The sequence below is a fragment of the Bufo bufo genome, chromosome 1, assembly GCF_905171765.1.
Source record: "Bufo bufo chromosome 1, aBufBuf1.1, whole genome shotgun sequence".
Lineage (NCBI taxonomy): Eukaryota > Metazoa > Chordata > Amphibia > Anura > Bufonidae > Bufo > Bufo bufo.
Window position 1 is genome coordinate 293181217 of NC_053389.1, and position 72089 is coordinate 293253305.

The 72089-nt window shown below is 43.9% G+C and overlaps 1 protein-coding gene and 1 long non-coding RNA gene across 3 annotated transcripts; one reads left to right on the forward strand and one right to left on the reverse strand.

Moving 5' to 3' along the window:
- Positions 1-16482: 16482 nt before the first annotated feature.
- On the reverse strand, positions 16483-42629 carry LOC120986974. Its single transcript, XR_005775856.1, has 3 exons — positions 42378-42629; positions 17340-17346; positions 16483-16495 (listed from the first exon to the last, which is right to left on the reverse strand). It is a non-coding gene; the product is annotated as an uncharacterized LOC120986974 (long non-coding RNA).
- A 6861-nt stretch (positions 42630-49490) lies between these two features.
- Positions 49491-59980, forward strand: ARSI (arylsulfatase family member I). 2 transcript variants are annotated; one of them, XM_040440661.1, is made up of 2 exons: positions 49491-50623; positions 57477-59980. In XM_040440661.1, exons 1-2 carry the CDS (start codon positions 50304-50306, stop codon positions 58882-58884), a joined length of 1728 nt encoding a protein of 575 aa, XP_040296595.1. In that variant the 5' UTR covers positions 49491-50303; the 3' UTR covers positions 58885-59980. The 2 variants fall into 2 exon arrangements, with proteins under 2 accessions (XP_040296595.1, XP_040296604.1); XM_040440670.1 differs by having other exon boundaries at positions 49491-50014.
- The last annotated feature ends 12109 nt before the right edge of the window (positions 59981-72089 follow it).

Below are 72089 nucleotides of genomic sequence, written 5' to 3' on the forward strand. Positions count from 1 at the left end.
TACAGACCAGCGATTGACATCATAGTCTCTATCGGTTTCCATATCTCTGATAAACCCGAATCCTTGCTGCTTACAGAAGCTAAGAACTCGGCCCAATCTCCGTACCGGAACCGGGAAGTCCTTTACGGGTTCCTCCAGCAACTTGCGGGTCAGGCCCTCATTGTACCTCTTACAGGCGTGTGTGCGCGGGAGTTGAGCTGACTTGATTTCCGCTGACAACTTGGCCCAAAGTTCGACTTGTGCACTCTATGGTGGAGGAATCTGTAGCCGGACTGGACCTTTCGGCACATACCTGAGCCCGATTTTGTGGCATCGCTGCGATGTGCTGACCTGTGCTGTAATTGTAACATCCCGGAGTATGTCACTAAACTTTTTCTCCCCGCTACAACATGTTAGGTGTATGTGTATTGTCATCTTGTGTAATCTAACACTGCATTCTCAATTATGTGCATTTTCTATGGCCTGTTTTATGTATTATGCTGTGATTTCCATGTACACCAGCAGGTGGCAGCAGTATGTAGCAGGACCTTAGTAACAGTTTAATATATCTGGACTGGAATAGTTAATTCCAGTCTAGTCCCTCCTCTTTGAGCAGAAGTGGGCTGTCCCATGTCCTGTCTCATGGGGAGGAAGGAAAGTTCTAGTTAGTGTACCAGCCCGCCTGCTAGGGGTAGGCTGCGTTGGTAGGAGCTGCCAGACATATGGATCCCAACCTAGGATCCAGCCTTGGCTGAGGCCAAAGATCCCTCTTCCCAGACTCAGCCTTCAGCCTCAGTGCTGGTTGACAAGAAAGCAGCACCTCCAGAACTATAGAACTCCAGGAAGGACCATTCCCTGCGAGCAGTCCTGTGAGTAATTTATCCAGAGATCAGGAGAAGCCAAATTCCTCCTCAGCTAGTCAGGCCCACACCAAGCAGACAGACAGAGCAGAAGATAGATACCTGCCAGATTCACTAGGCATATGATAAGAAGCAGAATATATATTGATTCCTGCCACATATTGCCAATACCTGCTGGAACCCAAGACTATTGCTGTACTCGTATGGATTACGCTGCCATTAAGTAAAGACAAGTTGGATTATATCACCAGTCTGGATCTCATTCCTTATCAAAGTTCCTCAGTTACTCCTACTAACAACACTCAATTTATTGCAAGTAAGCCAGGATCCAGGAGTCCAGCCGTACCAAGGTAGAAGACACCGTTGATACTACACAGAGACATTATCCCCACTCTGGCATTTCTCACCTGGTGCGTGAGTTATATCACCTTAAAGGGCCCTGAGACTATAACCTGCGCACATTGCAATTGGCGTCACGAACAAAAACTATTAATATTGCGCCAGTGTGCATCAGTCCCAATCCGGCTTACTGCATAATCAGCCGATTCAGCAGGGCGACCCACACTGTGCTCCCTCCAGTGGCGATCCCATAGGTCCTGGACACGGACCTGCAGCTCGGGAGTAATGGGCGTAGGGGTCCACGTCGGTGCGGAGACAAGGTTTCGTTCGGGTCCTGTCTCCATCGCAGAGCTCACCCACTTCTCAGCCATGCTGCTTCGGCTGCACACTTCCCTCTCTAGAAAGCAATCAGCGTCTCTCTCTTTAACGTGCGCACGCACGTCACGCTCTTCCCGAATGCTGGGCCCACCTCCTAGGTCTGTATTAATGATAGGGGCGGCATAACCATTGTTCACCTTACAAGGGGTGGTCTCTGAGAGTCGGTGTCTGGAGCAACAATAGTCAGTACTCCAATTGGGCTTGGTGGCTGGGTGACACACGATAATTGAGTCAATGCGAGAGATGGTTCAACAGTCTCTTGCATATTAGGACATTCATGAGAGGCTGCATTTTTGTCAAAACATCCAACAGATGGGCACATAGATATTCCACACAGGGTTCCACCCATTTGGTTTAATGGAAGCATTTTTATATTCAGGAAAGGACAGTTGGTGATACGATTATTTTCTCTTCTTTATTTCACATGCGAAGTCTCGCGACTTTTGGGTATATGCACGTCACACTCTCCTCCCGTGCGCGGCGTCTCGCTTTGATGTGGCTGCAAAGAGAGGAGGCGGCGCTGCGTTTGCTTATAGGATCGGCCTCCCAGACTTGATACAGCAACAGGTAGGATGGGCTGGCCGGACAATTTTGCATAAATGGGCGGCACTAGGTTTTCCCGCTCTTCAGGGGGTGTCACTAACTTATCCACAGTGATGTCGCAGTATTTTTTCAAACAAGAAGGCCTCCGGCGGCCATTTTAAGTGCATAGAAACAGTCCATTCAATGACAGCAAGCCGTTTTAGTAACACACAAATATCAGATTTTCTCACTTTTGACACTGCGATTTTTATGCTGAAGACTGGTATAACACTTCCATGCAACTTCCAAACACTTTAAACAGTTCTGTGGCCCAACACAGCGTGCAATAAGTAAAAGTCTCTCAAGCAAAGGGGCTTATTCTCGTGCGACAGTCTTTCAAATAAGGCGCAGGGGTTAATATCCTGTTTGTGACGCCAAATTCGGTGGTGCTTCACGGTGGTGCTCTATCGGTGATATAGTAATAATAATGATATCATAAGGAAGAAAGCACAGCGGCACTCACCACTGGTCACAAAGTTGCTGTTTGCAGTTTATTTCTTGGTACACATAGTGGACGCGGACAGAACACAGGTGAATGGATAGGCTACAGCTGTTTCACACTGTGTTGCGCTTTGTCAAGCTTCCTGTGACGTGGAGGAGGTTATAAATACCCTCATCTCATACACGTCACTGGTTACAATTAAAGTGGTATAAAAAACATGTGTGTTAAAACCAATCAGATGAAAACAGCTAAGTCAATCTTGTCATTTAACCCTAGAGGGCCCATGGCTTGTGTTCTGATTATCCATGCTGCTTCTCGCTGCAGGAGAATGCGTTTTCTGTCCCCCCCCCTCTCATGGGGGTGTGGACAACTTCAATACCCGCACATTTAAAAATTTCACTGTTCCCCGCATGTTCATTATGTATATGCTCAATTAATCTGGTTGCTCCATTTCTGGTAGTGATTGATTTTTTGTGTTCCCTAAAGCGTACATCAGAATAATCAGAACACGAGCCATGGGCCCTCTAGGGTTAAATGACAAGAATGACTTAGCTGTTTTCATCTGATTGGTTTTAACACACATGTTTTTTATACCACTTTAATTGTAACCAGTGACGTGTATGAGATGAGGGTATTTATAACCCCCTCCTCCTCCACGTCACAGGAAGCTTGACAAAGCGCAACACAGCGTGAAACAGCTGTAGCCTATCCATTCACCTGTGTTCTGTCCGTGTCCACTATGTGTACCAAGAAATAAACTGCAAACAGCAACTTTGTGATCAGTGGTGAGTGCCGCGGTGCTTTCTTCCTTATGCTATCGAAACAATAATACAGTTCATCGGTTTACTCACGGTTAGCAGAAATCCTCCCTGGGCCGGCAGCACAGTGATGAGGAAGACAGCACGAAATCCTCCGGGGCACACTCTGTGGTAGGGGAGCACCAGCCTAGATGGAGGTTGAGGTGCCCTTGATGACGACAGTGTTTATGGTGCTTGTGGCGGCTGGGTCCCTTGGTGGTATTTGTCGTGACACCAGTACCGTTTATGGTGGTACAACCAGTTGTAGTAGTAGTATTGAAGAATGAGGTAGACAGTGGTAGGATACAACTCACAACTTTTACTGTAGCTGGTTTTAGTTGCAGCATAAACATCCAGACAGAATACAGTCTTTTGATATTTAGAGGAATTCTGTTGATCCACTGTTAATACCTTTGGCTAGGTTCTGACTCAGGCTGTGGTTCAGTAGTACTTTTTTCGGGTATGCTTAGTCCTATAATTTCTGTATCTTCCAAGCCCTTGAACAGGTAGCTAATCTGTCTTCTATACTTTATGGTGAGGCTGCATGTAGCTAGATTTTCTCCACCATGTGCAAAGGTGCCTGTTAAGCCTTAGATAGTGGCTGTTATCACCAATGTCTCTCTGAATGGATTTCTTCCAGGGACGAAACTCTATCCTCTGGTTGTAGGATGAAAGGAACTAAGAGGACCACAGGATGAAAACGCTCTCCTGCTCCTCATACCTTGGAACTACCACATAGCTTCTTCTGACTTCACTCACTACTCTGTGATATGGAGTCTCAACTGAACTGAAACACTTCACCAGCAACCACAACAGCTCTCCCTACCTTCTCACACTAGGCCTGACTAAGGTATTTATATAGACTAAGTGCTATCCCCCTCTAGTGGTGGGATGTATAAAACACACCTAACCAGCCTATGAACAGGGATACAACAGGTGATGTAATGCAGAATGACATGCAACACAGTAATGCAGTTTTACAGTAATTTTGCAGTTCCCACGTGTCCTGAACCTTTGCATGATATATGTTTTTCCCAATCGCCTTGTCTTGTTGAGGGACATACAACTTCAATCACAGAAAATCTGCACTCTTCCTTGCAATTCTACCATTAGGCTCAATATCTATCTCTTAGAGAGAGGCACTTTCTACAGTAGCTTTCTGGCTGCTCTTTTCTTACAGAGCTGGAGCATCCCTATCTGCTGCTTCTCCTCACAGAGACCAACTACACACTAGAGAGCAGCTCCTAGATAGATGGATGGGGAATCACCCACACTGAGCAATTATCAATAGTGACAGCTAATTAACCCCATCTACCTATATACAGCCCTTTGAAGGTCACAAGTTTACAAGCAAGGAATACATTACTGGGCTACTAGCAAGCTGCATACCCAATTTGTTTAATGTAGCTGTCAGCTTCAGAGACTCACAGGTCTACGTGACTTGCTATAAGATCTACAAGAGAGAGAGAAGGAGAGAAAGTGGAGAGATTAGAAAATCTGCATGGCCAAGTGAGAAGTCAGTCAACTACTTCAGCTATTCCAGACTTTGCTGCCATGGAAGGATAACACATTAAGACACCCTAGAAACTAAAGAGACTTTAGTAAGATATAAATAGGGACATAACTTCCACCCTTGCCAAAAGACATACATTGCTATCTGGGAAAGGAGTTACACAATGTACTGATGAGACTGCCTTAGGCACATCAAAAACACTTAACATCAAGAAACAGTGCACCCTCCATTCACTGTAGTAGCCATAGGTGCAGCGTCCCACTCAGGACACGTGGGAACTTCAAAATAGCTTAAAACTGCATTATCATACTGCATGTTATTTTGTACTACAAGACCTGTTGTATCCCTGTTCATAGGCTGGTCTGGTGTAATTTATGCATCCCACCACTGGATGGGGATAGCACTTAGGTCGTATAAATACCTAAGCCAGGCCTAGTTAGTTAGTGAAGATTAGACAGAACAGATCAGTGACCAGAGGTGATTCTGCTGAGTTTGAGAGAGTGCAGATCTAGCACTTCTACTCAGTTAAAGTTTAGTCCAGAAAAGGGACAAAAGAAGGAAAGGATTAACAGCCAAAGGATAAAAGACACCAATCAGGCATTAAAGACCTTTGGATATCCAGGTGAAGGATACTATAGCCACCGGCAACCTCACCAAATTACATTGATACAGAATCTTCAGGCTAAGCTAAATCCAGCCAAGAAAGCCTATAAACAGTGGATTCACAAATTAACTCTACTAATAACAAAAGACTGCATTTTGATTGATGTACCTACTCAAACTGGAACCAACATCAGTAAAAGTTGTGAGTTGTATCATACCACTGTCTACCTCATTATTACTACTATTGGTTGTACCACCATTAACGATACTGGCGTCACGACAAATACCATCAAGGGACTCAGCCGCAACAAGCACCCTAAGCACCCCTAACATCAAGGGTACCTCAACCACCATCTTGGCTGATACTTCCCTACCACAGAGCGTGCCCCGGAGGATTTCGTGCTGTCCACCTCAACACTGGGCTGCCAGCCCAGGGAGGCTTTCTGCTAACCGTGAGTAAACTGATGAACTGTGTGTTATTATTTGGCCCCTCACCGGTCCACCGTGCACCTCACGTGTTGCCCCTGCGGTACTGGCTGGCTGCATATCTTTTCTTGGCGTCACGAACAGGATATTAACCCTTGCGCCAAATTCAAAAGACTGTCATATGTGAATAAGCCCCTTTACTTGATTGAGAGACTTTTGCTTATTGTGCACTGTATCGGGCTGCTGAACTGTTTAAACTGATTGAAAATTGCATGGAAGTGCTATACTAGTCCCTAGCATAAAAATCGCAGTGTTAAAAGTGAGAAAAACAGACATTTGTGTGTCACTAAAACGGCTTACTGTCATTGAATAGACTGTTTATATGCATTTAAGATGGCCGCCGGAGTTCTTGTTTGAAAAAAAAAATACTGCGCCATCACTGTGGACAAGTTAGCGACACCTCCTGAAGAGCGGGAAAACGTAGTGCCGCCCACTTATGCAAAATTGTCTGGTCAAGCCCATCCTACCTTTACTGTGTTAACTCTGAGAGGCCGAACCCTGTATGCAAACGCAGCGCCGCCTCCTCTGCCTGTAGCGACATCAAAGTGAAACGCCACGCACGGGAGGAGAGTGTGACGTGCTTGTATTCTAAGTATCGCAGGATTTACACAGGCAAGCTAACGGAGAGGATTGCATTTGCCTGCCGTCCCCCAAGTAAAAATCACAGTCTGTGAGTACTCCGATTTGCCCCTACTAAGCCTAAGGGAGCATCGATAGCCAGGAGCGCTGTCAGAGACTTAAACTAGCGCTGTTCAAACACTGTACTCAGCCGGCACCAAGTTTCTTAAAGGGCCATACACTCGCAAGATAGCGGTTGCCCATAGCAACGCCGCATAAAAAGTGTCTACAGCCACAGTTAACCTATTTAACCATAATTCACCTGCTGCTACCATGTCTGTGCAGGAAGATAACGTGCAGTCTGACCTCTGCAGACCTCCTGCGGCAGCCGCAGCCGGTCCCAGCGCAATGCCAACTGCTGCAGCACCAAGTTTAATGCCTTTAACCATGCCTTATTATTTTGGGGCCCCCTGGTTAACACTGTATTCTGGAGAAGTTCATACTTTAAGGGACTTTAAAGAGAAAATTCTTGCTGTGTTCAGATTGTACCCTGTATCCCCAGAACAGCAGATGGAGATTCTCCTTGCGCAGTTGGAAAGAGCTGCTCTCAGAGAAGTGAAATCCTGGCCAAACTCAGAGAGGAGGACACTGGAGCAGATATTTGAACGTCTCTGCACCACCTTTGAACCAAGAACCATGTCAGAGGTCAAGATGAGGTTCTTCAGCAAAAAACAGCAATCGGGTGAGTCACTCCGAGACTTTGCATTATCTTTACAAGAAGCCCTTAGAGCTGTTGTCCAAGTAGACCCCCGTGAGGCAGAGAATCAGGACAAAACCCTGAAAGAGCAATTTATTAAAGGTGTCAATACAGACAATTTAAAGAGCCAGCTAAGAATGCTAGCCACCCAGCATCCAAGTGCTGCTTTCTTAGACTTTAAAGAATTAGCTATCAGTATACTGGGAAAAAGTCCACCAATAGAACCTGTTGGGTCCGCTGTAGTGCCTGCAACACAGCTGGGCACCCCTGTAAAACCTTTACCTGTCGTCAGTCAGGCAACCCAAGCCCCAATTCCTGACGCAGTTGCTGCCCTTACTGAGCAAGTCCGTTTCCTGACTAAAAGTCTGGAAAAAGTCCACCAAAAGTTGGAACAATGGGAAAAAACATTATTCTTGGAGGATGAGAAACCTGTGTCCAGAAGGCTCTTCTCTCCTGACTATAAAGAGACTTATTCCAGAAATTCGGGTGGACGCCCACCTGACCGCACTAGTACCCCTAAGCGGCCTATCTGCACATACTGTCACAAGCCAGGTCATACTGAAGCAACCTGCTGGCAGTTAAACGGGCGACCCCCAAGGCCAAGGACCACCCCTCGGGAGGTAAATCAATAGTTCCAGAAGATCGCTATTGGATGCCAAGATATGTAGGATCCCGTCCAGAAGTGACACTTCAAATAAATGGAGTTCCTTTTGTGGCCCTAGTTGACACAGGATCCCAAGTCACTACTATCCAACAAACAGCATTTGAAAAATACTGGGACCAAAATCAGCTTACCCAGCCCCCAGAATCCTGGCTGAGTCTCATAGCCAGTAACGGCAAACCTGTACCAATGCTTGGTTTTTGGGAACCTACCATTCAAGTAGGAGGAACTACACTATCCCAACAAGGCATTATTGTGGTACAAGTCAAAGAAAATAACAACAATCCTCCAATAGTCCTAGGAATGAATGTCCTTAGGAACTGTTATGTTGAAATGCTGGAAGCCTTGCGCCAATCAGTATCTACTGCCTCTTCTGCTTCTAAGAAGGTAATCCAACAAACCATCCGTGTACTAAATGCGCAACAGAGATTCGCCAATGAAAAAGGAGAAATCTGCTGTGTCCGCATCCGAGATAATCAACCTGTGATTCTCAAGCCCAACACCGAAACCCTCTTGTGGTGCCGAGCTGTAGTCGGAATTCAAAGTCAAGACTACCAAGCCTTGGTAGAGCCCGTTGTCTTAGAAGACTATCCTCTAGTTAGAGCTGCAAGAAGCCTAGTAACCGTCTCTGAAGGTAAAGTGCCTTTAGTAACATTAACAAAGTACCGTCCCATTGCACAGCTGATCCAAGTTACATTTTAAGATGTCATCAGCGTGGCAACAGATACCAAAGAGCAACTTACTAAGAAACAATACCCACAGGGCCAAAATTTAAGCACCCCCTGGTGGAAAGAACTTCATGTGGGAGATGCTTCAACACCAGAACACCAATTGGAACGAGTACTGAAAATCGTGAAAGAGCATCACCGTGCCTTCAGTAAGCATTCTACAGATTATGGAGAAGTAGATATCATTAAACACTCCATCCCTACAGGCTAACACCCACCAATCAAGCAAAGGTATCGGCCTATACCACCAACTATGTACCAAACCATAAAGCAAATGATCCAGGAGATGAAAGACTCCAATATCATCAAAGACAGCCATAGTCCATGGGCTGCACCACTAGTCCTTGTCCGGAAAAAAGACGGCAACATCAGATTCTGTGTGGACTACAGAAAAATCAATCAAATTATTTACAAGGATGCTTACCCTTTACCTTGCATAGAGGAATCCTTGACCGCTTTAGGATCTTCAGCCTACTTCTCTACTCTTGATTTAACCAGTGGATACTGGCAGTCGGCAGATAAGAACCATTTGGCCCATCTAGTCTGCCCAATATACTGAGTACTATGGATAGCCCCTGGCCCTATCTTATATGAAGGATGGCCTTATGCCTATCCCATGCATGCTTAAACTCCTTCACTGTATTTGCAGCTACCACTTCTGCAGGAAGGCTATTCCATGCATCCACTACTCTCTCAGTAAAGTAATACTTCCTGATATTACTTTTAAACCTTTGCCCCTCTAATTTAAAACTATGTCCTCTTGTAGCAGTTTTTCTTCTTTTAAATATTCTCTCCTCTTTTACCTTGTTGATTCCCTTTATGTATTTAAAAGTTTCTATCATATCCCCTCTGTCTCGACTTTCTTCCAAGCTATACATGTTAAGGTCCTTTAATCTTTCCTGGTAAGTTTTATCCTGCAATCCATGTACCAGTTTAGTAGCTCTTCTCTGAACTCTCTCCAAAGTATCAATATCCTTCTGGAGATATGGTCTCCAGTACTGAGCACAATACTCCAAATGAGGTCTCACTAGTGCTCTGTAGAGCGGCATGAGCACCTCCCTCTTTCTACTGGTAATTCCTCTCCCTATACACCCAAGCATTCTGCTAGCATTTCCTGCTGCTCTATGACATTGTCTGCCTACGTTTAAGTCTTCTGAAATAATGAACCCTAAATCCCTTTCCTCAGATACTGAGGTTAGGACTGTATCACTGATTTTATATTCTGCTCTTGGGTTTTTACGCCCCAGGTGCATTATTTTCCACTGGACTGGATGAGAGGAGACATTGAAACATGGTGTCGAGAATGTTCCACCTGTGCTTTCGGAAGAAATGAGAAACATGACCAAAAAGCCCCCTTACATTTCATTGTAAGCCGAACACCGCTAGAAATAGTAGCAATCGACCATGTGAAGTTGGAACCAAGTTGCTCGGGTTACACCTATGCTATGACCATTATTGATCATTACACTAAATTTGTTGTAGCCGTGCCTGTCAAAGACTTGACCACCAAAACAACTGCAGATGCTTTCTGGAAAAATTTCTTGTTGCCATATGGATGCCCAGAAAGTATCCTCACAGATCAGGGATCTGCCTTTGAGTCGCAACTCTTTAAAGAATTATGTACTTTTCACAACTGTCAGAAAATTAGGACCACAGCATACCATCCCCAAGGGAATGGGCTTTGTGAAAACATTAACCAAACTCTAATTGAGATGTTAAGAGCAGTACTACCTGCTACCAGAAATGATTGGCCTACTTTATTGCCTCAGTTGATGTATACCTACAATAACACTATTCATTGTTCTACTGGGTATACACCCTATTACCTTATGTTTGGCCAACAAGGTACATTACCTGCTGATCATACTTTGGACGTACAAGTGCCTGATGCAGTCAACCCTCTACCAAAAACTGATTGGGTAAATGAGCACCAAAGACGTTTGATTGATGCACAAGAAATCGTTCAACAACGCATGGGACATACTCATGAAAAAAACCAGAAAGATTACAATCAATCTGCCAGAGTAGAACCTCTCAAAATTGGTGATCGTGTGTGGTTAAAAAATAACCATCGAACCAGCAAATTAAATAGTAAATGGGAGAGAGAACTTTACACCATTACTGCTATTCTCAATCCAGAGACTGATACTTATGAGATTACCAGAGTGGATAAATCCTGTGTAGTGCATCGAAATCGCCTAAAATTGTGTCTCAAAGAAGATACTCCAGTAGAAACTCTTCAAGAAGAAGCTGTTCCAGAGAAAATCCAATCCTTAGAGCCAGAATTGGAAAAATCAACTGAATTAGAGGAACCAATACAGTCTTTGGGAAAAATATTATTGGACACTGATCCTTTGCAATGGTTCTTAACTTCATGGCTCAACATCTCAGTGCCTGTAAAACCAACACCACAACACTTCAACCAGAAGTTGTAATTACTGCAGTTCAGGAAACACCCAGTTCCCTTGAAACAAGGCCTGCAGAGTCTCAGTCGCTTCGTAGATCCGACAGGATTACAAGAGGACAACCACCTGTCCGTTATAGAGATTTCCTGCCCCAGCAGCAGAGAAGACAACTTCCAGCTCTGCCAATTCAACGTTGAGGACATCCTTAATTTGTCTGGAGTTCCAGAGATCAAGAAAAAGACTAATCCACGTTTATCATGTTCAATTCCCTTAAAGAACTATTTAAGGCACTTGTTATCCGTTTTTGCAACGTACAAGCCGGCATCCGGAGATAGACTTTTACGCACCTGAGCCTCCGTGATATACTATTTTCATATTATCCTGTGCCCAGGGAATGGACTCATACCCTGTGAGCCTCCTGAGATGTTTATTTTTGTTTTTCTTCATCATTGTGGACTATTTTGGTTTCTGGTACATCATCATTCTTTAGAGGAAAAATTGCTACCCCATTTGTCACATTTCATTGTTGCCTGAGATATGCTTGCCTAACCCATTTTACTTGCAGGTACAAGTAATACAAGAATGGAGTTATGGTATTGTTTCCTATGCATGCATGCTTTTTCCCCTTCTTATATCTTACAGGAAGATACAACATCGAGTCAAGAATGTGTCGAGGTTGACTCATATTTTACCATGGGAGTATGCAGCGTCCCACTCAGGACAAGTGGGCACTGCAAAATAGCTTAAAACTGCATTATCATACTGCATGTTATTTTGTACTACAACACCTGTTGTATCTCTGTTCATAGGCTGGTCTGGTGTAATTTATACATCCCACCACTAGATGGGGATAGCACTTAGGTTGTATTAATACCTAAGCCAGGCCTAGTTAGTTAGTGAAGATTAGACAGAACAGATCAGTGACCAGAGGTGATTCTGCTGAGTTTGAGAGAGTGCAGTTCTAGAACTTCTACTCAGTTAAAGTATAGTCCAGAAAAGGGACAAAAGAAGGAAAGGATTAACAGCCAAAGGATAAAAGCCACCAATCAGGCATTAAAGACTAAGCTAAGCTAAATCCAGCCAAGAAAGCCTATAAACAGTGGATTCACAGATTAACTCTACTGCTAACAAAAGACTGCATTTTGATTGATGTACCTACTGCAACTGGAACCAACATCATTAAAAGTTGTGAGTTGTATCATACCACTGTCTACCTCATTATTACTACTATTGGTTGTACCACCATTAACGGTACTGGCATCACGACAAATACCATCAAGGAACTCAGCTGCAACAAGCACCCTAAGCACCCCTAACATCAAGGGCACCTCAACCACCATCTTGGCTGATACTTTCCTACCACAGAGCGTGCCCCGGAGGATTTCGTGCTGTCCACCTCAACACTGGGCTGCCAGCCCAGGGAGGCTTTCTGCTAACCGTGAGTAAACTGATGAACTGTGTGTTATTATTTGGCCCCTCATCGGTCCACCGTGCACCTCACGTGTAGCCCCTGCTGTACTGGCTGGCTGCATAGGGAGCAATGAACTTAGGGAAACCACTGTGACACATGTTATAGTCAGAGACACTACCACTCTTATCCTCTGCTCCGGCTTCTCAAGGGTTTACTGCAGATGCGCCCCTAGTTAGTCAGAGGAGTCTGTTCTTACAGTGAGGGCCTACATGTGCAAGCTCCTTAGAGCTAGGCGCAAGCTCAGAGAACCTTCATTTCTGAGACTTCTATGGCGAATGAAGCTAGTATATAATCAAAATTGCATTGGAGTCAGACAGTAAGGTACTGTGCATGTTTATGGCAGAGAGGCCTTACTGCTGTCAAAGGGAACATTTTTAAAGCACCCTTCCACACTTGGAGATGAAGATGACCAGTCATATGGTATCTCATATCTGCACCCTCAGCACTGGAACTGCAGATGCTTACAAAAAACCTCATTGCATTCCCAAGATCCTGTAGAGACAGTCTTTGGAGAGAGACAGGGAGAAGGAGTACTATAACCTCCATTATTGCTGCTGCTCATACTCTGCTATTAGGAAACATTGCACCTTGTTATATGCCTTGGAACTGTGTCTTGTTATTGTCATATGTACTGCTACTCCTATACTGCACTTTAGTAAAGAGAGACTTATTTATTGATCCCAACTGGCTTGGTTACTGACTCCACCATTTGCCAGCTGTTGCACTTACTCTGCTGCCTTGTACCCAGACCAACACCTATCATCCAGGGCACCCCAGCTACAACTAGGTAGGATTTCCAACACTAGGGTGTGCCTAGAGGAAAGGGTGCTCCCTATATTCACTGCACGGCCCCATGGAGCGCCAGAGGGAGAGATTGCCCATGTGAACTGGGAGTACTAATACCACCCTCATGGCAACAACTACCACTCCCATTTTCCTCGCCTACCCTCTGGGTCACTGCACCCAAGTCAATGGCTGGGTACCCTGGAGAATGTAAGGGACCTTTCCCTGTGGGAAGATAACCAAGCAATAGGTTCTAGTTCACTAGTGTCCTACAAAGTTGTGCTGTTTTTACATTTGTCTGCTCTTATACTGACTTCTGCCTGTTTCTTGGATTTGACTTTTAGCTGAAATAAAGAGAAAGAACAATATACAGCAAGTGTAACGGACAGTAATTTTGGACATATTATGTCAACTAAACAGTTTGACTTTGGGCTAAGGGCATTGTCCTGGCTGCTTCCTGGTATTCACCCTTTAACCCCTATACAGGGATCTGGACTTGCACTGCAAGGAACGAACCAGGCTGTTACCTTGTGGGGTAGTCTCAGGGTAGTTGACTGATGACCCATGGAGGTCAGGTACACTGGTGAGAAATACCAAGGAATCAGGCAAATAGCATAGTTTGAATACAGTCCAAGGTCAGGGCTGGCTGAGTATGTGCGTAATCCAGATAGCAATTCTGAAGACTGAGCAGGTGGCTAGCAGCAAAACGAGACACAGGCCAAGATCAGGACAGGAGACAGAGAGTAGAATTGGTGGTCAGGCTAGGTACGATACATAGGTAGTCAGACAAGAGATCACACCTTTGCTGGTTACTAGACACTAGAAAACGTAAAAGCTCAGGCATCCTCCTACTGAGAGGGTGCCTTATGTACCCAGGGACAGCTAGCCAATGGCTGGAGATGCAATTGAATGTGCATACACTGGCCCTTTAAGAGGATTAGAATGAGTGTGCATGCCAAACAGGTCAGGAGGCTTACAGAAGTACATGCAGGCCTCAGCCTGCACAGGATGCATTCTGTGGCAGCAGCAAAGTGCACAGTTGGCTAGAAGAGGAGGAGAGGGAGCGCGGCATATGAGGATTGGGTAAGTAATTTGGTGCCTGTGCCCGCAGGAAAGAGTGGGAAGCTTGGCAGGCACGTGATTCTGGTAAAACAGCCAGAAGCTTCTATTATGGTCAGTTCTGGAACCGGTGATCCTGTTGATACTGTGGGCACAGGATCAAAATGTGTCACACCTAAACCAAGCTTGGCTCATACTATCTCTGTGCGAACATCTCACATTTGGCAGTTTTTCTTCACAGTGCCAGAAGACATGCAATATCTTCAGGATTAAAATAAGCATGGCCCTATTGCAGCACATGAAGTGGCACTACCAAATCCTGTGGTAAAATAGCAAAGGCCACCAGCTAGTGCAACAAGAGTGTATTCCTTTGCGACAGGCAGGCTGCATCCAAATGCAGTAGAGTGTCCTTGTCATCATCATAATTAGGCAATGCTTTTCCCACTCCTTGACCTCATCCTACTCAGCTCTGTCTTCAGCCATCGATAAGGGAATGTGTGTCCAGGAAGCAATTCTGCGCACCTAGCAATCTGCTGGTGGGCAAGCTTAAAGAGGACCTTTCACTGATCCTGACATTGTGAACTAAGTATACAGACATGGAGAGCGGCGCCCGGGGATCTCACTGCACTTACTATTATCCCTGAGTGCCGCTCCGTTCTCCCGCTATGCCCTCCGGTATCTTCGGCCACTAAGTTATGGTAGGCAGAGATTTCGGTCACTAAGTTATGGTAGGCGGAATCTGCCCTTGTTCTGCTGTAGCGCTGGCCAATCTCAGCGCAGAGCTCACAGCCTGGGAGAAAAACACTGATGCACGGTGTCCTGGTGTAGTAATTGTTGCAGCACAGATCACTTCCCGGATCAAAAGTGGGATAAAGCGCTATATAGCAAGAAACGTGTAGCCTGGCATATGCCATGAGGAAGTTTTTAAACTTCATGTTTTAAAAGTTATATTTTATCTAAAGGTGCTGGAATTTGAGATTGGAACAGTGGCCAGAACTTTCAATGTGGCAGGTGGTGTAGTCAAGCCCAAATGGACAAACATCTTCTACTAGTATACAAAGCATCACCTTTGTCAAAATAACCAAGGCATAGATCCATGAGGATTTTCACACACCTCTGTCTGAGTCCGATGAATAGATTTGCCATTGCTGACATTGTGTCACGGAACCATGAACCAGACGTACAACAAGAGATAAGTGAAAATAAGAAGGCTTTATTGCAAATCAAGCTATAAAGCAAAAGTCCAAACGGATGGTGAAACCGAAGCAGAGTCTTTGCGTAGCCAGAGGTCAGGAAACCGGAAGGGTAGTCAGACGAAGCCAGGATCAGGAACCAGCAGGGTAGTCAGACGAAGCCAGGATCAGGAACCAGCAGGGAAGTCAGACGAAGCCAGGATTAGGAACCAGAAGCAGCAGCAGTCTTAGAAGCATGTGAACACAGGAGGACCAAGCAAGGAACTGACACCACAGACCTCCTATATATATGAGCTAGGCATCCAGCTCCTCCCAGTGGGAAGGAGGAGCCGCGGGGTGGAAGGCTACAAGAAACCCAGAAATCAAGATGGCCGCCAGCACATGTCAAACGAGGGAGAACAGCAAGAAGGTAAGACCATGACAGTACCTCCCCCTCAAGGGCCCCTCCTCCGCGGAGCAAAAAACGGTTTCTGAGGGAAGCGTGCGTGGAAGGCTCGGAGCAAGGCAGGAGCATGGACATCTGCGGAGGGAACCCAGGAACGCTCCTCTGGACCATAACCACGCCAATGGACCAAAAACTGCACCCGACCGCGGACCAGGCGTGAGTCCAGGATATTGCTCACCTCATACTCCTCCCGATTGCCCACTTGGACCGGACGAGGCCGAGGAACCTAGGAAGTGAAACGATTACACACCAGTGGCTTCAACAGGGAGACATGAAACACGTTGGAGATCCGCATGCCAGGGGGAAGCGCAAGGGCATAGGCTACCGGGTTTACCCTGCGAAGCACTCGGAAGGGACCAACAAAGCGAGGAGCCAGCTTGGGAGTGGGCACTCGAAGGATGAGGTTGCGGGTGGACAACCATACACGGTCTCCGACCTGGTAGGAAGGAGCAGGCGCTCGTCTGCGATCAGCCTGGAGTTTCTGGCGCTGCGCAGAGACCTCAAGGGACTTCTGGATCTGTACCCAAGAAGCACGTAGGACGGAAAGGTGATCCTCCACAGCAGGAATATCCTGGGGAGAGAATACCTCCGGTAAGACGGCAGGTTGGAACCCATAATTGGCCAAGAAGGGAGACGTCCCAGAGGAAGAGTTCACCGCCGTGTTCCTGGCAAACTCAGCCCAAGGCAGGAGGTCAACCCAATTGTCTTGGTGATCGGAGACATAGCAACGAAGGAATTGCTCCAAGGCCTGATTGGATCGTTCTGCAGCCCCATTGGACTGAGGGTGGTAGGCCGAGGAGAAGGAGAGATGAATCCCCAACTGGGAGCAAAAGGCGCGCCAGAACCTGGACACAAACTGACTCCCCCGATCCGACACAATCTCCTTGGGCAAACCGTGCAACCGGAAGACCTCCCTGGCAAAAATCGTGGCCAACTCTTGTGCAGAGGGTAACTTCTTGAGAGGAACACAGTGGCACATTTTGGAAAACCGATCCACAATCATGAGAATGACCGTATGGCCTCGGGATGCAGGGAGGTCCACAATGAAATCCATCCCCAGGTGTGACCATGGGCGCTCCCCGGTAGCTATGGGTTGCAGAAGCCCCAACGGAAGGTGCCGAGGGGACTTACTCTGGGCACAAACGGAGCATGCCGCTACATATGCGGCGATGTCGGAACGTAGGGAAGGCCACCAGAACAGACGTGAAACAGCCCAGGACAGCTGATTCTTTCCAGGATGCCCCGCGGTCTTGGAGTTATGGTAGGTTCGCAACAACCGAGTGCGCAACTCCTCAGGCACAAAACATCTGCCGTTGGGTCTCCCAGAGGGAGCACCAGATTGAGCCGCCAAAATCTGCTCACCCAGAGGAGAGGTCAGGCTGGTGCGAATGGCGGCCAAGATCTGATTCGGAGGTATGACCGAGGTCGGAATCGACTCCTCCCTGGACAGCTCGGAGTACTGCCGTGATAAGGCATCCGCCCTGATGTTCTTGGAACCGGGTAGGTAGGAGACCACGTAATTAAAACGTGACAAGAACAGAGCCCATCTGGCCTGACGTGGTGTCAATCTCTTGGCCTCAGAAAGGTAGGTCAGATTCTTGTGGTCCGTCAGGATGAGAAACGGAACCACCGAACCCTCGAGCAAGTGCCTCCATTCTTTAAGGGCCTGCACGATGGCCAATAACTCCCTGTCACCAATCTGATAGTTCCACTCCGCGGGAGACAGTTTCCGGGAGTAAAACCCACAAGGAAGCAGAGGACCCTCTGGTGTTCTACGCTGAGACAGAAGGGCGCCTACTCCCGTCTCAGACGCGTCCACCTCGAGGACAAAGGGCAACCCAGGGTTGGGATGCGACAGAATGGGAGCCGACACAAAGGCGGATTTTAGGGTCTCAAAAGCTCGGATGGCCTCGAGCGGCCAGACCTGGGAATTACTGCCCTTCCTGGTTAGATCCGTGAGAGGCTTGGCCAGCATGGAAAAGTCCCTGATGAACTTCCGATAATAATTGGCGAAGCCCAAAAAGCGCTGCAGGGAACGAAGACCACTGGGCTGGGGCCACTGTAAGACAGCCGAAACCTTCTCAGGATCCATGGAGAACCCCTCAGCGGAAATGATGTACCCTAAGAAGGTTACCTGGGATCGGTGAAATTCGCATTTCTCAAGCTTACCGAACAGCTTGTTCTCTCGTAACCGTTGCAACACTCGTCTGACATCCAGAATGTGGGCCTCCATGGATTCAGAATATACCAAGATGTCATCCAAATAGACCACCACACACTGCTGCAACAGGTCACGGAAAACATCGTTGATGAATTCCTGAAAGACTGCGGGCGCATTGCACAACCCAAAGGGCATAACCAAGGATTTATAATGACCGGTCCTGGTGTTAAACGCGGTCCTCCACTCATCGCCCGCCTTGATCCTTACCAGGTTATATGCCGCCCTCAGGTCGAGTTTGGTAAAGACCGTGGCCCCTTTAAGGCGATCGAACAGCTCGGAAATCAAGGGTATCGGGTAAGCATTCTTGATCGTGATGCGATTGAGACCCCTGTAATCGATGCAAGGCCTCAACTCACCGCCCTTCTTTTTCACAAAGAAAAATCCAGCCCCTGCCGGGGACGAGGATTTGCGAATGTGTCCGCGTGAAAGCGCCTCCCTCACGTACTACTCCATGGCCTCATTCTCCGCTACCGACAGTGGATAGACCTTGCCACGAGGAGGAACGGCACCAGATTGTAACTCTATGGCACAATCGTATGGGCGGTGCGGAGGTAGGGCAACCGCACGCACCTTATCGAATACATCCCGGTACTCCTCGTATTCAGGGGGCAACAGAGAGTCCGAGGAAGTACACAGCAACTTGGCAGGCCCATGGATGCAACTAGCCCCACACTGCGGTGACCACGAGAGGATCTCGGCCGATCTCCAATCGAAAGTCGGATTATGCTTCTGGAGCCAGGGGTACCCCAAGACCACCGAGTAGTGTGGAGACGACATAACCTGGAGGCAGACCGACTCTCTGTGAACGGCACCAATGGCTATCCCCACTGGAAGGGTCTCATGAGTCACGTGTGGCGGCAGAAGGGGTCTGCCGTCTATCGCCTCAAGAGCCAGTGGGGAACCTCAAGCTTGCAGAGGAATGGAATTGGCGGCAGCGAACATACTATCAATGAACAAACCACCAGCACCAGAGTCCACCAACGCCTGGGTCGTCACCGAGCTCCCGACCCAGGAGAGGACAACAGTGATCAGTGGTTTGTCAACACGGGAAACCGGGGACGAGGAGACTCCACCCAAGATCTGCCCCCGACAGGATCTCAGGTACGAGCGTTTTCCCGGACGGTTCGGACATGCCAACCGAAAATGCCCACCGAGACCACAGTACATGCATCGGCCCTCGCGTCTCCGGAGTGCCCTCTCCCCCTCGGACAGGCGAGCAAACCCCAGCTGCATGGGTTCACCCCCAGACAAGTCATCCCCAGGAGGCGTGGGAGGAGAGGGAGGCACGGGTGGGATAGCAAACGTAGGCGCCAATCTGTTAGAAGACCTCCGCAGGCTCTCCTTAAAGGAAGGTCTCTCCCTGAGTCTGGTGTCAATCAAAATCAGGAAAGAAATAAGAGCCTCGAGCTCCACTGGTAGGTCCTTAGCTGCAACCTCATCCTTCAAGGCATCCGAGAGACCATGAGAGAAAGCAGCGACCAGAGCCTCATTATTCCAGCCCACCTCTGCTGCCAGGGTACGAAACTCAATGGCGTATTCGGCTACGGATCGTGAACCCTGTCTGATGGACATAAGGAGCCTCGCAGCAGAGGCAGCACGAGCCGGCACATCGAATACCTTCCGAAGAGAAGCAATGAAACCGGAAAACTCGGCAACCACCGGATCGTTGTTCTCCCATAAAGGGCTGGCCCAGGCCAAGGCCTTGTCTGCGAGCAGCGAGATCAAGAAGCCCACCTTTGATCTCTCAGTAGGAAAGGCATGTGGCAGCAACTCGAAATAAATGCCCACCTGGTTAAGGAAACCTCGGCACTGAGTTGGCTCTCCCCCAAAGCGCTGTGGAAGAGGGGCAGAACCGGACATACCCCGAAACACCGCAGGCGCAACAACAGGTGTCGGGGTAGACTCTGGCGCAACAACCGGAGCGGCAGTAGGAGCGAAATGAGCCGTGCGTTCAAGCAGGGTTTGCAACGCCACAGCGAACCGACCCAACAGGTGATCCTGCTGATCAAGTCTGGCAACCAGCGTGGGTAGCGAGGATGGCCCTGTACCGTCAGAATTCATGGCTTGGTCCTAATGTCACGGAACCATGAACCAGACGTACAACAAGAGATAAGTGAAAATAAGAAGGCTTTATTGCAAATCAAGCTATAAAGCAAAAGTCCAAACGGATGGTGAAACCGAAGCAGAGTCTTTGCGTAGCCAGAGGTCAGGAAACTGGAAGGGTAGTCAGACGAAGCCAGGATCAGGAACCAGCAGGGTAGTCAGACGAAGCCAGGATCAGGAACCAGCAGGGAAGTCAGACGAAGCCAGGATTAGGAACCAGAAGCAGCAGCAGTCTTAGAAGCATGTGAACACAGGAGGACCAAGCAAGGAACTGACGCCACAGACCTCCTATATATATGAGCTAGGCATCCAGCTCCTCCCAGTGGGAAGGAGGAGCCGCGGGGTGGAAGGCTACAAGAAACCCAGAAACCAAGATGGCCGCCAGCACATGTCAAACGAGGGAGAACAGCAAGAAGGTAAGACCATGACACATTGTCTGCCTGCCTACCATCATGTTCTGTACTGTACAGCTGTTGCTGCTGCCACCAATACCCAGCTGCTATACTTACACAACTTAGCTTTTCCACATCCACAATTAACTGCTTCTGCTCCCAAATAAAATAAATACTTTTTACAGGCTTGTTCAACTTAAGAACAAGCCACTATTTCTTCTGACAAGTAATACTAGTGTGTGTATAAATATGGGCAGACATTCGGCCCCCATTAGCGCATCATTTTTGGATGCTTGTGCAGAAGAAGCAACTATTTGTCATTACATTAACATGTGTGTGTATAAACAGGGCATAATTTTTGGACGTTTGAACCCAACAAGCTACAGTTTTTTCCAATAACACTGTGTGTGTTTAAATGCAGACCCCAATAAGGGACAACTTTTGGTTTATAATATTAAAAAGTCTAACAAATGCGACGGCACAGTGTGTCTTTAACATGCTGTTTGTTAACATATTTCATCATGCATTTACCCCTAGCTAAATATGTCAGTGCCACTCGTACATTATTCACTACTGCTGTCATTGTGTTAAAGAGCTTAAAAGTGAAGAGGGAAGAGTGAAGAAGGAGAAAAAATTCTGTAAAACTAAGAGAGAACAACAACATATAAAAACCCGAGTCCTGGGAGACCTCATAGTCTTATATACCAATTTTCAATCCCATTAGAAGACTTTTGGTTTGTGTAGAAGCAATTCGGTCACAAATCGATCTTTTTGAAAAATTTGACGAATTGGACACAAATTTCAAGACGTTCACTCATCTATCTTCTCAATCATTAAGATGAGTTCATAAAACGTGGACTGTAGGCCTGTGCAATAATATATAAGTTGTAGTTGGTTGATAAGCTGACAAGGAAGAGGGCAATTATTCACTTTTCTTTGAAGTGAATTTATATTAACAGCCCATGAGTTCCTAAAGTCAATTTATCTGATTTAGCTCAGTTGATCTTGTATCAAATGTAAGATGAATTGCTGATCATGGATGCTTATGGGAATATTTGTTTGTTACACCACATCACTGAGCAATCACATTGTAAGAACATTTCTACTTGAATGCTTTGTCACCACTGCCTGTGGGAATACTCTCATAGGGAATCAACATTCCTGATTTCCTATTCCACCACTGTTCCAATAGCAAGAATGGTTGTTACTACTGTCTAGAACAAATGGAGTGTATCAGATCCTCGCATGCAGAATTATCAGAATTTCTGATTGACACAATTATTTATGTTCCATTTCTTTTATTTGTATTGCTGCTCCAGCTCCATTGAAATGTGCCAGATTTAAAGATTAATTCAAATCAAATATTTAAATATTTTCCATGACAATATTGTCCAAATTCCTGTTCAATTGAAAGAAAGGGGTACTTTCACACATAGGGGAAAATTAACTACACTCTTATTCCAGTAGGGAAGGTGCTTAAAAAATGGATTATTATCTCTAGACAAAAGTAAAAATGACCAAAATGTATAAAACAAGTGCAGCGTTTAATAGATTTGGTGCAAATTAATTACACCAATACAAACTGAAGCAAAAAAAAAACTGACATAAAAAATTACCCTCATGATATTTTCCCCCTGTAGTGTTTTTAGGAAATATGCTGTATTTTTTTGCAGCATTTTTCTTGGTGTTTTTTTTTAATTTATTTTTTGAGTGGGGGGGGGGGGGGAGAAGGTGAGTTTGTGCAAAAATTGCTGCAGTAAGTTGTTTGTCAGAAAGCCAGTACTGAATATCAAATGCACTAGAAACAATGATTTTTTGTTTGTGTTATTTCTTTTTGATTTTGGTGGGTTTTATGGGTCCATGGCCTTCTTTTCCCCCTATGTGTGAAGGGGGTACTTTCACACATAGGGGAAAATTAACTGCACTCTTACTCCAGTAGGGAAGGTGCTTAAAAATTGATTATTATCTCTAGACAAAGTTTAATTTGTAAAAATGACCAAAATGTATAAAACAAGTGCAGTGTTTAATAGATTTGGTGCAAATTACATCTGTAGTGTTATTAGGAAATATGCAGTATTTTTTTGCAGCATTTTTCTTGGCGCTTTTTTTTTAATGGAATATCAAGTGCACTAGTGTAGCAGTGGGCCGGGTCCCTTGGTAGCGTCGAATTCTGATCCTTGTGAAGTACTAGTAGCTCTTTTAGATATAAGGAGACTTGCAAGTGTAAGCAACCAGCACCGATGAAAGAAGACTCACGTACAGTCTGCTTAGTTTCCAAGAAAAATCTGTGTCTCTGTTAACATGTCTCAGACCTTTTACTGGGCTAACCCCACCCTCCAAGGCACATGGCCACCCAATAATAGTATAGATAGGTAGGTACAATCCACCTTCTGCCTTATCCAATAGGAATACATTTCAGAACTGGAAGGGACATATTTGGACACTTCCTGAGAGTGTCGGTGGGTGGAGCATAAACATGCTCATGTGACCTGCTGATCACAATCCACCACCACTCCCAGGACACATGCAAATGCCTCCAAATGAATCAGCCTGTCCTTAAACGGATATTGCCCTCTAATTGGACAACATCCATTTAGTCCAGTCCAAGACTCCCATCGACCCAAAGTGAACCTCTGTTAGACATGGTTCCAAAAGGGGGGATCAGTCCCACCAACCAATGTTTAGCAGCATGTTGGGGCCCCCACCGTTGCTGATGAGGACCCACTGGCAGCTTTCACTAAGAACATTGCTCTCAGAGCCAGCAGCCATTAGACCCCCCTCAAACCAACGGTGGCAGCTTTCACATGGGGGAGTGTTGATCTATAGAATTTCCCTGGTACTGTCCTGACCCGATCACGCTCTCTTATAACCGTAATCCGGTCAGACTTTACACAGGGAGGCATATACAGTCCTGATCAAAAGTTTAAGACCACTTGAAAAATGGCAAAAAAACATATTTTACATTGTTGGATCTTAACAAGGTTCCAAGTAGAGCTTCAACATGCAACAAGAAGAAATGGGAGTGAGACAAAACATTTTTTGAGCATTCAATTAATGGAAAATAACAATTAAACTGAAACAGGCTGTTTTCAGCTGATCCAAATTTTAGGACCACATGCCTTTAAAAGGCCAAATCTGTGCAAAGATGTGGATTCATTGTCATTTTCTGTCAGGTAGTCACACGTTGTGATTAGTGTTGATCACGAATATTCGAATTTCAAATTTTTATCGCGAATATAGGTACTTCGAAAATTCGCGAATATTTCGAATATAGTTATATATATTCGTAATTTCAAATATTTGAATTTATTTTTTTATTTTTTTATTTATTTTTTATCAGTACACATGATCCCTCACTGCTTCTAGCTTGTGGGCCAATAAGAAGGCTGCAATATACTTGACTTTAGGAGTAGTAGTGTTTGCGAATTTTGCTCTATATTAGTTTTTTTCGAATATTCGCTATATTGCTATATATTCTTGTTTTAGAATATTACGAATATTCGAAAAAATTAAGTTATAGCAATATAGTGAATATTCGAAAAAAAAAACGAATATAGAGCAATTTAGCTAATATAGTGCTATAATTTTTGTCTAATAGTTGTAAGTTGAAAAATTTGCAATAAAAATTCGAATCCGAAAATTCAAACTACGAAAATTCACATATTACACAATCATTACCTTTCCGATTTTTCGAGTAAAAAAATCGTGAATTTTCGAATTTGCTAATATTCGATGAATATTCTACAAAATATTCGCGAAATATCGCGAATTCGAATATGACCCCTGCCGCTCATCACTAGTTGTGATGGCAAAGGCAAAAAAACTCTCCCTTTTTAAACGTGGATGGGTTGTTGAACTGCATAAGCAGGGTCTTTCACAGCGCGCCATCGCTGCTGAGGTGGGACGCAGTAAGACAATCATTTGGAATTTCTTAAATGATCCTGAGGGCTATGGAACAAAAAAGTCAAGTGGAAGACCCAAAAAAAATTCATCAGCACTGAGTCGGAGGATCCAATTGGCTGTCCGTCAAGACACTGGACGATCCTCGACCCAAATTAAGGCCCTTACTGGTGCTGACTGCAGCCCCATAACCATCAGACAGCATCTGAGACTGAAGGGCTTCAAAAACAAAAACGTCTTCAAAGACCTCGTCTCCTTGAACGCCACAGAACTGCTCGTTTGGACTTTGCAAGAGAGCACCAAACATGGGACATTCAAAGGTGGAAAAAAGTTTTATTCTCTGATGAGAAAAAATTTAACCTTGATGGTCCTGATGGTTTCCAACGTTACTGGCATGACAAGCAGATCCCACCTGAGATGTTTTCTACGTGCCACAGTGGAGGGGGCACCATAATGGTCTGGGGTGCTTTTTCCTTCAGTGGAACAATGGAGCTTCAGGAAGTGCAGAGGCGTCAAATGGCCGCTGGCTATGTCCAGATGTTGCAGAGAGCATTCCTTATGACTGAGGGCCCTCGTCTGTGTGGTAAAGACTGGGGTTTTCAACAGGACAACGCTACAGTACACAATGCCCGCAAGACAAGGGACTTCTTCCAGGAGAATAACATCACTCTTTTGGCCCATCCTGCATGTTCCCCTGATCTAAATCCAATTCAGAACCTTTGGGGATGGATGTCAAGGGAAGTTTAGAAAAATGGACAACAGTTCCAGACAGTAGATGGCCTTCGTGCGGCCGTCTTCACCACTTGGAGAAATGTTCCCACTCTCCTCATGGAAAACAATAACGGCGGAGCTACTCATTACTGAGTTCATGTTTGGAAGTTGGATTTCTGTTTTGGGGGGGGTTTAGTTTTTTTTTTGGAGATGTGGTCCTAAACTTTTGATCAGCTGAAAAACAGCCTGTTTCAGTTTATTCGTTGTTTTCATTAAATTTAATGCTCAAAAAATATTTTTTCTCACTCCCATTTCTTCTTGCTGCAGATTAAAGCTCTATTTGGAACCTTGTTAAGATCCAGCCATGTTAAATATGATTTTTTGCCATTTTTCAAGTAGTCTTAAACTTTTGATCAGGACTGTACAAAATAAACCTACATAACATTCCTAAGCTAAAGAGAAAGTCTGCTATAGTCATCCTATGCTAATAAAAAATTTCCATGACACTAGAAACAATGCTTTTTTGTTTGTATTATTTCTTTTTGATTTTGGTGGGTTTTGTGGGTCCATGGCCTTCTTTTTTTATAAAAGAAAAAGAAGTCAGAATTCTCTATAGTTCTTGAAAAACATGCCTGAAAAAATACACGTTAAATATTATCTGCATAGAAAAATACCATGCAGATAATGCATGAAAAAAAAAAAAACATAAAAAAAAACAGTGTGAAGTCATATATTAGTTACTATTAGTTACTCTATGGTGGGCAGTATTAAACTATGTTAGTTAATAATGCTGCAGTAAATATATTCAAATATTCCAGTAGGTTTTCTAGGCAAAAAAGCTAAGGGCTTAAGACATCAGGGTTGTGTACACGTCTCCATTGATATTAATTTATTTATTCACACATCCTTGTTCTTTCCATTGACCACGGGTCAGTGGAAAAACAACGGAGACATGAACTACTTTGGCCTAAACATGCCCAATAAAGTCTGTGGGTCCTTGAAAACACTGATAGAACATGGATGGCAATTGGTAGGAGATGCTCTGGTCAGCAAAAACCCTTTTTAGCCTAGTATTGTACTTGGAATAAGGATCACTAAATGGACATACGGACACTGGTCTTTGCCACGGATGAAACACTGACCATTTTGGCATGGACATTGCCACAGACACGGATGTGGGGAGGGTGGCAACTGTATGAGGAGTCAACACCATGGCCCAGTCACATAGTGGTGAGGTGGCAACCACATAACTGTCTGCACGTTACTGATGTCACCCTCACCAGTCACAGTGCCACGTGCCTGACCGCACGTGACTCCCTTCGTCGTTACTAGCCCACCTACTGGAGGAAGCAGCGGATTTCTCCTCCACATCTTTGCTGAACAGTAGCTGCTGACTGTCCTCTATAAGTTCACTGAAAGGCGGGACCAAGCTGACGGCATACAATACTTCTCAAACAGAAGGAACAGAAAATTAAAGAGGCAGGTTCAGGAAAGGTGAGAGTATAGAGCTTCTTCATGGGCCATGCCATGTAAGAGGAATCCACTGACTCCTGTCTGGGGGTGTCTGATGTGACTTGAGATAATGTTGAAAACCAACCATTCAAGGACAGCTGGGTTGCTGGTTTAAACACAACCACTGGATGACACTGGCAGCTCTGGCATGTTGCTGCGACTGCTGCTACCTCCCCCCCCCCCTTTCTTCTGCTGCTACTTCTGCCAGCTACAGAAACTGCCCATTCCCTTAGAAGGACCTGTCTGTCACCTGTCTTTCGGACATACTGTAATGTAACTGTAAGGGTAAAATAGGAGTAGTGTCAGGGAGCAATTTCACCCCAATTACACAATTAGGGATTAACGGATATACTTATGTATAAAATAATGTGACCACCCTAAAATTTGTAGTATCAGGCGACAATTTCATCCCAATTACACATGTAGGGATTAACGGATATATTTATGTATATAAGAATGTAAACACCCTAATATCTGTAGTATCAGGATGCAATTTCACTCCAATTAAACAATTATTGAGTAACTGATGTACTGAGATGATGTTGAAAGCCAACCATTCAAGGACAGCTGGCTTGCTGGTTTAAACACAACCACTGGATGACACTGGCAGCAATGGCCTGTTTCTGCGACTGCTGCTACCTGCCCTTTTCTTCTGCTGCTACTTCTGCCAGCTCCAGAAACTGCCCGTTCCCTTAGAAGAGCCTGTCACCTGTCTTTCGGACATGCTGTAATGTAACAGTAACTGTAAGGGTAAAATAGCAGTAGTGTCAGGGAGCAATTTCATCCCAATTACACAATTAGGGATTAATGGATATACTTATTTATAAAATAACGTGACCACCCTAAAATTTGTAGTATCAGGCGACAATTTCACCCCAATTACACATGTAGGGATTAACGGATATATTTATGTATATAAGAATGTAAACACCCTAATATCTGTGGTATCAGGCCGCAATTTCACTCCAATTAAACAATTATTGAGTAACTGATGTACTTATGTATAATAAAATGGGAGCACCCTAAAATTTGTAGTACCAAGCCGCAATTTCACCCCAATTACACAATTTGGGATTGACATATATTTATTTATAAAAGAACGTAAACACCCTAAAATTTGTAGTACCAAACCCCAATTTCACCACTGAAACAAGGATGAATAGATGTAATTATATATAAGAGAATGTGAGCACCCTAAAATCCCTAGTATCAGGGAGCAATTTCACCTCAATGACACAATTAGGGATTAACGGATATACTTATGTATAATAAAGCGTGAGCACCCTAAAATCGGTAGTCTGAGGCGCAAATTCCCCCCAATTACACATGTAGGGATTAACGGATATATTTATGTATATAAGAATGTAAACACCCTAATATCTGTAGTATCAGGTCGCAATTTCACTCCAATTAAATAATTATTGAGTAACTGATATACTTATGTATAATAAAATGGGAGCACCCTAAAATTTATAGAACCAAGCCACAATTTCACCCCAATTACACAATGTGGGAATGACGGATATTTATTTATAAAAGAACGTAAACACCCTAAAATTTGTAGTACCAAACCCCAATTTCCCCACTGAAACAAGGATGAATGGATGTAATTATATATAAGAGAATGTGAGCACTAGGGATGAGCGAACCCGAACTGTATAGTTCGGGTTCGTACCGAATTTTGGGGTGTCCGTGACACAGACCCGAACCCGAACATTTTCGTAAAAGTCCGGGTTCGGGTTCGGTGTTCGTCGCTTTCTTGGCGCTTTTTGAAAGGCTGCAAAGCAGCCAATCAACAAGCGTCATAATACTTGCCCCAAGAGGCCATCACAGCCATGCCTACTATTGGCATGGCTGTGATTGGCCAGTGCAGCATGTGACCAAGGCTCTATTTAAGCTGGAGTCACGTAGCGCTGCACGTCACTCTGCTATGATCAGTGTAGGGAGAGATTGCAGCTGATGTTAGGGCGAGATTAGGCAGTGATTAACTCAGCAAAAACACTTAATTCAGTGATCGATCTACAGCTGTGGATCATTGAACTGCTGCTATTTAATTGCTCACTGTTTTTAGGCTGCCCAGAGCGTTTTTATGTCACTTTTTTCTTGGGTGATCGGCGGCAATTTTGTGTCTTGTGGTGCGCCAGCACAAGCTGCCACCAAGTCCATTTAACCATCAATAGTGTGGTTATTTTTTTGCTATATCCTACATCAGGGGCTTGGCTGTGCTTGCTATTTTATTGAGGGGTGAAATACAATTGCCAAAATAGCAGTAACCTAAATCTGGTGTTTCAGCTGTGGCTAGCCAATTGTAATACTGTCTGCTGTCTGGCAAAGGATATATTTTTGTTCTGGGTTAAAATACAATTCCCAAGTTAGCAATTCTCTAAATCAGTGGTTTCTGCTGTATCAGGCCTACTTTAAATCTATCCATAAAAGGGTATATTAGATTGAAGGTGCGGATAGGGTCATTCTCAATAACTTCACACGCTACCGTGCATTTCCAAGTTTAATTCTGTCCGTAAACGTATACCTGTCATCCAGGGCCTAAATACTAGGCCTACAATTTATATTCAGCTAAATCTGTCGTTACTGCTGTGCCTGTATTAGTGTAATACGGTAACTAAATAGATAGCCAGATAGTGTTAGGTGCCTGTAAAAAAAGGCCTGAATTTGAATTCAATACATTGGGCCAAATAATTTTTTTCTTATTGTGGTGAACGGTAACAATCAGGAAAACATCTAGTAAGGGACGCGGACGCGGACATGGTCGTGGTGGTGTTAGTGGACCCTCTGGTGCTGGGAGAGGACGTGGCCGTTCTGCCACAGCCACACGTCCTAGTGAACCAACTACCTCAGGTCCTAGTAGCCGCCAGAATTTACAGCGCGATTTGGTGGGGCCCAATGCCATTCTAAGGATGGTAAGGCCTGAGCAGGTACAGGCATTAGTCAATTGGGTGGCCGACAGTGGATCCAGCACGTTCACATTATCTCCCACCCAGTCTTCTGCAGAAAGCGCACAGATGGCGCCTGAAAACCAAGCCCATTAGTCTGTCACATCACCCCCATGCATATCAGGGAAACTGTCTGAGCCTCAAGTTATGCAGCAGTCTCTTATGCTGTTTGCAGACTCTGCTGGCAGGGTTTCCCAAGGGCATCCACCTATCTCTTCCCCAGCGGTGGAAGACATAGTATGCACTGACGCACAACCACTTATGTTTCCTGATGATGAGGACATGGGAATACCACCTCAGCACGTCTCTGATGATGACGAAACACAGGTGCCAACTGCTGCGTCTTTCTGCAGTGTGCAGACTGAACAGGAGGTCAGGGAGGAAGACTGGGTGGAAGACGATGCAGGGGACGATGAGGTCCTAGACCCCACATGGAATGAAGGTCGTGCCACTGACTTTCACAGTTCAGAGGAAGAGGCAGCCTGCTACTGAGACTCCGCCTGCTACTGACCGCCGCCATCTGGGACCGAACACCCCAAAGGCAGTTTCAAGGAGTTCCCTGGCATGGCACTTCTTCAAACAATGTGCTGACGACAAGACCCGAGTGGTTTGCACGCTGTGCCATCAGAGCCTGAAGCGAGGCATTAACGTTCTGAACCTTAGCACAACCTGCATGACCAGGCACCTGCATGCAAAGCATGAACTGCAGTGGAGTAAACACCTTAAAAACAAGGAACTCACTCAGGCTCCCCCTGCTACCTCTTCTGCTGCTGCCGCCTCGGCCTCTTCCTCCGCCTCTGGAGGAACGTTGGCACCTGCCGCCCAGCAAACAGGGGATGTACCACCAACACCACCACCTCCGTCACCAAGCATCTCAACCATGTCACACGGCAGCGTTCAGCTCTCCATCTCACAAACATTTGAGAGAAAGCGTAAATTCCCACCTAGCCACCCTCGATCCCTGGCCCTGAATGCCAGCTTTTCTAAACTACTGGCCTATGAAATGCTGTCATTCAGGCTGGTGGACACAGACAGCTTCAAACAGCTCATGTCGCTTGCTGTCCCACAGTATGTTGTTCCCAGCCGCCACTACTTCTCCAAGAGAGCCGTGCCTTCCCTGCACAACCAAGTATCCGATAAAATCAAATGTGCACTGCGCAACGCCATCTGTGGCAAGGTCCACCTAACCACAGATACGTGGACCAGTAAGCACGGCCAGGGACGCTATATCTCCCTAACTGCACACTGGGTAAATGTAGTGGCGGCTGGGCCCCAGGCGGAGAGCTGCTTGGCGCACGTCCTTCCGCCGCCAAGGATCGCAGGGCAACATTCTTTGCCTCCTGTTGCCTCTTCCTCCTACTCGGCTTCCTCCTCCTCTTCTCCCACCTGCTCATCCAGTCAGCCACACACCTTCACCACCAACTTCAGCACAGCCTGGTGTAAACGTCAGCAGGCCAGTCTGAAACTCATATGTTTGGGGGACAGGCCCCACACCGCACAGGAGTTGTGGCGGGGTATAGAACAACAGACCGACGAGTGGTTGCTGCCGGTGAGCCTCAAGCCCGGCCTGGTGGTGTACGATAATAGGCGAAATCTCGTTGCAGCTCTGGGACTAGCCGGATTGACGCACATCCCTTGCCTGGCGCATGTGCTGAATTTGGTGGTGCAGAAGTTCATTCACAACTACCCCGTCATGTCAGAGCTGCTGCATAAAGTGCGGGCCGTCTGTGCGCGCTTCCGGCGTTCACATCCTGCCGCTGCTCGCCTGTCTGCGCTACAGCGTAACTTCGTCTTTCCCGCTCACCGCCTCATATGCGACGTGCCCACCAGGTGGAACTCCATCTTGCACATGCTGGACAGACTGTGTGAGCAGCAACAGGCCATAGTGGAGTTTCAGCTGCAGCATGCACGGGTCAGTTGCACTGCGGAACAGCACCATTTCACCACCAATGACTGGGCCTCCATGCGAGACCTGTGTGCCCTGTTGCGCTGTTTCGAGTACTCCACCAACATGGCCAGTGGTGATGACGCCATTATCAGCGTTACAATACCACTTCTATGTCTCCTTGAGAAAACACTTAGAGCGATGATGGAAGAGGAGGTGGCCCAGGAGGAGGAGGAGGAAGAGGGGTCATTTTTAGCACTTTCAGGCCAGTCTCTTTGAAGTGACTCAGAGGGAGGTTTTTTGCAACAGCAGAGGCCAGGTACAAATGTGGCCAGCCAGGGCCCACCACTGGAGGACGAGGAGGACGAGGATGAGGAGGATGAGGAGGATGAGGATGAAGCATGTTCACAGCGGGGTGGCACCCAACGCAGCTTGGGCCCATCACTGGTGCGTGGCTGGGGGGAAACGCAGGACGATGACGATACGTCTCCCACAGAGGACAGCTTGTCCTTACCTCTGGGCAACCTGGCACACATGAGTGACTACATGCTGCAGTGCCTGCGCAACGACAGCAGAGTTGCCCACATTTTAACGTGTGCGGACTACTGGGTTGCCACCCTGCTGGATCCCGGTACAAAGACAATGTGCCCACCTTACTTCCTGCACTGGAGCGTGATAGGAAGATGCGCGAGTACAAGCGCACATTGGTAGACGCGCTACTGAGAGCATTCCCAAATGTCACAGGGGAACAAATGGAAGCCCAAGGCGAAGGCAGAGGAGGAGCAAGAGGTCGCCAACGCAGCTGTGTCACGGCCAGCTCCTCTGAGGGCAGGGTTAGCATGGCAGAGATGTGGAAAAGTTTTGTCACCACGCCACAGCTAACTGCACCACCACCTGATACGGAACGTGTTAGCAGGAGGCAACATTTCACTAACATGGTGGAACAGTACGTGTGCACACCCCTCCACGTACTGACTGATGGTTCGGCCCCATTCAACTTCTGGGTCTCCAAATTGTCCACGTGGCCAGAGCTAGCCTTTTATGCCTTGGAGGTGCTGGCCTGCTCGGCAGGGGGCGTCATTACAGACAAACGCAGCCGCCTGTCTACAGCCAATGTGGACAAGCATGGATCCCACAGGACCTGTCCATCCCTTGTGCAGATTAGACATTTATAACTGCCTCCCCTTAACCATATATTATTGTACTCCAGGGCACTTCCTCATTAAATCCTTTTTTTATTTTCATTTTACTATTATATTGCTGGGCAACCCAAAGTTGAATGAACCTCTTCTCTGTCTGGGTGCCGGGGCCTTAAAATATCTGACAGTGGCCTGTTCCAGTGTTGGGTGACATGAAGCCTGATTCTCTGCTATGACATGAAGCTTGAATCTCTGCTATGGGACCTCTCTCCTCTGTCTGGGTGCCGGGGCCTAAAAATTTCTGACAGTGGCCTGTTCCAGTGTTGGGTGACGTGAAGCCTGATTCTCTGCTATGTTATGAAGCCTGATTCTCTGCAATGGGACCTCTCTCCTCTGTCTGGGTGCCGGGGCCTAAATATCTGACAATGGCCTGTTCCAGTGGTGGGTGACGTGAAGCCTGATTCTCTGCTATGCCATGAAGCCTGATTCTCTGCTATGACTTGAAGCCTGATTCTCTGCTATGACATGAAGCCTGATTCTCTGCTATGACATGAAGCCTGATTCTCTGCTATGGGACCTATCTCCTCTGTCTGGGTGACGGGGCCTAAACATCTGACAATGGCCTGTTCCAGTGGTGGGTGACGTGAAGTCTGATTCTCTGCTATGACATGAAGCCTGATTCTCTGCTATGACTTGAAGCCTGATTCTCTGCTATGACATGAAGCCTGATTCTCTGCTATGGGACCTCTCTCCTCTGTCTGGGTGCCGGGGCCTAAAAATATCTGACAGTGGCCTGTTCCAGTGGTGGGTGACGTGAAGCCTGATTCTCTACTATGCCATGAAGCCTGATTCTCTGCTATGGGACCTCTCTCCTCTGTCTGGGTGCCGGGGCCTAAATATCTGACAATGGCCTGTTCCAGTGGTGGGTGACGTGAAGCCTGATTCTCTGCTATGACTTGAAGCCTGATTCTCTGCTATGATTTGAAGCCTGATTCTCTGCTATGACATGAAGCCTGATTCTATGCTATGGGACCTCTCTCCTCTGTCTGGGTGCCGGGGCCTAAAAATATCTTACAGTGGCCTGTTCCAGTGGTGGGTGACGTGAAGCCTGATTCTCTGCTATGCCATGAAGCCTGATTCTCTGCTATGGGACCTCTCTCCTCTGTCTGGGTGCCGGGGCCTAAATATCTGACAATGGCCTGTTCCAGTGGTGGGTGACGTGAAGCCTGATTCTCTGCTATGACTTGAAGCCTGATTCTCTGCTATGATTTGAAGCCTGATTCTCTGCTATGACATGAAGCCTGATTCTCTGCTATGGGACCTCTCTCCTCTGTCTGGGTGCCGGGGCCTAAAAATATCTTACAGTGGCCTGTTCCAGTGGTGGGTGACGTGAAGCCTGATTCTCTGCTATGCCATGAAGCCTGATTCTCTGCTATGGGACCTCTCTCCTCTGTCTGGGTGCCGGGGCCTAAATATCTGACAATGGCCTGTTCCAGTGGTGGGTGACGTGAAGCCTGATTCTCTGCTATGACATGAAGCCTGATTCTCTACTATGACTTGAAGTCTGATTCTCTGCTATGACATGAAGCCTGATTCTCTGCTATGACATGAAGCCTGATTCTCTGCTATGGGACCTCTCTCCTCTGTCTGGGTGCCGGGGCCTAAAAATATCTGACAGTGGCCTTTTCCAGTGGTGGGTGACGTGAAGCCTGATCTCTGCTTTGCCATGAAGCCTGATTCTCTGCTATGGGACCTCTCTCCTCTGTCTGGGTGCCGGGGCCTAAATATCTGACAATGGCCTGTTCCAGTGGTGGGTGACGTGAAGCCTGATTCTCTGCTATGACACGAAGCCTGATTCTCTGCTATGACTTGAAGCCTGATTCTCTGCTATGACATGAAACCTGATTCTCTGCTATAGGACCTCTCTCCTCTGTCTGGGTGCCGTGGCCTAAATATCTGACTGTGGCCTTTTCCAGTGGTGGGTGACGTGAAGCCTGATTCTCTGCTATGCCATGAAGCCTGATTCTCTGCTATGGGACCTCTCACCTCTGTCTGGGTGCCGGGGCCTAAATATCTGACAGTGGCCTGTTCCAGTGGTGGGTGACGTGAAGCCTGATTCTCTGCTATGATATGAAGCCTGAATCTCTGCTATGGAACCTCTCTCCTCTGTCTGGGTGCCGGGGCCTAAAAATATCTGACAGTGGCCTGTTCCTGTGGTGGGTGACGTGAAGCCTGATTCTCTGCTATGCCATGAAGCCTGATTCTCTGCAATGGGACCTCTCTCCTCTGTCTGGTTGCCGGGGCCTAAATATCTGACAATGGCCTGTTCCAGTGGTGGGTGACGTGAAGCCTGATTCTCTGCTATGACATGAAGCCTGATTCTCTGCTATGACTTGAAGCCTGATTCTCTGCTATGACATGAAGCCTGATTCTCTGCCATGAGACCTCTCTCCAATTGATATTGGTTAATTTTAATTTATTTTAATTAATTTCCCTATCCACATTTGTTTGCAGGGGATTTACCTACATGTTGCTGCCTTTTGCAGCCCTCTAGCCCTTTCCTGGGCTATTTTACAGCCTTTTTAGTGCCGAAAAGTTTGGGTCCCCATCGGGTCCCCGGATCCCGAACCCGAACATTTCCGGGAAGTTCGGCCGAGCTTCTCGAACCCGAACATCCAGGTGTTCGCTCAACTCTACTAGTGGCCCCTGACTTATTTCTTTGCAAATGCAAATTTAAGGGGAATAAGAGCAAAAACATCCCTGCCCAAAGCAGATGCTCATCTGCCAAACCAAAAAGTCAATACAAAATGGTAGAGATTGAGTCATTGATTCAGAAGAAGCTAAAGTGAGCCTGTGAATAGATTCAAGGTGCCTCATTCCAAAGCCTTCACTGCATGGCTCCTATTTGTACCTATGTACAATCACGTAGACATGTTGATCAACCCTTATACGTAAACAAGTTTAAGAATTTGCTGACAGTTTTCCTTGAATATGAACATCACTGGTGGTCTATGTAAGTGAATAGGTTAATAAATACATTTCTGAGCCAAGTAGCTATTGTCCTGTGGTTTACTCACCTCCTCCAGCACTCTACAGACAACCAGTTTTGAGTGACAATGTCAGAGAAGAAATGTGTTAAGTATCACCAAAATGATGTTTACATACAGTATGTCTGCCATTTACATAGTCCATGCTCCCCAAAAAGCTAACCTACTGCTTTCCAATCCCAAGAAGTAGATATATCTTTCAGAGTATATTTGTTAGGGCCCCTTTACATGCAGTACTGAATATCATATTATTGTGTGCTGCTGAAATAACATTTGTGCTTAGCTTGCATTCTCATTGCATACTGTGGTTTTCTGTCTTGATAATGCTTCTCACACATGGAACTCCTCTGTTATACCGTATGTAGCAATGTAGCAGAATCCCGTGACTGATCTTGAGGTCAGATGGGTTTTCTTCTCAGACATGAATGCTTTACTTCTTTGTAATCCATTCTGTGAGTACATGTGCATTGCAGTGATTTGTGGTGTCATTTATGATATCTGCAGCTCATTTGTGAGAGCTGAATGTATACTACCTAAATTATTAACCATACAACTGCTAATCCGCATTCACACACAGACCTTATTATGTGCAGTTTTGATGTGCAATGTTCACAAAGGAGATTTTAGGAATTCGTATTAATTTGGTTTTTAAAGCTTGTAACCATCGGAGTGCTGATTTTACATATGCCATGCGTCGGCCTGCAAGGGGGGGGGGGGGGGAGTCACAGGGAATGGAGCTGATGGGTGTAGTGGCTGAGGGAGTATAGGTGGTTGTCTTCATGATGGCTAATCCCAGCTCCAGCACTCTCCTGGGTTGCATGGGAAGTAAATAAAGGGGACAATACCCATCCTCCCCTTAGGGCACATCCTGGATAAAGGAGTTCCATGCCTGGTGGTGGCTGACTAAGGACATGTAACCTGTCCAAAACGTATCAACAGTTTGTCGGGGTGCCGTCTCCCCTTATCTTTGTACTGCTGTAAGCAGTCAATAAAGAGTCACTAAGGATTTTAAATCCGTGCTAGATCAATTTCTTTGACTGTTTCAAGAGGTCGGGAATTGGACCTGAAGTGTGCATGATTGTTGTCCAGCAGGCACAATTTACAGATATTGCACAGAGCAAGCTTTTCCCAAATATAAATATAGGAAGTGGCTGGTCCTCCCCTGAGTCTCGTTCTATAGGTACTAGCAATCTTCCCAAATTTACCAAAGCCATGCAATTTCTCTCAATATACTTTCTACAGTACCTAGTTGCAGGGTGCAGTCCTAGATCAGAGGGCCAGTTTGTCTCAAAAGTGTGGCGGGCACCAGAAGCAATTAACCCTTTCCGCATGTAGTAAAGTCTATTGCCATAAACATGCATTTACCTTACTGTTTCTATCCAGCAGGGCCTTTTTTAATGGCCCTCAACCTTCTTTAAATATTATAAATATATACAGTGCATTTGGAAAGTCTTCAGACTGTTTCACTTTTTTCACATTTTGTTATGTTGCGGCCTTGTGCTAACATAAAAAAAAAAAAAAAGTTTTTCACTTTCAATCTGCATTTAATACCCCATAATGACTAAGCGAAAACAGAATGTTAGAAATCTTTGCTATTTTATTGAAAATAAAAATACTAAAATATTGCATTGACTTAAGTATTCAGACCCTTTACTCAGCACACCTAGATTTTCAAAATTTCTGTAATTTTTATCTGCAGATCCTCTCAAGCTCTGTCAGGTTGGATGGGAACCATCAGTAGACAGCCATTTTGAAGTCTCTCTAGAGATGTTCGATTGGGTTCAAGTCAGGGCTCTGGCTGGGCCACTCAAGGACATTCACAGAGTTGTTCCTAAGCCAGCCCTTTGTTGTATTGGCTGTGTGCTTAGGATCATTGTCTTGTTTCTCACAGTCCTTTAGATGCTTTTTTGTAAAATCCAAATGGGCTTTCATGTATATTTTACTGAGAAGAGGCTTCATTCTGGCCACTCTGCATAAAGCCCAGATTAGTGAAGTGCTGCAGTGATGGTTGACTTTCTGGAAATTTCTCCCATCTGCACACAGAATCTTTGGAGGCCAGCCAAAGTGACCATTGGGCTCTTGGTCACTTCTCTTGCCAAGGTCCTTCTCCCCTGATTATATACACTGCTCAAAAAAATAAAGGAAACACTTAAACAACACAATGCAACTCCATGTCAATCACACTTCTGTGAAATCAAACTGTCCACTTAGGAAGCAACACTGAGTGACAATCAATTTCACATGCTGTTGTGCAAATGGGGTAAACAACAGGTGGAAATTATAGGCAATTAGCAAGACACCCCAAATAAAGGTGTGGTTCTGTAGGTGGTGACCACAGACCACTTCTCAGTTCCTATGCTTCCTGGCTGATGTTTTGGTCACTTTTGAATGCTTTTGAATGAGTCTTGAGACGCCGTGGAGAACGTTCTGTTGCCTGCAACATCCTCCAGCATGACCGGTTTGGCATTGGGTCAGTAATGGTGTGGGGTGGCATTTCTTTGGAGGGCCGCACAGTGACTGCCATTAGGTACTGAGATGAGATCCTCAGACCCCATGTGAGACCATATGCTGGTGCGGTTGGCCCTGGGTTCCTCCTAATGCAAGACAATGCTAGACCTCATGTGGCTGGAGTGTGTCAGCAGTTCCTGCAAGACGAAGGCATTGATGCTATAGACTGACCCGCCCGTTCCCCAGACCTGAATCCAATTGAGCACATCTGGGACATCATGTCTCGCTCTATCCACCAACGTCACGTTGCACCACAGACTGTCCAGAAGTTGGCAGATGCTTTAGTCCAGGTCAGGGAGGAGATCCCTCAGGAGACCGTCCACCACCTCATCAGGAGCATGCACAGGCGTTGTAGGGAGGTCATACAGGCACGTGGAAGCCACACACACTACTGAGCCTCATTTTGACTTGTTTTAAGGACATTACATCAAAGTTGGGTCAGCCTGTAGTGTGTTTTTCCACTTTAATTTTGAGTGTGACTCCAAATCCAGACCTCCATGGGTTGAAAAATTTGATTTCCATTTTTTTATTTTTGTGTGATTTTGTTGTCAGCACATTCAACTATGTAAAGAACAAATTATTTCAGAAGAATATTTAATTACCTCAGATCTAGGATGTGTTATTTTTGTGTTCCCTTTATTTTTTTGAGCAGTGTAGTTTGGCGGGGCAGCCAGCTCTAGAAGGAGTGCTTGTTGTTTGGCCACTGTGCTTTTGGGAGCTTTCAGTGCAACAGAAAATTTTCTTCCCCAGATCTGTGCCCCCACACAATCCTGTCTCTGAGTTCTGCGGGCAGTTCTTTCCTTCTCATGGATTAGTTTCTCCTCTGATATGCATTTTCAGCTATGAGACAGAGGTGTGTATTTTCAAATCATATCCAATCAACTGAATTTACCATAAGTCGACTCCAAACAGGTAGAAACATCAAGAGAAATGGGAAGCCCCAGAACTAAATTTCAAGTGCCATAGCAAAGGGTTTGAATACTTATATCCATGTGAAATTTTAGTTTTTCATTTTAAATACTTTTGGCAACATTTCTAAAATTCTGTTTTTACTTTCTCATTATGAGGTATTGAGTGCAGATTAATGGGGGGGGGGGGGGCGACTTGAATTTTAGCTCAAGGCTGCAACATAATAAAGTGTAAACTGTGAAAGGGTCTGACTCTGAAGACTTCCCAATTGCATTACATAATGTATATATCAATCTATATCCAAATCAATGTATCTATCTATCTTTATATAGATATACAGTCAGGTCCATAAATATTGGAACATCGACACAATTCTAACATTTTTGGCTCTATACACCACCACAATGGATTTGAAATGAAACGAACAAGATGTGCTTTAACTGCAGAATGTCAGCTTTAATTTGAGGGTATTTACATTCAAATCAGGTGAACGGTGTAGGAATTACAACAGTTTTCATATGTGCCTCCCACTTGTTAAGGAACCAAAAGTAATGGGACAGAATAATAATCATAAACCAAACTTTCACTTTTTAATACTTGGTTGCAAATCCTTTGCAGTCAATTACAGCCTGAAGTCTGGAACGCATAGACATCACCAGACGCTGGGTTTCATCCCTGGTGATGCTCTTCCAGGCCTCTACTGCAACTGTCTTCAGTTCCTGCTTGTTCTTGGGGCATTTTCCCTTCAGTTTTGTCTTCAGCAAGTAAAATGCATGCTCAATCGGATTCAGGTCAGGTAATTGACTTGGCCATTGCATAACATTCCACTTCTTTCCCTTAAAAAACTCTTTGGTTGCTTTTGCAGTATGCTTTGGGTCATTGTCCATCTGCACTGTGAAGTGGAGTCCAATGAGTTCTGAAGCATTTGGCTGAATATGAGCAGATAATATTGCCCGAAACACTTCAGAATTCATCCTGCTGCTTTTGTCAGTAGTGACATCATCAATAAATGCAAGAGAACCATTTCCATTGGCAGCCATACATGCCCACGACATGATACTACCACCACCATGCTTCACTGATGAGGTGGTATTCTTAGGATCATTAGCAGTCCCTTTCCTTCTCCATACTCTTCTCTTCCCATCACTGTGGTACAAGTTGATCTTGGTCTCATCTGTCCATAGGATGTTGCTCCAGAACTGTGAAGGCTTTTTTAGATGTCGTTTGGCAAACTCTAATCTGGCCTTCCTGTTTTTGAGGCTCACCAATGGTTTACATCTTGTGGTGAACCCTCTGTATTCACTCTGGTGAAGTCTTCTCTTGATTGTTGGCTTCGAAACACATACACCTACCTCCTGGAGAGTGTTCTTGATCTGGCCAACTGTTGTGAAGGGTGTTTTCTCCACCACAGTTGTTTACCGTAGTCTTCCGGGTCTTTTGGTGTTGCTGAGCTCACCGGTGCGATCCTTCTTTTTAAGAATGTTCCAAACAGTTGTTTTGGCCACGCCTAATGTTTTTTCTATCTCTCTGATGGGTTTGTTTTATTTTTTCAGCCTAATGATGGCTTGCTTCACTGATAGTGACAGCTCTTTGGATCTCATCTTGAGAGTTGAAAGCAACAGATTTCAAATGCAAATAGCAGACTTGAAATGAACTCTGGACCTTTTATCTGCTTATTATAATTGGGATAATGAGGAAATAACACACACCTGGCCATGGAACAGCTGAGAAGGCAATTGTCCCATTACTTTTGGTTCCTTAACAAGTGGGAGGCACATATGCAAACTGTTGTAATTCCTCACTCACTCTACTGACTGTAAACACTGTGGCTTTTCTGACATCTGGAGTTTTCGTGTTATTGAGTGTTGGATCAAGAACTGGATCCAAGGAGCACTGTAAAAATTAAACCATAGGGACAATGTTAGAATTGCTGTGTTTTTTTCATGCAATCATTCCCAAATCTTTTTTAAAGTACATTGCATGCATCCCAAAATGGTACCACTAAATCCCCAAAATGGTCTCACAAATAAAGTAACCATTATACAAGTTGTAGCTTTTGAAACACAAAGATGAATACACTAAAAAAAATCACTGTCTTTAAGAACCAAACCATGCTGTGACCTTAAAGAGCTGGCACCACAAGATGGGTTACAGGCTGCCAGAAAAGAGTCACGGTTATTCATGAACTCCTTCTCTCCTCACCAATCCACCTACCGACAACTAACAGTTTTCTCCTACCCAGAAAGCTAAGGAGAGAACTGCCAATCATTGTTGGGTAGGCATTTATGTAAAAAAAACCACCTACAATACCACATATAACCTATGGGCATGTGTGGTGCTGTTTTTGGATAAAAGCAGTCATACAGCCAAAGAAGCATACGTGGACAAGGTAGAACAGCACATGGCGTCCCTATATTTCCTTACAACAGACTTGTACTGTAGGTGCACTGTTTGTCCTGTATGTTACATATTCATAATAAATCTTACTTATTCATACTGAATTTGTGAGGGAAATATTCTGTGTACCTCTGGAAAAATCAGAGGCCCATAAGGGTACAGTGAGACCCCATAGCAAATAAAGGGCCCTGTATTACATGGATCACTAAACAATAATGAACATTGGCCCTTAGGCATAGTACAACCTTTTGGTTTATGTGATCAAACTGTATACAGAGTAAAGGTAAAAACAAGGCTTCTATTGGTCTGATGACGTACCAGGCATTTAACAGACTGATGTCTGAACACCATTTTTCGTGCACTATAAAGTCTAGGCTATCAGGAAGAAAGATATGGGCATAGATTTTTTCATATGTTTTCAGAGTATATGTTTGGATCTGCAGCGGGCTGGAGGCGAGGCCGCCAACAGCTAGGCATCCCTTTAAGATGTTATTGTTGCTTAAAAGTTTGTTGTGACACCAGTTGCATTTCAGCAACGAGAGACTGGGTCCTCCTAAGTAGATAGCACTGGTGATACCCAGGTGTAGGAATGCCAGAGGTGTAAGGGTTGCCTATGGTATCCCTTTAGGTGTTGTGGCTGTGCACGTGTCACAGTACTCCTACCTGGATATCTCGGAGCCCCAGGCATGGTGGTCCGTTGCCCGCTGCAGAGCAAGGGATAGTTGTTGAAGGGGATGAAGAAATGAATTGAGTCCAGACTTTGTATCAACGTTGGAAACAGCTTTACTTGAATTGACTTTCATCAGAGGAACAAACTTCCAAACTTTATCTTGGTCACAGCAAGCTTTGGCATAGGTTTTGGCAGGCAAACACATTTGGCTCTGCTACATCTGTCACTCTCTTTAGCTCTGCTGTACTATCATATTAAATAGAAACTTTTCTTCTCTGCTGTACTTAGCTTTCTGTAATCTGGTCTGTCTTTATCTTTATCCAGGGAACTTCACTCCTGGCTTGTGAGGCTTGCAGCTTGAGCCTCTATGCCCAGAAGAGCTGAAGGTCAGAACTTGATCCGAACTTGATCCGAACTTGAACCCGAACCCGAACCCCATTGAAGTCAATGGGGACCCGAACTTCACTTTATTATTTTCCGTTATAACATGGTTATAACGGAAAATAATAGTATTTTCTTTTTCAGATCTGAGTTTTCACGATCTCTTACAGGGGGCTGTGATCCGCACAATTAACCCCTCAGGTGCCGCACCTGACGGGTTAATTGTGTGGATCTCAGCCCCCTGTAAGAGATCGGGTGCTGCCAGGCAGCAGAGGCCAGACCCCCCTCCCTCCCCAGTATTAAAATCATTGGTGGCCAGTGCGCCCCCCCTATTAAAATAATTGGTGGTTAGTGCGCCCCCCCCTTATTAAAATCATTGGTGTCCAGTGCGGCCACCCTGGCCACCAATGATTTTAATACTGAGGAGGGAGGGGGGTCTGGCCCCCTGCTGCCTGGCAGCACCTGATCTCTTACAGGGGGCTGTGATCCGCACATTTAACTCGCACCTGAGGGGTTAATTGTGCGGATCACAGCCCCCTGTAAGAGATCAGGGGCTGCCAGGCAGCAGGGGGCCGTTATGTCCACAGTTCTCAGTATATTCTAACTTGAAGCGTCCCTATCACTATGGGAATGCCTCTGTGTTAGAATATACTGTCGGATCTGAGTTTTCACGATCTAACTCAAATCCGATGGTATATTCTAACATAGAGGCGTTCCCATGGTGATGGGGACGCTTCAAGGTAAAATATACCATCAGATTGGAGAAAACTCCGATCCGATGGTATATTAATATTACCCGAACACCGAACCCGAACTTTTACTGAAATGTTCGGGTTCGGGTGCCGAACACCGTAAAGATCGGTACAAACCCAAACTTTTCAGTTCGGGTTCGCTCGACCCTAAAAATAATAAAGTGAAGTTCGGGTCCCCATTGACTTCAATGGGGTTCGGGTCCAAGTTCAGATCAAGTTCGGGTCCCGAACCCAAACTTTTTTTAAAAGTTTGGCCGAACTCCCCGAACATCTAGGTGTTCGCTCAACTCTAGACAAAACCCCTTTGCAATGAGAAGTGTGTACTTCTACATTACTCCTGTGGTGTCACTGCAGGGATATTAAATAATTGCTGCTAAGGACAGACACTTTAGAACTAGCCAGGGCTGTGTTCACACTGAGCACTTTTTCATGTTTGCTTTGCTAGTCAAAACCAGGAGTACATGCCAAAGGGTAAAAATAATCTGCTCCCTTTTGGACTGAGTTCCATTTTTGACCTCCTGCAGCCCCTGCAAAACATCAGGATTCAGGAATGTTGAATAGTGAGAGTAAATAGCAAAAAATGACTTGTGCCACTGAAAAGATGTGAATTACATGTTCTAGATATGCTGGCATTTCTGTTTATGCTCTGTACAGACGTCAGCAGAATCATCAACTAATGCAGGATTTAAGGAGAAAAATAACGGAAAAAAGGTTTTCTCCTTTTAAATTGTTATTTTATTAACATTTACAGAAAATATGCCTAAATCTTATTTGATTCTCAAGAAATGCATTTGTAACTGTAAGCCGTAGAAAAAAAAAGCAGAGAAGAGGATCTGAGAATAACAGTAGTAAGGATGTATGACTACCACTCGGGAATGAGATGTTTGATGAAAAATGTGACTTCTTCACTGAGGTTGAATATTTTGGAACTGTGGAAAATGCAGGAGCTCAGAGAAGCATATTTAACCTGTAGCTGTACATGTCTGGCATATCCTTGCCTGTCTTTGCCTGCTTAGTACTCTTCTTTTTCCCCTTCCAGACTTTGCTTCCTCTTTCATTGTGTGGAAACATGTGTTACACTTACAGCTGGGCAACATGCAGGAATTTGCCCCTTGGCGCTTCCCAGTGTCTGTAACTGAATAATATGCCCTACAATGTCCCATGCGATTGGTGCCAGCTGCCACATGTCTGGGAAACAAAGTCTGTTCTCATCACATCCTCCTGAATCAGAGGTCAGTAGAAACAGTATCATATCTGATACTTCAGAGAGAAACACAATGAGGCGGCCTGGTAGACGTGTTGTGGGCAATGAAAGTAACCCAAATGATGAAATAGTTTGAAGTCTATCTCCTTTGCTGATGAAATTGTAAGATGTAAGCCAAGGATGTGATGTTCCTTTGAAACAGAGAACAATGCTTGCAGTAGAACTAGCTCGAGTAGGATAAGGGAAGTTGTAATGCAACATCAACACAGTCTCTATAAACCAGGGGTCTCAGACTCGGCCGGATATATGGGCCGAACATAGAAAAAATTTCCTGTTGATGGTCCACACTAATTTCAAATCATATAATACAAAGTAATTGTTAATAGACTATAGCACCACATATCTATTACATCTAGGGATGTCTCCTCTGACGTAGACGTTCTCTTTCCTCATAATCTCCATTCAGACCAGACCACTTTGATGACTTCTTTCAGCCATGTGTCTTCTGTGCAGAGTTTTGCACACAGACATCTTTTTCCTCACTTTTCGATCCTCCTTCCCCTCCTGTTGCCCCAACATTGTCACCCTGCTGCTACCCCCAAGACTGTGCTTCCCAATGCCTATAAAACACTATACTGCGAAAACAATAGTGCAATACAGATAGTTCCCTACATAGCGATGTACTGTCTTAAGTCTGGTGGATCTAGGTTCGGGGTATGGTATGGAGTCAGGTTCTTCTCGAATTCCATTATTATTGCATACATGTTCCACATTCGGGGTAACACAGACCTTAGGTCCTCTAAAGTGCTTATTTGTGATGTGCTGATTCTCCTAACTTTTAAACAAGGCATAGATTGAAGTGAATAAGGAGGTGTCTCATTTTGTGGTCAGAAATGGCTTAGTTGTAGTATGACATAGGGACTTAGAGACCTCCATTTCGTTAACATCTACATTTGGATGGTTTATACATTATTGCTATAGTTGTTGACATTTGGGTGTTAGGTCTACGGAAAGGTTTGGAACAAGCATTTCTTCTGGCAGAGACATATTGTGATGCTCATGGGTGATCTGGATATAGCCCCTACAGGGAAATTTCCTGGTGGGCCAATGCCCAGGGGGCCGCCCAAGCCCTCCTCTGAGACAATAGCGATCTGATGCTCTCAGCATTAATTAATGATAGGTGCATCAAGTACTTATGCACCTGGCTGCCAGTGGAAAGTGTCCTCCTGCATTCAATTGTATTGCTGTCCTCAGAACAGCATTACAGTTTAATACTGCATCTGGGGAGCCAGTATATTATGCTGGACTGTGGTATTTTGTTCTGTTGGGGAGGTATTTTGGGCTGCACTACAGTATTGCTGGCCCTACTTATGCTGGCCCTGTGTTCTGTCAGTGTGGACCCCCTACAATATGGGGCCACTTTTAGTTTTTTTTTCCAGGGCCAATTTAAGTTCCCAATTGTTGCTCCTGGTCCCAATGCAAAACTTGTAAGAAGCCCCACACCTAACATGCACACTTTATAGAACTGGTGCTGACACATTATAATCCAGAGCTAGTTTCACAATTCTACTGGTTGCCATTGGAAACAGTCAACAAGCTTCTCAACAGACTAGCCTTTAACAGCCCAGATGGACCATTATGTTGTAATAGAGCTGTTACATTTTGCTACATTAGATTTTTGTGCATTGTTGGTATAAAGTAAAAGCAGAGCTGTAGTATAACTGGATCACGTAAAGTAAGTAGGGTAAGTAATGTAAGATATCGACAAGGTGTTCCGTTCACTTTACTGAACCTACAACATTTTAAAGAATAAGGAATTGTAAGTCAATATTGTCCCAACTCTTCTCTCTGGCTCCATTGGCACTGTGAATGAACGATCCTCTGCAGTCCAAACTTCTACTACTTCAAGTGGCTGTTGCCACAACTATCGCCTTGCTGTTAAGTTTGTATTACATTACATCCCATTGGAAGAGTTTTACTAGACTGTAGTGTGAAATATCTGAGAGAGAGGGAAGGAAGTAAAATGACAAGTCATTTTGGATATTCTCACTGTAGGCTCCTGGCTGTGTATGCACCAGGTCTATTCTATTTTTTAAAGAGTAAAAAATGTCTTCCTTTGTTAATCTAAAATATAAAAATGTTAAAAGGGATGTACAAGATTAGAAAAAAAGGCTATTTTTTTTCCAAAAATATGGGTTGTGTGTGATATGACAGCTCAGCACCATTCACTTCAATGAGCTGAAATACCAGATGCAACCCATGGGCAGGTGTGATGCTGTTTCTAGAAGAAGGCATGCAAGTTTCTTGTACAACCACTTTAAATTGCACCTCCTCCTTGAAGTACACTAGCAAATCTGCATATTTTATTTCATTTTAGTTATTTAGATACAGTTACGATTTCTCATGCAGTCTTCACTGTTGGTATTCTGTTATTTTGCTTACATGCATGCGCTTGCTAGACAAAACCAATGACATCACAAAAAAGTGCATAAATATGAAAGCAATACAATAAACATACACAATGCAGTCATATACCATACATAGATATTGTAGTCGTACAATATATAAACAATGCTGAAATATAGTACACCAAAATAATGGGGCAATATTGAATAATGCTGCCTTAGGCTTCATTCACACGTCCGCAACGTGTTTTGCGGATCCACGGATCCGCAAAACACGGACAGCGGCAATATGCGTTCCGCATTTTGCGGACCGCACATTGCCGGCACTAATAGAATATGCCCGTTCTTGTCCGCAATTGCGGACAAGAATAGGACATGTTCTATTTTTTGGTGGAACGGAAGTGCGGACCCGGAAGTACGGATCCGCAATTCCGTGTGCCCATACAAATGAATGGGTCTGCAATTCCGTTCCGCAAAATGCGGAATGAAATTGCGTACGTGTGAATGGACCCTTACAGTGCATACAAAATATGCCATCATACTGTGCGACTAAATATGTATAATGTCTAAAAACACATAAAAAGAGCTAAAAAAATACACATACACAAATGAACTGCTGCCATATGCTCGACATCAGTACAGCAGGGTATTGTAATATGATTAGATGGTGTAGGACATTGGGAGCTGGACTTTAGGCCATTTGCCTATGGCAGCGCTAGAGTAAGGGTCCATTCACACATCCGTATGTGTTTTGTGGGTCCGCGGATCCGCAAAACACTTACACCGGCAATGTGCGTTCCGCATTTTGTGGACCGCACATCGCCGGCACTATAATAGAAAATGCCTAATCTTGTCAAGAATAGGACATGTTCTATTTTTTTTTTCGGGAACGGAATTGCGGACCCGGAAGTGCGGATCCGCATTACCGGATCTGGTCAGCACATCGTGTGGACCCATAGAAATGAATGGGTCTGCAATTCCGTTTCGCAAAATGCGGAACAGAATTGCGGACGTGTGAATGGACCCTAAGACTTCTGCATGCAGAGTGCTAGTTAGAGGTAACACGGGGTAAACCTGTCTTTTTGTTCCCCCAAAACAGCTCCATCCTTGTCCCTGAATTATGTGGTATCACTGCTCATCCTATTAAAGTGACAGGGCTGAGATGCAATACTACATACAGCCTATTGACAAGGGTGGTGCTGTTCCTAAAAAAAAACAAAAAACTTGCTTTCTAATCCCAGATATTCCTTTACAGGGGTTTTCAGGCTCCTAATATTGATGATCTATCCTCAGAATAGGTCATCAATATCCAATTGGTGGGGGTCCGACTGCGGGCAGTCCCATTATGAGCTGTTTTCTGCACACAGCTCCATTTAAAGTGTAGTGGTGGCAGCCCAGCTTCTGTTCACTTGAATGGGAGCTATTTTTCTGGCTCCATTCCAAATACTAATTGCTGAGAACAGCTGATCGATGGGGTACCTGGTGTATACCCGTCACTGATTGGATAAGGATGTCCTGTGCCAAGGATAGGTCATCAATATTAGGAGCCTTTAAAACCCCTTTTAACTTCTTTGTATATGTGGCTTGTAATCTTCCTGCTCCTACTTTTATTGTAAACACAGAATACCATAATGTAATAAAGCATACCTTTGTTTCACTCTGTATTACTTGACTTTTGCACAATTTCCTATGTAAATCTGTTGACATGATGTGGCACATAGTCCATGACAGGCAGACAGCTGATATTTATTGAAGAGTTATTAACTACGGTGACCAATGCCAAGTTTTATTATGCCACAAATTCCCATTTCAGTCCATGGGAGTTTCCACGCTCTGGTGACAAATGAAATATATTTGTTGTGTCTTGTCTATTTCCTGTATGAAAAACTCAGCCAGAGTGAAATGTGGCAGAAAACACTTCATGTAACTCCAGGTAATGAAATGAGACCCAGATGTAGGGAGACGAACACTTTCTTTGTATCAGTATACTAAATGTAGGACAGGGCTGTTGGGTTTTACAGATGTCACTTGACAGGTTCTCAATCAGAGCAGATTCCTTTTAAAGTGTCATAAATTACTTGTAGAAACTTCCTATAGTAAAGCGGTGACTTTTTAAAGACTAAATTCCTAGGGTGGTGGCAATAACTACATGACCTCAAAATAAAACATCTGTGATCTTGAACATTTGCCTTCCTTTGTCCACTGTATGAAAAGCTGGGTCATTTCTGCACAGTTTATTGGGGGAATAGGAAAAAGGAAGCACACTAGGACCCTGAAGTGTCCCAGGCTGACTTTTAGATGCTTCTCTTTCGGAGCAGAGGAACTGGGAGGGACCAACATCCCGAGCTCCTTAAACCCCCAGTGCCTGCCACATCCAGACAGATGCTCTAACTACTACTTATTTACTTGGACACCTCTGTCACTGCAGTCTAAAGAGAAACTTTCTCCCCCGGCTGAGCGAGTATTCAGATAACTTTAGGGAAATCATCCAGAGTCCTGCTTGGCTGGGACACAAATTCATCCCATACTTTTGGCAGCTCTGCTTGACTCACTAAAAAAAAGTTCTGCAATAGTGTTGGAGCCTGAGGATGCAGGACTAGGATCGATGGACGCATCTGAAAAATACTTCTCAAAATCTAGGATTAAAAAACAAATACAAGCAATTTGGGTTCAAGATCAACAGAATTTTTTGAGCCTGTGGTCAGAAGGCTGTGGATATATTGCACATTGTCATATTTCATATGAAAACAAAACAACAAACCATCAAACCCATGTACATTGCGAATGGCTTTGCTTTCAAGGAACAGAAAGAAACTGATTTAATATCATGAGTACATATTTAACTCTTGCTGTAGCCCCGTTGTGCACATGATTGCCGAATTTCTCAGGTGAGGACTTCTTGTGGACACGTGTTGATGGCAATATTCCAAAACGTTCTTCTGAGTGCAGAACATCTTTGCTTGTGACTTCCCTATGACTTCTTCAAGAAAACATACCTGTTCTCATTCTGCAAACACTATGGAAAAACCATTCATGTTAATAATATGAATTTGATTTACTCTGTGTAGGACACTGGATTATTGTTTAGAACTTGGTTTCCATGATGTACTATAGATTTTCCCATTAGTCTTTGTTTTATCCTAATTATCTACAGGTTGTGTTTGTTGGAGATTGGTTATGGCTGTTCATACCCTAACAGGATTTTCACTGGTCAGCCTGTTAAGTTTCAGTTACATGTCCTGGGACTGGATGAAACCTTCTGTACTTGGGGACAGTCCTGGTGATGATCCATCAACACTTCAGGCACCAACTTCTTCTAGACCTCCACACATTATATTCATCTTGACTGATGACCAAGGCTTCCATGACATAGGATACCATGGATCGGACATACAAACTCCCACTTTAGACAGGTTAGCAGCTGAGGGTGTCAAGCTGGAGAACTATTATGTTCAACCTATCTGTACTCCCTCCCGTAGTCAGCTCATCACTGGCAGGTAAGAAAGCGTTGTCATATTGTGCAAACAAATGAAATTAACACTTTTATACACACCGTGTAATATTAATATTTGCAAACATTTTTGTAAATTTAGTTGCTGCTTGTGCACTTTTTGTTGCTTTTGTTATTTTTGTATTCTTTACAATGTTCCAATCTGTCAAAGACTTGAATAGCCTTATGTATAATGTTGACTATTTAGTTATTTCATTGTAGGCCCTTCATACAGATCTAGTGGAAATTTAGTTGGCAAATGCCAGAAGTAGACTTCCTAGAGGGCCAATTGCTTAGGGACTAAAGTTACTGAATGTGTAAACAAGAGAAGGCTTGTGTAGCCAGCAGCTCTTGCCAAGTAAGGAACTGTGTTGGCCCCCTTCCAGTTTGATATTAACTCTTCTGATGAAGGACAGTAGAATGTAAAGACTAAGTGTAGAAAAAGCTCAAGATCCTGCACACAATAATCTTTTCAGTTTCAGTAAATGTGCATTGAATGGGTTAAAAACATAAAAGGCACAGATTCTGTGTTCTTGGTGATCACAAGGACCATTCTGCCTTCGAGTGTATAGTTTCTGCTGTGCATGTAGATTTCCCAGTGGAACGGTTCTAGGAAAGATAGGATGTGCTTACCTGCAGAGCATTGGGTGATGAAAAGGCTCACACAAATGGTTACAGTGGAAAACAAGGATATTTGTCCTTGTGCAATGAAGCTCTACCAATTAGAAAGCTGGAACATGGAAAGGATGCTTTGAGCAAATTTATCCCAAAATTTTATATGGGTGCTCAAAGATTGGAGTATGAGTTGGTGGTAAAGACCTAATTTCTCATTGTTTCATAGCAAGGTTACGCTACTCAGTAGATCACCCTTAGAATTACATTGGCGCATAATGTTACCCACTATACCTCAGTTTTCATAGGAGCTTATGAGCACACATGTATCTTCTCAAGTGCTGAGCAGTTTAATGATCACTCCATCACATATGTATGTTTAATTAATCCATTGATTTGTGGACATGTCTTGAGGACTGACTTTTGACTAACAAATACACACAGATGTTCTAATTCCACAACCCAATGTACTAGATTGTGTTTCTCCTCCATCTGATCTATCATCTAATATCTGCACTGTCAATTAGAAATATATTGCCCACCCTAGTGAGAAAAGCACATATTTTCCACTCTTTGGTTTAAAATACTGTCATTGTTCCATTATTCATAAACACCTTTGGGAGATTCTAATGTCAATTTTATATCCATGATGGCAGGTTACATGCTTGCTGTGTTTTACTGTACTCTTGCCTTGACTCCCATTCACTTGTATGGTAGTTATGGAAATGATGTAGATGTAGAATAGCCATCTCTGAAGTTTCTGTAGTTATGACCCCCTATGACTGCTGCATCTAGACAGGCCAAAGTCGAGGTGGCACTGACTATACTAGCTGGTCATACAAGCAGATATTAAAAGCTGAGACTTTCGCCAATATATTCCTGTCAGGAAAATATCGGAGCCCATCATTGCACCACGTCACGGTCACTCAGCATGGCAAAGGGTCCTACCACTACGCTAACTGTGGTGTGAACACGGTCTGAAGGTGATGTAATCCAGCTCACAGCCCAGCCTGCACACAAATGCCTAGCAGGACAGCCAGTGCAATGTGAACAAAGCAAGGCTGTGAGCCCCACCCATATCAGACCATGTGATGGAGGATTCCAGGTGCAAAGGAATGTTCAATTGCCAGATGATTCTACAGTGATTTTGTTTTATATGTCTTGAATGTGCCTTCATCTGGCAATTGAACATTCCTTTGCACCTGGAATCCTCCATCACATGGTCTGATATGGGTGGGGCTCACAGCCTTGCTTTGTTCACATTGCACTGGCTGTCCTGCTAGGCATTTGTGTGCAGGCTGGGCTGTGAGCTGGATTACATCACCTTCAGACCGTGTTCACACCACAGTTAGCGTAGTGGTAGGACCCTTTGCCATGCTGAGTGACCGTGACGTGGTGCAATGATGGGCTCCGATATTTTCCTGACAGGAATATATTGGCGAAAGTCTCAGCTTTTAATATCTGCTTGTATGACCAGCTAGTATAGTCAGTGGCATATCCTTTTGGTGCATTTTTCTCAGTGATTTATATAATTGTATTTTCATCCGCACAATGCTCTGGCTTGTGTAGGATGCTTTTGTGGTGCATGTGGACCGCGCTGGCGTCCTCCTTTGTACGCATTAATTGCTCGGGATGGTCGTTTGCTGCGGTCCACATGCGGTGGGACTGCTCCCCCAATGAGAAACACGCTACAGTGTTTGGGGTTTGAGCAGCTCCTCCATATCTGCCACGATATTTCTGTGGTTCACATGCGATGGGACTGCTCGCCCAATGAGAAACACGCTACAGTGTTTGGGGTTGAGCAGTTCCGCCATATTGGCCACTGCAATTCTACAGTGATTTTGTTCAAAGTCGAGGTGGGGTGGAGGAAGTTCAAGAGACAGGTGAGATTTCCAGATGTGAAACCAATATCTATCACACATTTATGGCATATCCTGTGGGAATACTACTTTAAGCTGGCCACATGCATCAGGTTAATGGTGGCCGAACCTGCTGACTTCGGCAGGACTGGCTGACCATCTAATGGCTATGGGCACCTCCTGACTCTGCCCACGGGCAGTTTTTGGAGGATTGGGCAGAGGATTTGCCCCTCTCCTTATACAAAACATACATGCTTGGCTAAGTGTGCATGTGTATGAGGGGAGTATAGGGTGTAGGGAGAGATAGCTGTTGTCCTAATTAGTGTACAGCTGACAGCTATCTAAAGTATACGGCCAGCCTAACACAGACCGCCTGTGCTAGATTTCAGCTTTTCTAATTCTATTGTCTCCTCCAAGAAAATGTGCTGCTAGAGGATTCTGGCAGTCACTTGGTCTGGCTCCCACCATAGAATTAACATATCTGTAACTCTAACAGTTCATGATGGCATCGGGGGAGATGCAGCCGAATGAATGATCATTGTCTCTTGTTTATAGATATCTCTGTCTCTGCGCCACATTAAAGGGGTTATCAAATTACAACAACTTATCCCCTGTGTATAGGAGGGGGCATAGGTGTCTTATTGGCAGTGGTCAAACCTTTGGGTCCTTCATCGATCACTAAGGTGGGCCAATGTCCCCTTGTTTGAATGGAGTGGTGGACACAGTCCATTCAAACCAGGGAACGCAGGCCCCCAAGCTAGTGATCAGCTAGACCACCACCAGTCAGACACTTTTGCCCCCTCCTTTTGATAAGGGACACATTTTTGTAATAGTACAACACCTTTAATAATGATATATTGAAATTTCACAGCATATCAATTGTCTAATACAAAATAGTTCCTTTAATCTAACACAAAAGTGACTTGATCAATGCTGGAACATGAGATAGTTTGGCCCCTTATTTCATGTTTCATGTTGCCCATTGTTAGGGCATCATGAAACTGATAGCAGCAAGTTCCCTTTAAAGCCTTACATTATTTCTTGTCTAAGATTACACAAGTGATGAGAAGCAAGAGTGTATCTATTGATGACTTTACCTAGACAGCTATCACTGAATTGAAATACTGACCCTTATAAAAAAATAACCTTTAATAGTATCGACTAAAATCCCATACTTAATCCAAACATTATATAATTATAAAATCATAATAGGTCCAGTATCACAATCTGAGCAGGGATTAAATTAATTTTAGGACCTAAGATGGGGCATAAGTGTATTTCACACCGATCCCATCTTTACTTACAGTTCTACCAGTCTGGATGTCTCCAGATGGATAAAGATGTAGAATAGATTAATGTCCACAGGTCTAATACTCCACTTTCATTGGAGACTGAATAGTCCCTCGTGGTTCCACCTACAAAGTGGGGTCCCTGAGTTTTCCCTTGGCTACCCCTGCCTAAAAGCAGAGCACCCACCCGAAAGGGTGGCTAAGCCCTTGATGTCCCTTCTTAAGCCCTGTTTTGATGCCAGAATGTCCAACAATACTGCATCCCTAATAATAACCCTTATGAAAAATAACATTTAATTTACATAGACACCAGCACATTCATTGCTGTGGAGTGGGCGGGCAGACGATGGTGATATCCTCACCATTTTTGCACCCCAAAATCCATTCTGTGGAAGAGGAGTCTCCAGGCATGGGAACCAAAATTTTACTTTAAATGAGACAGCCCTCATTTGACTCAGAATGGACCAATTTGGAGGACTGGACAGGACCAATTTGGAGGACTGGGCAGTCAGTTTTAAATGTGTTATACATTCCCACAATTATGATGATCTTCAAATTTTGCTTTAGCCCTGGGTCCCATAGGTTATTCAGCTAGCCTACAAGGTTTCAGATTATATCAGTACAACATTACTGTGAATAATATATGACTTTCTACCGGGAATAGGCAACTTCCAGCTCTCCAGCTGTTTCACAATGACAGCTGTATTGTACACCAGAAAAGAGGTCAATGTTGTACTCGCTCGAGGAGTATTAAAACTGAGGAAGAAGAAATTGTGCTTCAAAAGAAATATAAAATGTCAAAGATCACATTAAATCAATGGGCAATATTATTAAAAACAGACCCAGAACTGTCTATAAAAGCAATATTTCGCCAAGCTTTATATATTATACTTGTATTTTTTTCTTTCTTCTTTTTCTCATCAATGGGAAATCCAGAAATGTTATTTTGTGGATGTCAGGAGCACTGCAACAACCAAGAATTGGGAAAAGGGCTTATTTTGATCATTATCCTCTATACATTTGGGGATACAATGCATTTTTTATGGGTCATAGCTCACCAATGCATGACGAAGAGACATAACTGTTGGGATGAGTACTTAAGTGGCATGTACCCAGGTACTACAATGTAGGGGAGGGTGCCAGAGATTATTATAACATTTTAACAATCATGGGGATACATACAGTTTTTGTTTAAAAGAGAGTGGGGCCCACAAGCAGCAGCTAATGATTGGGCCACAGAACTACAAATGCAAGTATGCATATCAGCAAGCATGCATGAATCTGTATATATTAATTTGTGGAGTAGGGGTGACAAACTGAATCATTGCCACAGAAAGCCTAACTTAATCCATGCTACTTTCACACAGCCGGCAGCCTGTTCTAGCATAGAACAGCCTGCCGGAGATCTCTGGATCCAGAATAGCCAGATTTTTCACTTGCCTGCCCGACCCCGTGGACTAAAATGTTTTTTTGCGGCTCCCTGGAATAAAACCCAGGATTTGGACAGACAAAATCATCTGTGTGCAGCAATTTTAGACTGGCACAATCCAGGCATTTATACCGAGGATCAGCCGGATCCCCTCTGGTTCCAATTATAGTCAATGGGGTCTGACAGGCACTCACCGCTATCCGGGTATGCCAGATCCAGAGAGCTCTGGAAGGCTGCTGAAATAGACTGTTGGATTGCTGTGTCAAATAAGTGAAACTAGGCGAAAATGGAACCATCATACTGAACTTCAATTTCAGTCTTATTGTTGACCAAAAATAAATATAAGAATATTCAGTAATCCATATATTCTTTGTGGCCTAAATTATTCCTATATATGAAACAAGGTATACAGTATGTGCATGTTAACCATATAGATTTTTTTGTAACACTGTCATTTAATATATATATATATATACAGTACAGACCAAAAGTTTGGACACACATTCTTATTCAAAGAGTTTTCTTTATTTTCATGACTATGAAAATTGTAGATTCACACTGAAGGCATCAAAACTATGAATTAACACATGTGGAATTATATACATAACAAACAAGTGTGAAACAACTGAAAATATGTCATATTCTAGGTTCTTCAAAGTAGCCACCTTTTGCTTTGATTACTGCTTTGCACACTCTTGGCATTCTCTTGATGAGTTTCAAGAGGTAGCCCCCTGAAATGGTTTTCACTTCACAGGTGTGCCCTGTCAGGTTTAATAAGTGGGATTTCTTGCCTTATAAATGGGGTTGGGACCATCAGTTGCGTTGAGGAGAAGTCAGGTGGATACACAGCTGATAGTCCTACTGAATAGACTGTTAGAATTTGTATTATGGCAAGAAAAAAGGAGCTAAGTAAAGAAAAATGAGTGGCCATCATTACTTTAAGAAATGAAGATCAGTCAGTCAGCCGAAAAATTGGAAACACTTTGAAAGTAAGGGCTATTTGACCATGAAGGAGAGTAATGGGGTGCTGCGCCAGATGACCTGGCCTCCATAGTCACCGGACCTGAACCCAATCGAGATGGTTTGGGGTGAGCTGGACCACAGAGTGAAGGCAAAAGGGCCAACAAGTGCTAAGCATCTCTGGGAACTCCTTCAAGACTGTTGGAAGACCATTTCAGGTGACTACCTCTTGAAGCTCATCAAGAGAATGCCAAGAGTGTGCAAAGCAGTAATCAAAGCAAAAGGTGGCTACTTTGAAGAACCTAGAATATGACATATTTTCAGTTGTTTCACACTTGTTTGTTATGTATATAATTCCACATGTGTTAATTCATAGTTTTGATGCCTTCATAGTCATGAAAATAAAGAAAACTCTTTGAATGAGAAGGTGTGTCCAAACTTTTGGTCTGTACTGTATATATAATAGAGATGTGCCAAGAAGAGTTTCATGTAATGTAGTGACCTGAGATGTAATCTATCATTATCAGTAGATCTCCATGGTTCAAATACTGCCAAAAGCACAAATGACCCTTTCCTCTAATTATCCTTTTTTGAATCATTAACTCATTGACCTGATGCTATTGACCTTTTCTCAGCCTATTATCTTCTGAGCTGTACAGTAATTTCTTCTGTGGATATATTCTCTCTCAATGACATTTTTGTTTTTTCTAGGTATCAGATCCATACCGGTTTACAACACTCCATTATTCGTCCACGGCAACCTAATTGTTTACCCCTTCATCAAGTCACACTACCCCAGAAACTACAGGAAGCTGGTTATGCAACACACATGGTGGGAAAGTGGCACTTGGGCTTCTATAAGAAAGAATGCCTCCCAACGAGACGTGGTTTTGACACCTTTCTTGGTTCATTGACTGGCAATGTGGACTATTACACTTATGACAACTGTGATGGGCCAGGAGTATGTGGCTTTGATTTACATGAGGGTGAGAATGCAGCTTGGGATCTTGCAGGCAAGTATTCTACCCTTCTCTACTCCCAACGTGTAAGCCACATCTTGGCAGCTCATAACCCACAACAGCCAATTTTTATATACATATCTTTCCAGGCAGTGCATACCCCCCTTCAGTCCCCTCGAGAGTACATATATCAATATAGGAATATGGGCAATGTAGCAAGGCGCAAATATGCTGCTATGGTGACCTGTATGGATGCAGCTGTAAAAAACATCACCAGGGCATTGAAAAAGTATGGTTACTATGACAACAGTGTTATCATCTTTTCATCAGACAATGGAGGTCAGACATTCTCTGGTGGAAGTAACTGGCCCTTAAGGGGCCGTAAGGGAACATATTGGGAGGGTGGTATAAGGAGCTTAGGTTTTGTCCATAGCCCATTGATCAAAAAGAGAAGAAGGTCTAGTAGGACGTTAATGCACATAACAGACTGGTATCCAACACTAGTAAAATTGGCAGGTGGAAATATTTCAGACACAGATGACCTAGATGGCTATGATATGTGGCCATCAATCAGCGAAGGAAAGGTATCACTTCGGACTGAAATTCTACACAATATTGACCCCTTGTATAACCTTGCCAAATCAGGGTCCATGGAAGAAGGACAAGGAGTATGGAATACTGCCATTCAAGCCTCCATAAGAGTCAAAGATTTTAAGTTGTTAACAGGAGATCCTGGTTATAGTGACTGGATTCCACCACAGACCGTCACCAACTTCCCAGGAACCTGGTGGAATTTAGAACGTCATACGGATGGAGCTCGCAAGTCTGTATGGCTCTTCAACATTACAGCAGATCCTTATGAGCGTCATGACCTGTCTGCACAGAAGCCAGAAGTGGTTAAGGAATTATTGACACGATTGGCTTATTATAATCGTACTGCAATTCCAGTGCGATATCCTAATGAGGACCCAAGGGGTAATCCAGAACTCAATGGTGGTGCATGGGGACCATGGGCTAGTGAGGAGGATGAAGAGGATGAAGAAAACTGGATTAGAAGTGGACGTTTAAAGAGTACAAATAAAAAGAAAAAATGCAAAATTTGCAAGTTAAGATCATTCTTCAAAAAGCTGAACACACGTCTTATGTCTAATCGCATCTAAAAAAAAACTACAGGACTTTTTAAAAATATATTTTTTTGGCCTTGTTTTTGAATTGTCTCTTGTAATGCAATTAACATTCTGCCAATTACAAAGACATTGTGGAAATAGCAGATATATCAGAGAATTGTACAGCAAGGTTACGTGTAAGTAGTGCAAGTCTAAGGAACTATGTTGGTTTCATGGGGGCATCTAACAATTCTGGATCTACAGAAGAAATTCTGAAACTTGAAATATGTAATCCAGATGGGTTATACAGACGACACTTTTCTAAGGTTGAAATGTAATCAAACACATTTGCATTCTAATATTAAAGGGAATATTTACAAACGTTGGACTACTTCAGTGCCTTAAAGACAATTTATAGTCTTACAATTTCAAGGATGAAGGATTACTTCACAAACAAACTTTTTTTTTTTTTTTTTTTACCATAGGCAGTATTTAATATAGCCATTTAATTTCCTGTTTGTAGACAATTTTGATTCTGCACAGGCACAAAGGGTCTATTTTACAAATATTTTCAATGTATTCTATATTTATAGTAACATCTTGAGACAACCCCACAGAAAAAATGCAGGGAAATAATCTTCAATGATCTTCTAGGGGGGGAAATCTCTCAAAGAAGAGACTAATGTAATGCTTCAAATTGACTGAACAAATATATTGCTATTTGTTTAACTATGAGCCTTTTATTGAGCTATAATGTACACATGTACATAAAATAGGCAGGACTGTACAAATCATATTGTGCCAACCTTATGATTGGTTGGGAAGGCCTCATCTCCAATCCCCATAGGCAATGGCTGCAATAGATAACAAAATCTACCGTATATTGATGTACAACAAAGATTGATGTGTTGAGCGTTGTTGAAATATAGGGGCTAGATGGCTATGATATCCACCAGTAAGTGAAGGAGAGGAATTATTTAGAATTCACATTCTTCATGATATAGACCCTTTGTATAACCTTGCCAAGTCAAGCTCTATAGAAAATAGTCAATAAATCAAATATTAAAGGGGGCCATGTATTAAGATTGGCGATTTAGATGCTGGTCTTAGTCCCTCTGCGCTGCCAGTGGATGCACCAAAGTTATGTGGAGGCAGAGGTCTTTACATAACTTTGGAGCTTGTTCCAGCAGGCCGTGCAACATACTAAAATCTATTCCAGCTCCCTTGCTGGCATAGGTTTGTCAAAAATTGGAGTGGAAAATTATAAATGAGACGGGCATGCTGGCCCACCCTCTTCCTCGCCCATGCCACACCGCCTTTTATAGGCACTCGGGAAGAGTGGTGTGAGCGGCAAAAAGTTGGAGATTTTCCTGACAAAATTTGCAGCATTAATACGCCAAAAAGTGGTGTATAATTCATAATAAATGTCCCCCAAAGTATTTTAAAGGTGGTTAAGGAAATATAGATTGGATTGAGATGGTTAAAGGTATTGTGCCACTAATATAAATGTATCCCACCCAACATCTATCACTGTTATATCACGTTCCCAAATACAGCCATTTATCCAATCTGCCTTAGTCTAAAGTGATTAGCCTACCATTGCACCTTGCAGCAAATCTGTTTTGATATTCAGTTGCTGAAGGTTACATCCTGCATTGGAGCCTTGCAATGTAGGATGCAGGATGCATCATTGATAAGAACAAGGAATGTGGTAAGTATCACAGGATCTGCTGATGTCAGGACACATAACAAACCAGGAAGTAGGATTCAAGCATGGGGGATAAGACAAAACTGCAAATGAGGTAAATTTGAAAAAAATTAAAATCCAAAGAGAAATAAGGGGTAGAGTAATTGATGAAAATGCACCTTAGAGTGAAAAGTAGTTTATGACACAACCCCTTTAGAGGGTCTAGTTGCTAAGTCAATGTCTAGAGAGTTTGGTCAAGGAATTAAAGATTGTGGGGGTTAAAGAAGGGTCTAGTTGAGACAGTCTAGGAAACATAGCTGCAGGGAACAAAAAGGGTCTGGTTACCAAGCCAGGATCTATAGAAGATGGTCATGGAATTAAAGATTAGGGTGATTAAAGGAGAGTGTAGGTACTGGATTCTAGCCTGTGTCCATAAATGTCTCAGCAATAGTTGATAACAGAGTAATGCATTTCCCAAGGGTCAGACAATACTTTGCTAAAAGATGGAAAGGGGTTCAGGAAACAAGTTTTTAAGTCCTGTTCTAGAATAGGACAATACCAGTTCATGGCTAATGACAAATACCAATTCACTTGTAATCAGTGAAGGTACATTGGGACTCATATCAATTATCCTTAATGGCTTTATGACTAATAGGTTAGCAAGCACAATTGTTGCCTCCATGACATGCGCGTAAAAGACAACTTTTGTTTTGTCTTGGTTTGTCCAGAAATTGCAGCACTGATATATAATAAAACTATGGAAAAATAATTTGTGCAATATACTTAGATTTTAGAGCCGGAAGGCTGTAAGAGAAAGGTGACTCATTCAAGTAGGAATATGATTTATCAAGCACTATGTGGAACATTAGAAATGCCTTTGACATGGCAATTTAATGGAAAAGCAAATCCTTTTACACTCTGGAATGATAATAAAAAGAAAGATGAAATATTAAAAGCATGAGCTTGTTTCTTCATATAAAAATGTTATAAAATCATACCATGTGTAGACAGCAGTTGGTCATGTGAATATGGTACTAGGAGCTCAAGTGTAGAATGGAATACTGGCAAAAATATTCACAGAAAAAGCCCCTATAACTTTCCTATAAACCACACAAAGTCCCCAGTGTTATGCTAAACCAATATGTTGTAGGGAAAGTTTGGACTTGAATGAGCATCTTGCAGTAACACAATGTATGGGTCAGTTTCAGTTGGGAAGCCCCTGGCTAAAATACAGTATACAGGACTGGCCATAAAGTAGTCTGATCAGCTCTTCTGACATGTCTGATTTAATAAACGTGCATTTCACGTACAATAATTCTGGATTTTTCTTACAACTGTATTGCCATTCCTCCAGGAATTGTAATAACAAATTTACAAATGGGTGTTACTATTCCCCTTGGCGATGGGGTGTGCACCCACAGTCTTTGACACTGTCCAATCAGTGCTGACAGTATTAATATTTGTAGGCACACTCCCTATTGACAGGGGCAATGGTAACCAACAATTCATTTATACATTACCAGTAAGAATAACAGAATAACAATGCACAGTTCTAAGTAAAGGTGCTCCAACATATTTACAAAATGCAGACATGGTGGGGTGCGCTGACAGGTACTCTGACAGGGGTTATCCGTGTCCATTTTCACCCAGGCAGCCCCCTCTAACTTGAGCATCGGAGCATGAACTGCTAAATCGCGCAGGGCAAAGGCATTTTCAAGAGTTCCGGTGACGTACCGGGCTCTCCATGAGCTGCCAGGAAGCCCGGTGACATCACCGACACTGATGGGCGGGCTTTAGCGCTGCCCTTTTTGGACTTGTATACTATGTTGCTATGTTACTAAAATGGCTAGGGCAGCGCTAAAGCACGCCCATCAGAGCCGGCAGTGTGTTAGTGTAAACAAAAGACCCTGCACTCTAGTGCAGGGCAAGGGAGCGCATCGGAGCATGAGATGCTCCGTTGCCAACATCAGGAGTGCTGCCTGGGTGAAAATAAGGGTATGTCTGGGTTCAGCTCTGAACCCGGACAACCCCTTTAAGTAGTAGGTAGTATCATGCAGCACCCTGTGCAATGTAGTAATTAGGCCAAGTTCACACTTAAAGGCTATGTACACCTTTGGAGGCAATTTTTGCTTATTATTGCATTTTACCCATTTTTAGCTAAAAATCATATTTTCAATTGGCCTTTCTTAAAAATATTGAGCCATCATGTCACAGAGGGTTAACTGTTTTTCTAACTGTGTGACTGGTACTTTCACTTTGTGTCATTTGTGTCATATAATAACCCTTATCTATAAACTACTAAGAGGCCATAAACACTTATTTAAGCTACATTCTTATGAGCAAGATAAGAACTTAGCTATAATGAGCATTTATAAAGGTCAGAGAGCAGATATAAGGAGTCCATCTGTTCCCCATATAACGGAAAAGACAAAAATCCACAGGCTGTTACTACATCTCAGCTATGCACACAAAAAAAGGATTCCATATTGTTAATAAAGACCAATAAAAAATATGTTTAGAATAATAATAATAATAATAATAATAATAATAATAATAATAATAATCATAATCAAAAAATGCCCCCAAAAGTGTCCATAGTGTTTAAAGGGACACTGACAGGCCCAATAAGCATATTTAGGTATATATATGACAGTACAGGTCTTATAAAGTGTATTAGAATCATCTAAGTATCCCCCCTGTCCACCTTATAAATACAGTAAACTGAAGTTTTATAACCTGCTTGAATCGTCTTCAATCTGCCCAAGGGGCGGCGTTTCATCTCCACTTGCGCCCAGCCAGCCGCCCCCAACTGCCGTTTTGAAGCGCCGCCCAGCTCATCAATATTCACTTCGCTGGGCGGCTACTACTGTCTCCGACGCAAGATCCGGCGCATGCCCAATACAATCCTATGGGCATCTGTATACACACAGACAATGAGGGCGGAGCGAAGATTTGGAGGTCGGCCGCACTAGTATTAACCCCTTTTGAGATGTAAGAGAGCAGCGCTCTGAAGCGCTGCTTTGAACTGTGCCCGGCGCATGCGCATAAAGCAGAGGCTGCATCGGCCTGTTAGATGCAGACTGTGCGCAGGCGCGATGTGATCCCGGCCAGTGAGGGTGCCGGGCGCATGCGCTGAAGATGAGACGGAGGCCGATGCCCATAGGATTGTATTGGGCATGCGCCGGATCTTGCGTCGGAGACAGTAGTAGCCGCCCAGCGAAGTGAATATTGATGAGCTGGGCGGCGCTTCAAAACGGCAGTTGGGGGCGGCTGGCTGGGCGCAAGTGGAGATGAAACGCCGCCCCTTGGGCAGATTGAAGACGATTCAAGCAGGTTATAAAACTTCAGTTTACTGTATTTATAAGGTCGACAGGGGGGATACTTAGATGATTCTAATACACTTTATAAGACCTGTACTGTCATATATATACCTAAATATGCTTATTGGGCCTGTCAGTGTCCCTTTAAGGTATTTGGTCAGTTATTTCCATCAGTAATTGTGAGCCAAAACCAGGTGCGGGTCAAAAACACAGAACAGACACTTATCTTTCCATTATACCTTCTCTCTGTGTAGGCTTCACTACTGGTTTTGGCTCACAATAACTGATAAAAATACCTAAGTAAATAACTGAAATGTAAACTTAACCTTACTATTATGATGTATAATTATAAGCGCCATACATTATGATGCCCCTCACAAAAATTCCATTCAGTCATCTAAATAACAATGCTATACAGTGCCACCACCATACACTGCATAAATAATATGCCACACAGTAAGAGTACCACACAATGCCTAAGTAAGGCTATGTTCACAACACCTGTAGAGCCTACTTTTGATGTGTACGCCTGGTAAAGCACCCAATGTATATGCCAAACATATCCAAAAGGCTCCATTAACTCAAAAGAAGCAGTTATGAAGTGGCTTTGAGAAACGGATGACTAAGGAAGAATGACAACATCAAAGGCCAACCAACTGGACAAAGGTCAAACAATGGAAACCTTGGGATCTTGAGACACCTATATACCTCCTTGGAAATGTAAGTGCAACTCATCCATTATATTATTATTTTACATTTGTATGCTACATTATGAGATGAAAGTTGTTCTCATGGTGCCTCTAAGCAAATTAGGTCACAAGGCACATTAATTTATCAAAAGTGTATTCTTTAAACCAGTACCCTGAACAACAGCAGATGCCTATAGAGCATTCAATAATTTCTGTTGCTTCAAGAGTTTTGGTGATAGACCCCCTTTAAATCATGTTTTTCAATTATTACATGTGGTGGAATATTACTAGGATAAGTGATCACTTGTTGATCAGTGGAGGCTTGACTGTGGGGCGGACACAGACAGCAGAGGGCCTCTGTGCAAAGAATATGCCAGGGCCCCCCTCCCCTTCCCTTAGTGCTTTGTGGCAAGGGGCAGGGATGCACCTAGCTTTTCTGCTGCCAGAGGCAAAAATTCCCTCCAGCTCTACTATTAAAGACATACTTGGAAACCATTACATACAGAGCTAGAAAGCATACTGGAGAATACAGAGCACATAATTCTTACATTAAGTGACGTCTTCTCATGTAGATATTCTCTTTCCAAATCTTCTCTATTCATAGCAGACCTCCATGATGACTTCTTTCAGTCATCTCTTGTCTCTTCAGAGTTTTTAACAAAAAGATGACAAATAAATAAAATAATAAACTAAAATAAGGAAATACAGTTGTGTTCAAAATTATTCAAACCCCCACTGAAATTGAGTGTTTTGGCCAGTTTGACATTGATTTTAATCATTTCAGTCATCTTGTTTACAATTAAATCAAAGAGGCACTTGTAAGTCAGACAAATATAACATAACATTTATAATGAAATAACCACAAATGTCTTTTCTGTGCTCACATCATTATCAGTTTTATTCAACACCCAAGTGACATTCAATCTTAGTACTTAGTACAACATCCTTTTCCAGTTATAACAGCTTTTAAACGTGAAGCATAGCTTGTCACAAGTGTCTTGCAGCGATCTACGGGTATCTTCGCTCATTCTTCATGGGCAAAAGCCTCCAGTTCAGTCACATTCTTAGGCTTGTGCGCTGCAACTGCTTTCTTTAAATCCCACCAGAGGTTCTCAATCGGATTTAAGTCTGGTGACTGCGATGGCCACTTCAAAATGTTCCAGCCTTTAATCTGCAACCATGCTCTAGTGGACTTGGAGGTATGCTTGGGATCATTGTCCTGTTGAAAGGTCCAACGTCTCCCAAGCCTCAGGTTTGTGGCGGACTGCATCACATTTTCATCCAATATCCCCTGGTACTGAAGAGAATTCATGGTACCTTGCACACGCTGAAGCTTCCCTGTACCTGTAGAAGCAAAACAGCCCCAAAGCATGATTGACCCCCCGCCATGCTTCACAGTAGGCAAGGTGTTCTTTTCTTCATAGGCCTTGTTCTTCCTCCTCCAAACATAGCGTTGATCCATGGGCCCAAACAGTTCTAATTTTGTTTCATCAGTCCACAGAACACTATCCCAAAACTTTTGTGGTTTGTCCACATGACTTTTGGCATACTGCAGTCGACTCTTCTTATTCTTTGGAGACAGCAAGGGGGTGCGCCTGGGAGTTCTGGCATGGAGGCCTTCATTACGCAGTGTGCGCCTTATTGTCTGAGCTGAAACTTCAGTACCCACATCTGACAAATCTTTTTTCAGTTCCTCAGCAGTCACACGAGGACTTTTCTCCACTTTGCGCTTCAGGTAGCGCACAGCAGTCGAAGTCAGCATCTTCTTTCTGCCACGACCAGGTAGCGTTTCAACAATGCCCTTTGCCTTGAATTTGCGAATGATGCTTCCTATGGTGTCTCTTGGTATGTTTAACATCTTTGCAATCTTCTTATAGCCATTGCCCTTCCTGTGAAGAGAAATCACCTCTTCTCTTGTCTTCCTGGACCATTCTCTTGACTTCACCATGTTTGTAAACACACCAGTAAATGTCTAGAAGGAGCTGAGTATCACAGTCCTTTTAAATCTGCCTAATTGGTGCTTATTATGCTTGATTGCTGCTCCTTGACATCCACAGGTGTTTTCAATACCTGATCGAAAACACTTGAATGAACCTCTGTTCTTAAGAGTGGTAGTCTTTAAGGGGTTGAATAATTGTGTCAATGAAGAAAAGTCCTTGTAAGATTGGTTCTTTAAAAAGTCCTTGTAAGATTTCATTCTGAACACAATTACAAATGTACACTAAATTCCCTAAAACCCTTTACAGCATTGGGGGTTGAATAATTTTTAACACAACTGTAGTACCCGTAGTCCCCCAGTAGTAACAATTCTCCCTATAATGTGTGCCAGTAGAAAAATGCCCCCTTATAATGTGCACCTGTAAAAAAATACTCCCTAAAATGTGTGACAATACAAAAAATACCCCCTTTGTTTTCAGATTAGATCCCTCATATCAGATCCTCAGACCCTCATATCAGATCCTCAGACTCCCATATCAAATCAAACCCTTACTGTATATTATATCTTCAGACCCCGTTATCAGATCCTCAGACCCCTATATCAGATCCTCAGACTCCCATATCAGATCCTCAAACCCCCATATCAAATCAGACCCCGTTATCAGATCCTCAGGCCCCCATATCAGATCCTTAGACCCCCATATCAAATCCTCAGACCCCCATATCAGGTGCTCAGACTCCCATATCGATGCTCAGGTCCCCATATCAGATGCTCAGGCCCCCTTATCGATGTTCAGACCCCCATCTCAGATGCTCATACCCCCATATCAGATGCTCAGGCCCCCATATCAGATGCTCAGACCTCAATATTGATGCTCAGACTGCCATCAGACCTCAGATCAGACTCGAAAGAAATAAACTTACTTTTTCTACTCCGCTACTGCTCTCCATGTCCAATGTCCTTTCCTGCAGTCCCTGTTTGCTGGTCTCCTCTGGCCCACGCAGCACTGTCACCTGACTGCGGTCATAGTGTGCACTGTACATCCTAATGCTGTACGCCATCAGGACAGTGCAGCGCAGCCCAGAGGAGACCAATGAGGAGTGAGTACAGGGCTCACAGCGCTTCATTCCCCTGCCTCCTGCAGAATAGTGAGCGCTCACTAGTATTTGCGTTATAAGATGCACTGTGTCTTATAAGGCAAAATATACTGTAATTAACAATGCGCTAATGGCAAGCGGGGCCCTGTGGGCCCTAGCTTACGGGATGGTCACAACTATGACCGCTGCGACCCCTATAGCTATGCCTCTAAATTGTGGCAGTGGCCACACAAGAATATCTAGCATATTTTTCGCTTTATAAGACTCAGCGGACTATAAGAGGCAGCAGACTATAAAATCCAGCGGATTATAAGAGGCAGCAGACTATAAGACACAGCGGACTATAAGACGCAGCCCAGGTTTAGACAACAGAAAATCAGAAAACATATTTTATTCGTCCTCTCTGAAGGGAATGTGGGTTTCTGGTGTTTTACAGAAGTGGATGGATCAATAACTTTAGTTGTAACAACCAGCAATGGTGCATGTGGTCACCTCATTACGTGTACCTACAGTATCAAAATAAATGTGTCTCCAGTGCTTTGTTGTGTCCTGTCATGCTTCTTGTTCTGCTAAATTATTTTTAAGTATTTGTTTGCGACACACACACAGTTCTGCTATACACACACACACACAAAACACTGCCATACACACATACAGCTCTGCTACACACATATACAGCTCTGCTATACATTCAACTCTACTATACACACATACAGCTCTGCTACACACATGCAATTCAGTTACATACACACACACAGCACCTTTAATAAAAACCTGCATTTCCCTACACCAGTGCCCGCTGTATAGTCTTCCTCAAAAGTCTTTAAGCTGTACTAAAGTTGTCATCTCCTTTCAGTACAGTGCAGGACCTTCCTCCTCCAGCATTGCACGATCCTGCTGTGCTTGGTGTCAGCTGGAAGAGGAGGTGAGTGTAAGGCCCCCCTCCCACGCTGGGCCCCGGCTGAGCAGGCGGTAAGTCCGCCCCTGAGCACAGCCCCATCCACTTGAATGCAGCTGTGTAGCAGGAGCAAAGTTAGAAATGGACAAAGGGGAAAGGGCTTCTGCCCCTTCGTTCTCAGGATCCCGGAGGACAGATCCCCACCAATCGTAATGTTATGCCATATCCTAGCAATGTGCCATAATGCTATGTGATAGAAATACCCCCATTTGTTTGAACATTATGCCCTGATAATCTCACAATATGCAACATTTATTATGCTAATGTGTAGCTCAGCTCACACGTGTTCAAACTGGGATACACTGAGGTATCAGAGGCTCTAACGTGTTTTAGATCTACATGAGATTCTTACTCATGGTAAGGGCCCCATGTAGGTCCGAAATGCGTTAGTCATGCATTCTGTTCCACAGTATCTTCACAAAAGCCTTGACTTTTCTCGTACAAGGGCTGTTTAACTCATTCAGTAATGGCAGATAACTGTTTCCATCAATAAGAGTCAAACCTCCCTTCTCCCTTTACACTTCCAATGCTTTTATAAATCCTGTTGCTTTATTGTGCTAGTAATGCCCTAGTTCTGAAGCCGGCAGTTCTCTGGAAACAGCACCCTGTGGTGTATTTTACTGTTGTAATGACACAGCATTCTTATGGGACTTGTTTTATAGCTGTGTATTTCACATTCCTTTCTGAGCTGACATGTCTTCCCTCTGCTGGTTGTGTGTGTGAGCTGACTGCAGGCCTGACTCTGAATTAATGCGTACGTGTTTCTGATTGCTTGCGTGGGTGGTAGTTTAGGTGTTAAGACGGAGTTTAGGGATTTTGGATGTGATCTGCATGTTTATTTGCATTTCATGTACTCTCTGCATTTTCTATTTTGGTGACCTCTAGTATTTTTTTTTTTTACAATGATTAACCCCTGAAAGGCCTAAATTGTAGCCTCATATGCAGCGATCAATGATGAAGGAGGCACCTGAGGGATTAACGACGGGGGTGGTGCAATCTCTGTTTCCTGTCATTAAGCCCATTACATACAAAGAAATGCGCTTTGTGACTAAGTAATTTGTTACAAATCGAATTTATTTGTGAAATTGGCGAAGCAGCCGAATTGAGTTTTTCATAACTTTGCTCATCTCTACCTGTCACCATTGCTCATGCATCAAGTGGACAATCATTATCTATAAAAGAGTATCATATTTTTCGCTTTATAAGACACATCAGACCATAAGACACAATTGGCTTTTAGAGGAAAATAAGAAATTTTCTTTTTTTATCAGACCTCATTTCAGACCCCTCACAGTTACTCAGATCTCACATAATATTCCCCGCCCCCCAGTGTTAATCAGATCTCTTCTACTATGGACAGCACCAGCACTTGGGGGATCCATCACACTCTTCATGTATGAGGGCAGAAGACCAGAGAGTGGTGAGTAAAGGCAGCACCAGAGTGCTGTATTCACTGTTTCCCAATCCTATTGTGTAGTGAGAAGCATTCATTAGTATGTTTTTTAAGATGCACTGCGATTTTCCCCCCACTTTTGGGGGGAAAAGGTGTGTCTTATAAAGTGAAACATACGGCAAACAGTATGGAGGCTAACATTTCAAGGGCCATAACTTTTTAAATTTTAGGTTCACATAGCCATCTGAAGGCTTATTTTTTGAGGGACAAGTAGTATTTTTTTTGGGACCATTTTTTACGGGAACAAAATTCTTTGTGGGGTAAATGTTTTTTTTAAAAAACAACATGATTCTGCCAAGGTTTTTTTAAGTTTTGATATTGCAGCGCTCCCTGTTCACCAAAATCCCTGTGGATCTGCCTAACCCCACAGGTGCCGTGATTGCTAATGACCATGGCATCTGAGTGATTAAATAACCAGACTCGGCATCATCGTGACTGAGTGCCTGCTGTGTTATATTACCGACACCCACTGCATATGAGGTGGAATTAGTTTGGCAGCCTTCTTCACAAAACTCTTTAAGCATAATGAAGTACATGTACATGATTATGTGTTAAGGGGTTAAAGAAAAACCATCAGCTCTCCTCACATGTTTTTTTAAGTAAACGTTCTCTTTGTGTTGTGCTGATCCTCTGTTATTCCTTTTGGGATAGTATGAATAAAATGTCACTGGGTGTTATCAATCCCTATGGCAAACCCACATTTCCCTACACACTTTCCTCTATCAGCATTAATTGGACGATGTCAGACTGCACATCTTCTGTTGACAAGTGGTCATTATGTCATTTCTTTCATATGATTCTTACGAAGCACATAGGAATGGCATGACATAGAGGTTTGCAAATATATCCTAGAATTGGTATTTTATGTGAAATGCACATATAAGGAGATCTGACTGTTCCTCTTTAAGCAGCTACTGTTTATTCCAGAAGTAATTGGACTATGAAACAGTTTTCGGAATTTAGCTATGCCACCACATTATAGGGATAACGGTAATTTACATATCCCCTTCATATTCACAGGTTCAGAAATAAGTGGTTTCATGGCTGATGAAACTGGTTACCTCATTATTTGATGAGAAATTGAGGCGAAAAGAAATTTGGAGCCGCTTCCAAGTGTTGAATTTACAATTCGTAGCTGTTCATGGGATCTATTAACATGTCGTCCAAAGTGGTCTCAATGCAAGTGAAGAAGTTCCTTATGAAGAATGCACTGGTGAGCTTAGCTACAACAAAAGACTTGGGAGACCATGGAAGACAACTAAAGTAGATGATCATAGAGTTCTTTAGAAATCCCCTTCACAACATCTAGCCAAGTCACTAATACTCTTGGGAAGTAGCCATCCTATTATCAAAGTCTACTATCAATGGACTCCTTCAAGAATGTAAATCGAGAGTTTATCTTAAGATACAAACCACTTGCAACCCTCAAGAGCAGAAAGCCCAGATTTGACTTTGCATCTCAAAAGCCTGACTAATTCTGAAATAAGATTCTATCGACAAATAAAACCAAGATTACCAGAATAAGTATGAAGAATGGGAAGTTTTGAGAAGGAACAGAAAAGCACATGATCCGACGAATATCACATTATAAATGCAATACTGCAAAGTATTTTCATCCAAGAATTGAAAATAATCCTTATATTTATAATGATACTAGTTTTCCCAATTCATTTTCAGTCTGTGAAAATGCCTTTAATTCCTAGATGGTAATGCAACATTTTTCTTAAAGGGCTTCTGTCAGTAGATCTGTGACTATGAAACTGGCTGACCTGTTACATGTGCGCTTGACAGCTGATGGCATCTGTGTTGGTCCCATGTTTATATGCGCCCACATTGCTGAGAAACATGATGTTTCAATATATGCAAATGAGCCTCTAGGGTCAATGGATGTTGCTGTTACATCTAGACGCTCAGCTCTCTCTGCATCTGTTGCACCCTGCCCTCTTTTATTGACGGGGCCAGGTATGATGACGTTTTGACTGCCAGTCAATCAAAGTGGAGAGGGCGCAGCAGTTACAGAAAGAGCATAGCCTCTAGATGTAAAGTCTGGAACTTCTCTGAATTAAAGCTTAAAGTCTTCAATGCTTTCTGTCATATCCATTGTGGTGGAGTTCAG

Excerpts from the sequence above, each read along its gene's own strand:
- ARSI (XM_040440661.1), top strand. The coding sequence starts at position 50,304 with ATGGCTGTTCATACCCTAACAGGATTTTCACTGGTCAGCCTGTTAAGT. Across the intron at positions 50,624-57,476 it reads AGTCAGCTCATCACTGGCAG|GTATCAGATCCATACCGGTT; the intron begins GTAAGAAAGCGT and ends TGTTTTTTCTAG.